Here is a 72089-nt window from a genome sequence, read left to right as displayed (position 1 = left end):
ACACAATGTAAAGCTAAACAGTGATCTTGGCTCGAGTCCTAAATCTTCCTGCAGTTTTGCATAGCTTCGCTATCATGATAAATAGCTGATCTTTGTGGAGGAAAGAATTCAGTTTCCAATAAGGTGTTGAGAATGAATTATCAGTTCAGTTATCTCTGTAACCAGTTCCTACTTGAATGCCATTTCAGTAGAACATAAGGATGTGTTCTGTCATGACTGTCCTGCTGGAATGAATTTTTAAAAGGGAAGGAAAAAAATTTTTTTTAAGTTGCGGGGGGTAATGTGAATTTCCCCTTAAAACATTCCTATCATGCTGCTTCATATTCATTAATTAGTCTGAGGTTTCCCTCGTGTTTAGTTTACAAAGCCACTTAAACCCACGTACCCATTTAACATATTTATGACCCCAGTTTTCTTTCTTTTCTCTGAGACTGTACCGTAATTGTTCTCTGGACTCAGGGACTGCAGAGTGCCTTCACTGATGAAAAGAGACAACATAAAGAAGGAAATGAATGTGTGAGGGATGAATACCTTCCACAAAACAACTGGGTGCAATTTGGCCCATGGCCCCGGGGGTCACTTTAATAGAGTGGAGCCTCAGTCTCTATTGAGTGTATGGGAGACTATTAACTCTTAACAACTCAGTCTCAGGTTATTTATTTATTGCTTAAATGATTTGTTATTGCTACTTGAATTTAATATACCCTCTGGGAACTGAGATGGCAGCATCATGTTACAGAAAAACTACAAGTTATTTTAAAACTGTAATTGAGTTTTTATGAGCACCATAAAATCTTTCTGAACAAATAACTTACCGTTAGTCAGAAACTTCAGCAGGAAATCTGTAAAATTAAGGATTTATTAGAACAGTACAGTATTTGTGTGTTTCTCAGGAAAAGAGAGGGTTAAATATTTGATGCTTCAAGTATTTATTTTATTATTTCGATGTAATAATACTTAAGTAGCACCTGATGTTTTCAAAAGGCTGTATAGATACAATATTAACAAAATAAATCATTCCTTTCAGCCTGGGAATACCTCGTGTTCAGGGATCTAGACTGGTGCACACCTGTTCAGTATGAACATTTTTTCAAACAACTGCAGCAGCAATGACAAATCTCCACATCAGTTCTGCTAGGTGAACTAGTGTTCTGTGTATGTTTGTGCAGTTACCGTTTTTCTCCATCCTCACCTATGTGCTGCTCTCCCCTCTGAAAGGTTGTATTAGTACACTTCTTTAAATCATCCATTTTCCCTTTTGCTTTTCTAATCCTTAAAGTCATTAGGACAACTTCCAAACCAAATAGCACATTTCGGGGGGCGTAGGGGGCAAAGTAAGGGAAGGAGGATTGAAGGCATCATAAAATGCTCAGAAAAGTAAGGGGAAAATAAAAGTGCTGCATAAATAAGGTTAAAAAGTAGGTTTAAAAACAGAAAGAATAGATGTCAGCTTTAGTATTGCTATAAGGCTGGTATCTGTTCCCAGTTGTTTCTAATAGTACACCCAAAGGTGTTCTTTAGAAACATTGAGAACTGCAGAACCAAAGAGATCTCCTATTTTAACATCTTGTTGTTTGAAATCCTGCCATGTCCTTACATAAAGAACTATTCTATGTTAGTTTTTCTCTTTTTGAAATGAAATGATCAAATCTGAATACGATTCAGATGTTCAGATTATGTGATTGATGCACATCCCATAAAAATATTTATATCATACCCTTTTCCATCCTCATTATAAACCAGATAATCAGCATTTCTGACTCTTCTAACATATTGTTTTGGTATCAGTTACCTGCAGAAAGTCTAAACAAATTATATACACTAATTCTCTTTGGTCCTTTGGATTCTACAAGTTTAGAAAAGTATGACTTGCATTCATTCTGTGGTTTTCAATATGCTCAATTCTTCTTGATCTCAAGGGACGACTAAGGAGTAGTACATGATTAGATACAAAAGACTTGCTTGCAGGATTGCTGGCTGTGTCATCTGAAGTCTACTTTCTTGCATCTCCAGTGACTAAAGCATAGTAGTTAAAACGGCTTCGTACCTTGAATGAAAATCAAACACTAATGGAGTTCTCTTTCAAACTTCCTCCTGATACTGAGAACTATCAATATTCTAATTTTAGCCTTTGGGAATTTATGCTCTGACAAATAAGAGCTAAAACAGGGTGGTGTCCACTTATTTTCTGTTATTCTGAAGTTGTTGGCCCAACGTGATCTTTCAGTGGTCTTAAATGTTCCTAACTTCTGTTGACTCTTGCTGGCACTCTGACGGCTCCTCGCTCCTGCCAGCACATCTCACTTAGTCAATGGAGATTTCACCTAGTCAATGGAGAAATCCTGAAATTTCCTGAGGGCACTTCGTGTCACTTATCTTAGGTATGTTCCTGGAGTGGAATGAGCCATCTTCCAGATATGACTGTACCTTTTTGTTGACTAGCAAGGCTCATGTATCACTTAGACTAAATGCCTCTGAGACATTTATGTTTGGTGAGATTAATTTCACCTCAGGTGTCCGAAGAGATTTACACAGAACATGAGAAACATGCAGTTAATGACACCTGTCCTAAGGCCATCCAGCCTCATAGCCTACGACGGCCAAAGACGGAGCAAGGTTCTCCTGCCTTCCCATCAGCTGGCTTGTGGGCACTTCTTTCTCCTCCCACAGGTCCCTTCTGACGTTTCCCAGCTTATCCTGTGAATGCAGCAGCATCCTCTGCATAACTGGTTTATTCTCTGCACACAACCCTGTATACCACACAGTCCTGCGCTCCAAAAAACATAAGCTTCATGTGAAACAGTGGTCTGGGGTCATTTAACTGCTTTTTATCAGAAGGCAAGATGCTTGCTGCAGGGCAGAGAACTGCAATAAGACAAGGCAAACCAGGAAGAAAATGAAATTTCATACAAAGGAAGAAGTCTTTATTATAATGAATGGATATTTAACTGGCACAGGTCTAAACAACCTGGAGGCTTGGACCTAATGCAGTTTTACTTCCAAGTATATGAATATTTTTCTTCTTAGAGCTGTAGTCTGGCTTCACTAACCCTCCAAAGAAGTCTGGGCCCAGAAAATGAAAGGGTCCAATGGAGTACAATACTTCACAGGAAATTTAGTTTCCTCAGGCTTAACATATCAACTAGAACTTAGCGCAGAATTTCTATCCAGAAGCGAAAGGTGAAAGGTTCACAGACAGGAAAATCAACCTGTAATCACAAAAGCTGATTTTGCCTCCTTTGAGAGCCTTCTTAGACACATGAGCCTTCACTAAAATTGCAGCCTGGCTGAAGAACCAGAATTCAGTAGGCACCTTCCGGGTCCAAAAATACTTCCTAGGAGCCACTTCTGATGAGCGCTGGAAAAACACCAAGGAGTTTGGAAGGCTTCTTTGGACAATCTGAGCTGCAGAAGGGTGCTTAATCTCTTAAAAATCTCCCCTTTACCTGCAATCTTCTCTCTCCCACCATCATAATCTCAGCTCTTGCTCCAGCTCAACCAAGAGGCCTCTTAAAAACCCATGTTCTCCTACGTGTCAGAAACCTACTGGAAGGACGGTGCTTTTACCATTAAACACCAGGATAATTTTTCAGGCAGCCTCCACATTTTCCTTCTGCAACCCAGGAGAATACCTAGACTGCTGCATCTATTTTAAATATTGTTGCATGCTGTGTCTGACTGAAGCTTATTAATGCCAAATGTCTTGATTTTTTTTAAGATTTAGCGTGTTTATTTTGAAACAGACTAGAGCATCTTTAATTAGTCTCTGTTTATATAAAATATGCCAAAACCAAACCTTGACTAGTTAATTATAACTTTAAAAAATATCTAGTATAATGCTTTGAATATATATTGTGCCTTAACCTAGAGAATTTTCAGGTGAGTAGAAACACCACTTAACTATTCAAAAGTTGTATGGGAGTGTTCCTACTCCATTTTCAAATTATTTAAAAATATACTGCTTGAGTTATCACACCACATTCTAACTCAAATTCCCAAACACCTATTCCTCTGTGACATAAATTGCAATTTGTTCCATAAGATAAAAAAATATTTGAACATTATGATACACCAAATGGCTGCTCCATGGTCAGAACGCTTCCTTGGCATGTGTATCCATAATCCTTGCAAATTTTTCAAACATGACCTTTCTTTTGTAGCAGAATTTATTAGCTGTGGTGTGAGAGTCATTCTGGAAATTCCTTAGCACGCTTTAAAGTTAGGATTTTGTTGGACCTCTTGCCTACATAAAACTTTCTAGACTGGGCCGTTTCCTTCAGAGCTAGTGCCCTGCATTGACAGTGCCAGCAGTGTATGGCCTGTGACAATGACAACTAAAGTACCAGAACGGATTTTTGTACCCGGGTGATATTAACTCTTGAGTACTTTGCTTGTCTTTCCAGGATTTACACCAGTTTTCAACCCTGTAAAGAGTCAGGCAGTCCACATGTATTCCTATCATTCCTAACAGCTTTCATTTCCCGCATCTTCAGGGGAAAAAACCTACCCCAAAATAAAAGAATCCAGCTCTTTTCAGTACAGTTGTACTGAGGAAGAATTAATTTAAGTGTTAGGCCTTAACTTTAACTACAGTCTTACCCTAGATATATTCTATTTTTAAAGCATTAAAATGGAAAAATAACTGCATATAACTTTCCTACAGACATGAAGTGAAACAACTGTTCTGCTACTTGAACTTCCCACTTTACTTAGGATGCAGCCTGCTGGTACCTTCCACCCTCCTCTCTGCGCTGTGTTTGGTTGCTTCTGTAGATGTCCCAAAAAGTGCAATAACATCTCACCCAGACAAGCACATTGTATGACGTCACCGGTTTGTAAAAAACATCTTTCAACCTCCCACCTTCTTATTGCATGCCCTTTCCGGTGACACTGTATGTCACACATCCTGCAGATACTGCTTGAGAGAGAACTGCAGAAATCTTGTCGGATGTAGCACTAGGGCATTATTTCCATAAAGATAAGGCTGCTTTTTGCCAATTCACCAAGAGGTTCAAAGAACCAAAGGTTTCATTTCCTGAGTATGTTTATCATGCATAACCCAAGCAGAACTCTGCTTCATGCACTATCTATAGTCTAAAGTCCTATCAGGCCAACATATGCTAGCTATGACTTTGTTCTAAAAGAACACAGTGTTTGTAGCTGTGTAGAAAAAAAGGGAAGGCCATAAGGCAAAATGATGAGTGCAGGGTCCTCCTGCACGCTGCAACAGGGCCCACCATAGCGTTAGCTAACCCTGCCACTTGAAGAGCCAGTAAAGTTGTCCCCTTACCACCTCAGTGCCTGGTTGCCAGCAGTGCAGCACCACTGCAAGTCGGCAGCTCAGGCCGGGGTGGATACATAATAAAGGCATCAGAAGACACAGAGTAGACTCTGGTGCCATGTTCCAAAAATGCAGCTGTAATTAACTGCATAAACTCACTCACTTCCCACCTAATAGACTTTAGGTCTGCAAAATACTGAAAAACTCTGAAAACTTTTCACGCAACTGATTAGGTACGAATAAGTACAGTACTGCCTGCAGACATGCATGCATGTTCTCCCAGCTTTGGTGGATAGGAAAACAACAGGGCCTTCACTGGACTTAATGGCTGTTAATGGATAGTTATCTGCATTTATTGGCCTGATCTTCGCTTTTGTTGCAGTGAATGGGAAAAGATGCGTATCTGTATCTTGGCAGAAATACAGGGTCAACTACAGTAACAACCCAGAATTACATTATGTATATGTCCACATCAGATGAAAAGCGTAATGTCACTGCTGGACTGACTGCAGGACTAGACCTTGTTGAAGAGATTGACAAGGGATAGCCAGAGAGCATCTTCTCTCCTCCAGCTATCAGCGGCTGGGAGGCCACTAGTAAGTGTTGTTTTATTTAAATGCATCTCCATAGTGGGCCTGAAGTAGCCTGAGATTTTTAAAACAGTACAAATACCAACAAGAATGTAGGAATCAAAAAATCCCATAATTCAATTCGTTTTCTACAGGCCTCAAGTGAAGAATGTTGTTGTGATGTTATTAAGCTCTGTGTGCATCAGAAGTACAAACCATCAAACAAAAAGGTCTGGAGGGACATAAAAAATCGAACATTCTGCAGAAAAATAGGTACTTTTTTCCTACTGATGGAAAAAACAGATTTTTCTCAGCACCATTGAGCTTGCTTCCCTGACACAGACTTACCAAAATGTTTTATAGTAAGTAAACCCACATACTTTTTTTTTCCCTAGAATTGATGTATCTGCCATTATAACGTCTCACAGTGGGCCACAGTCCAACGAGTAAGAGTATACACTGCTTGTAATGAAATATGCAAGGTTAGAAATGTGACTGTCAAGTGCCATTATTCTGAGTCTAACAAGCTAATAGTTCCAAAATAATAGACCATCTACAAAATGGAGATGTGGCGCCAGCTTCTATTCCATATGTAGTACAGCTGCCTCACAGAAACTGCACGACTAGCAGCTGACATTTTAAAAAACAGAACACCTGAACTAGTAGAAATGCATATCAGAGCCACTGGGGAGCATGCCAATGTATACATAAGGAGACAGATAAGGCAAACAAACAAACCTCCTTATATAAACTAGAGTTCTGGAAGGTACTCTATCTCGAAAAAATATGGGCACGCACATCTGGGTATATATAGGTGATATGCACATCCATGCTCAGTTCTTTAGAGCTGTGTCTAAAGAACAGTTGGATATGTAAAGGAGATTGCACACTCTACCTCTGGCTGATATAGACTCCAGAGAAACAGGCAAAACTTCTAAAACCTAAAATGTATGGATAAAAGGAGCAATTTTTGCTCTGAGTAGTCACTTCTGGTATTTATCATAAGTAACAATTCAAAAGATTGCCAGAAGTCAGACTTCTAACAAAAGTAGAGTGAATGGCACTTAAGTGCATTAGGGGATTCATGGGTCCAGTCTTCTAAGGCAGGCGGTTGCTTAATTAATTCAGATGTTCACGTTCCATATACAAATTTCACTCTGATCTCAGATCTTATTTCCATCTATTACTTTATTTCCATCACTGCCTGTGAGTTCATGAAGTTTTTGCTTTGGTTTAAGTTACACCATAATTAGTTCACCAAAGGAACAAAAAGCGTGTTGCTGCTGCTAGATATGTAAAGTTTTAAGGATGTGAAAATCACTACTACATTGCTTTGAATCCTCATATTGCTGGGTCACTTATTATCTTTGCATTAAAAACATTCCAATTAAGAAATGCTGCTGGCCAAGGAAAGCAAGTGCTTGAGAGAGGAGTCCAGACAAACAGCTGGAGTAAATCAGATATTATACTAATGGCAGACAATGGAAGGATGCTGATTTACATCCTCTGCAAATCCAAAACCTAGGCATTCTTCTTGTAAATCACACCAGTTTTTCTGGGAACATAGTAAGGAAGTGCTTTATCTACACTTTCTTGTAACACACAGGGCTTTTTTATAATTTCAAAATTGTTTAGGTTTTATTAGTATGAGTTTACAGCTCTTTGTTCCCTGGACCATGTGAAGAATGGAAGCAGGGGGACTCGCTCCTATTTTAGTTTTAGCTGGTGAATCATAGAGGATGTCTCACATTTCATTAGTGTTTGAGTCCTTAACTCCTCATATTTCTCAGGTTCTTTTCCCCTTTGCACAATGTATGCAGGGACAAGAATGTGTAAGTGCCACAGCTACCCCATTCAGACTTTCACTGAATTGGTGTAATTGGATTTTGCACCTCAATTTGCAAGATACAGTTCCTCTGAAAACCAACCCATTTTGGTGGGCATAAAAATAAAATGAAATAAAAATAATAATAAAGACAGGGCAAGCATTCATAAGGTACCAGGTCTCCACAGTCTTCAGCTGAGAGACCCCAGATTTCAATGTACCCTGAAAAGGGTGATTAATTTAAAGTGAGTGGAGTCTGTTTCTTTAAGACAAGCTCATAAATCGTGAAAGATCACCACTTCTTTTCAAAAGGCTCTCCACGGTCTGAGTTTCCCTTCTGGGTCAGTAAAGGCATTGAAGTTTTAATGGCATGCCATGGCAGATTACACGATACAGCTGTCCCGGCACCGTGAAAATTAAGTTATGCCCCGTGTCAGCAAGGTTTTTTTCCCTTTTCTTTCCCTACCCTCCCCCCTTCACTCTCCCTCTTTCTTTCTCTCTCCCTGTCCCCTTCTTCATTCTCTTTTCTGCTGGGAAGTGCGCATCCAAGGAGGAGGTGGGAGCCCGGCGGGAGCTGCTGCCACGGCTGCTGTTGAGCCCCAGCTATTGAGACTGAGTAAATGGAGCTGATGGGTGAAGAAGAGACGTCAAAATGGAGGCTTTTGTTCCTCCTCCTCTCCCCGGGGCCCGGTGGCAGAGGCAGCCCTCCCTGCTCACTCACATGCACGCACCTACTCTGCCTGCCCGGCGCTGCCGGACGCCCGCCACGCTACATCCCTCTCCTCCGCACCCCCGCGGGTCTGCGCCCACCCCTCGCCTCCGTGGCTCATGCAACAGCCAGCCCCCTTACACCGCGAAGTCCCGTCACGGGAGGCTTACGCTCTCGCTGCCGGAGATGCCTTTTTCCCACAGGTCAGGGCCTCATGCATTGGCGCACACGCGTGCCCGCAGGCAGACCCATGCACAAACGCAGCTTCTTGCATTAAAAGCAATAGCAATGCAAGCGGGCACCCCCCCACCCCGCTATTCTTCTAGCTCCCTATCTTCACTCTGCAAAGAAGGAGAGAGCAAAGAACCTACTGCAGCATGAGAAATTAATCACGTTAGTATTTACTCTGGCGGAGTGGGGATGTGTGAATGGACGAAAGAGACAAGGAAGCAAAAAGGAAAGAATAATTTACAAATCTACCTACAGACATTCTGGGTCAATCGTTTCCAATCTGCTCTTCATTTTTATGACCTTAAAAACTTCAATCTCTGAATAGCAATTTAAACATATTGATCTGGGTCTTGATGGTCTGTGTTCTTTATGGGACCTCCTGAGAGATGTCCACAACCACAGACTGCAGAGAGCCGCCAGTTGAAAATTATCGTTCTATACAATATTTTTAATACCTCAAGATACTGAGTTATGACAGGAGATAACCCCTATGCCTCTTCAGTCAAGTCAGAGCTGTTTGGTAAATCTTTGTTTTGGAAAATTAATAAGTTAATTAAGACTTCGAGTAGAAATACCCATTCCGATATGAAGCCAATATGTTGACTAGTTTATCTCTTCCAGTCTTAGCCTATCTTTAATGGATATATAGATATACTTTACTTATAAACAATTTTGTCCACCTAAAGTGCTTGCATTACACCATATGCAGTAACTTATCCAAAATTTTCTAGCTTTAGAGCTGCACACTTTGCAGTTAGCCTTCTATTCTGACCCAGGACAATGATTTCAATAGGATTATTTGTGCTGGGGCTCGCTAATGCAGGGATACTTTGATTAAGCTCTTTATTGGTACTGCTGTTTCTGTGTGTATTGATAGCAGAGGATGAAGTCTGACTACCTGCATATTCAGCCACCTCTAGTTCATGAATGCTTGATTAGGTATTAAAGTATTCTATGTTGGAATTAATTTGCTAATAGGACTTGGCAATTTTTCCTTGTCTTCCTCAGTTGTTCCTAGGTACAACCTGCTGTTCACAGCCAGCGTATCACTCAGTATGCTAGAAGCAAGGATTTTTTAAATGATTGTAATAATAGTATAAACACCACAGGATGAAATCATTTGTATATTGCCTTGTATTCCCAAAACCATGGGCATGTAACTCAAGCATACAGAACGTTAAGGACATTTGCCAACACAGTATGAGCCAGTCCACCAGAAAGTGTCCAGACCTGGGACAAAATGAAATTTTTACCATTATGCTTGAGTGGTTGCTTGCAATGCTTTTCACAGGTGTGACATGAGTTCGTGAGAAGAGGGGACTTTTAGCCAAAGGACTCTGGATCAGGAAATATTGACTAAGAAGTTTTAGCAGCCACGTGCCTCCTTATGTGTTTTCCATTTTTAGTTGGCACAACTGATTTGAGAATTGAATCTGTATGATACCATTAGATGGGGATGGGGGCAGAATAGGGGTTTTGCAATTAATCTCCTACATAGGTGATATATGGGCATTAAATAAGAGCAACATCCACATCACTACAATAAATCTGCTTGGGTAGTAGCAGAGACAATGACATTTGGGACCAACTCATCCCATAGCTTTACCATTGCACTTGTTTTCTTGCATACCTCAGTTTCTTAATACAGATCAGTGTGGGGGGAGAGCAGGTTGCTATTCCCATTTGTGTTGTTGCTATTCACAACAAGTAGATCTTTCCCATGTTTTTTGTGATAGGTTCAGGCCTTTATTGAGTGAGGAGAGCTGTGAGCTGCCCAAGAGCTGTTTTGTTGGCAGGGGGTTAAGGAGAATTGTCTGTCACATCAATTATCTGCCTTTGGGCTCTTAGAAAGAAGGTGCCTAAAGACTGGCCACTTCTCTTGCTTGTACGTCCACACACATGGACACCAAAACAGCTCACACTTTGATTGGAAGTTGCTCTGCCCCTCTCTCAGCAGTGCTGCAATCCATGTTAAATCAGCTCATTCCTCCTTCTCAGTAAAACTAGACAGGCCCCTGCTTTGAATACACCGGACCACACAAGGGCGAGGGGAGAAATATCTTTCCCTCAACCCTTTCTCTCCTTCGTCATTTGGAAGCCTGTGTTCTAATAACAAATGGTGATTTAAAAAAAAAAAAAAAAAAGAAAAAGACAAGCCTTCCCTTCTTCCCTTTTTGGAGCGACAGCTCTGAGCCTTGGTCAGGGGAGCCCATGAATTGGACTTGCAAAGGGCCCGGGAGGGGTCCCTATAAATCTTCTCCACACAGAGGAGGCTGTCTGTCTACTTCTAGGCTGCTGCTCATTGTGACGAAAGCTTAACTGCTTTACTTTCATTCAAGGGGGAAGAAAAAAAAAAAGTCACATAAACCTGAGGTTTATGGATATTGCTTTATTTCTTTGTCATTTTCAAACAACGCATTTGTTTCCTTCATTATTATTCCCTTAGAAAAGTAACTGGCATGATTTTTTCTACTTTGTTTATTGCCTGATTTTCTTTATTCCTCTGTCCTTATGCTGCTGTTTATGAAATGGACACTATATTAAGTCATTCAACATTTGTGAGAATATAAACAGCCACTTCCTTTGGCTGCTCATCCTAGGAAGACCAAGACAACTAGTATCAAAATAATAAAAAATAAATTTAAAAGTGATTATGTATAAATCTTGTGTGCCTGTGTGTATAAGTACATACATGCATACACACAGGCACACAGATGCACAGACACAGACACACGCACACTTGATACCTTGGAGAAATGCCAGCTGTAATTGCCGCAAACTAAACATGGCTTTATGTTTTCTCACTGATGTTTTTACCCATCATATTCTGCCTTTCTGCTCATGACTGATTTCTTGATCCCATTTCATGGGTCACAGAGCAACATACCAACCCATTTAGTAGCAGTACATACATACCTTTTGGATACAGTTTGAGTATGATGTCACCAAAACTATGATAATATAGAGTATTACTAAACGTAACCAAGTGAATTCTTATAATTGTAAGAATGGATTATCTAGCTTTATTGCTGTAAAATATAATTTTTATCTCCACAAATTACTCTACCATGTAATCTGAATCTGAGAGCATAACAGACAATTTCTGATTCTGAAAATTATAAATAGGAAAATAGATTTGTTCATTTCAGCTTTCATGCACGGCAAATTATCCATGGTCTTTCAACATTTTTCTTAAGGAGAAAGTTTTCTGAGATTTACTCCAAGACTAAACATTGTATTATGAAAGTGAAGCAAAGATATTTTGGAATAGAAAGCTCATTCCACCCATTTGCAAATAATGTGACAGGTAGACAGCAAATTGCATAATTTACAGTTGCTATGAATTTCACCCAGTTCTCAAAATCATTTGACCGAATAAGAAAAACTAGACCTGCAAAATAAGGACAGAGCTGACCGTGCTGGGGGTGTGGATGTTCCCTTATATCAGAAAGAGGAAGGGAGAAAGGCGTTTCCCAGTTCTTAGACACCGGCTTGTTCGGAGTACTGTTTGTGAGAAAAGCGTGTAAAGTTGGGCAGTTTGCTTGCGCCTGCATGTGTGTGCACGGGTGGGTGAGGGGAGTTTGAGAATTCCTAATCCTGCAGCTCTCAGGACCTGGAGAGTTGTACCCCATCTGGGGTAACTGGATTAAAAATCCTTTCTCATTTCAAAGGTTTGATCTCAACAAGGGTTTGATGTGATGAAATCAAAGTGGCAGCTTGGATTTGAAAACTATTTGGATTTGAACTTCCTGAAGTCTAGATCTGAGGGAATGGCTGGGGTGGGTATGAATGTGTGGTAACTGCATTAATGTCTGTATAAAGAAGAAAGTTATGCTAGAGGAAATACAAAAATACCCCATTTCTAAATTAATACCGATTACAGTGAGAATAACCTTATAGTAAAACAACTGTTGTCAACTAATGATAAGTGGCTCTTGTGCTATCTGATTTTAACACAGCCCCTCAGTGACTATAATAGAAGACTTTGTCTTAACACGGGTGAAGATAAAATAATAACAGCTACAAAAATTACACATAATATGGTAGTTACTACTACCTTGTCCTTGTCACTACCTAATGTTGGAGGACCCCAAAGACTTGAGAGCAGTTCATTGCCCTATCCCAAGGAAGGGCAGACCCCACGTGATTTTGAGCAAGTCACTTTCCCTCTTTCTCAGCCTCAATTCCTAATCTGCAAACTGGGGATAATAATAGCATACCTATTTCACAAAGACTTTCTGAGGGAACTGTGCTACAATGCTTTGAGGCATTCACAGTCTTTGCCATGAAGCCTTGCAACAAGTTCGTGCATTTTTGAAATTAAACACAAAGTAAGTTCTCTGTAAAAGCAAATAATAATATAGGTGTAATTTCACATGCAATTAGAAACACAAGCTTAGAGGGGGGGTTAATAAATTAAGTTATACATTTATAAGAAAGTATACACAAAGAAATCGTGTATGTAACCCCTTAAAAAGTAGGTACTCAGAATGAAAACATGCTAGATGTACAAAGGGCCAAAATACTTCAACCTTGAAAGGTTACAGTAAAGGCAAACAAGACAACCAATGTTGCCTTTTTTGTAATCGTCGTATACTGTCTATGTGGGATATATTAGCCATGTGTCCTATTCCACACCTGCTGAAATTGACTACTGTTTTCAAATGATACAAGACCATAACTTTTATACAGAAGCACTTGTGCCCTTTTTTTGGTACACGGGAAGGTGAGAAATCCTCAGACTCCCTCTTCTAGGAGATATTTTCTGTTTAACTTAGACAAAAGCATCTTATAGTATAAAGAATGGATTAAAAGATCTCTCTCTAAGGCATGAAAGAAATTTTGTGTAGGTTTATAATGAAAGACTGTAAAAACTTATCAAGAGTACACCAAAAAGCTCACTATGTATGAGAAGAATGAAAAACATTATCAACAGCTCTTCACTGATGACACTTTGGGGTCATTTACTGAAAGAATGAAACTCAACTTTCCAAGCAACAGACCTTTCTCAAAGACAAGTGCCAGCCTGTAGAACCATGCACCGCACATATCAGACCATTAGAAACCCCAGCACTTTCCATTCTAACTGCAGATTCACTTTTCTTGCTAAGATAAACACACAGCATATAATACGTATATGAGTGTCTGTACACGTATAAATATATACAAGAAGAGAATGAAAAAAAGGTCGTCTTCTGCAAAATTCTCTATAAGATAAAGATGGAAAACTGCTCACAAGGAATGTCACTCAGCCTGTATCCTTGGGAAAATCTTGGACAATTTAGGGATATTTCTTGAGATGACTGAGATCCAGACTTGTGTTTTAAATATACTTTAAATATACTTTAAATTTTACTTCAAAAGGAAAAGGAAGAACAGCATACAAAAAGTAGTAGTTCATTATGTGCATCTGTAAACAAAATTCAGCATAACAGAACCTATGCAAGGTAATATGCAAAAGGATGGAGAAATATGCTGTGGCGTTAATAAACTTTTAAAGTTTTACTTTACTTTAAGTTCTGTCTTTCAACTGTTTTTTTTCATGTAAACACCTGCTATGGCCAAGTCTTGAGTTTTCCAGAGTGCCTCTGAATCATCTAGTCCCATCCTCTACACTAGTTGTACAGGTTTTGGCTGAGCTGGAGTTAATTTTCCTCGTAGCTGCTCGTATGATGCTATGTTTTGGATCTGTGACCAAAACAGTGTTGACAACTGAATTGCTGAACAGTGCTTACAGTGTCAAGGCTTTCTCTGTTCTCACACTGTCCCCAACGAGGTAGGCTGCGGGTGGACAAGAGATTGGGAGGGGACACAGCTGGGACAGCTGATCCCAACTGACCAGAGGGATATCCCATGCCTTATGACATCATGCTCAGCAATAAAAACTGAATGGAAGGAGGAGAAAGGGAGTGACAATCGTGGTTATGGCATTTCACAAGTAAACGTTTGCATGATGAAGGGCTACTGTTCTGGAGATGGCTGAGCACCTGCCCATGGGAAGTGGGGAATGAATTCCTTATTTTGCTTTGCTTTACCTGTTAAACCTAAAACTGTCCTTATCTCAACCCATGAGTTTTCTCACTTTTGCCCCTCCGATTTTCTTCCTCATCCCCTGGTGGGAAATGAACAAGGGGCTGTGTGGGGCTCAGCGCCTACCGGGGTTAACTCACAACACTAGTCCCAGACAGCTATATCTTGTTAGATGTTCTTAAAAATTGTCAGTGAGGGCAAACCTAGTCCTGAGTAGATACATGTCCAACTCTAACCATAAGAAATAACTTATTCCCTTCTTCCTTGCAACAGTCTTTTATGTTGTTGAAAACTCTTATTACCTCTCCTCACTATTCTCCTTTCCTTTCCTTTCTTCTCCCCATTTTCACAAAGAGTTTGTCTTGGTTTGGTTTCTAAAGTTTCATCTACTCTTTATGAATTCTTGGAAATAATGGCTAAAAGTTCTGCCTGAAATTGCTTCATTCAACTTTGTAAGTACTATAGGATTAATCTCCTACAGACATATAAATATCTAATTGATTTAACTACTATGTCAAGCTGTATTTTCCTATTCTGGTTTGCGTTCTTGCCCTTTATTTACTGATACAGTAAACTAACACTGTTTGTAAGTGACCTTTTTAAGGAACAATTTGTATTAAGGAAACTAAATGGAATTAAGCATTCTGGCATTCTCGCCATTGCATCTCAAAAGGTAAGCAGTGCATCAAAGCCATTTTTTGTCTTCTTGGATCCTTTATGCACTTACAGAATTATTTCTTTATGCGCTTTGTTTATATCTTAGCTTATATGTTAGACTTTCTGATTTTAGTCCTGCATTTCTGTGCTGTTCTTCTATTCTGTAATCACTTGAGATAATTTACTTTTTTTTTTTTTACTCCCACTTGTGTTAGACATCTTTGAGGATATCATGGTTTGACCATACTGCTCCTATCCCTTTTTCCATCACAGAGAGAATTTCATAATCAGTCTCATTCAAACTGTCTTTAAACATAAGATCTCCTGACAGGATAAATCGTGCGTGTTCCCCAGGCTAATATTGCATTATACTCCTAAGGGGGTCAAGAATCAAAACCTGTTTAAAACAACAAAAAAAGAGGATTTTGCCTTCATGCTTCTAGTGCCTCTGGGGGAAGGCTGGGCAGGTAGTGAAGGATCTCAGGTAAAATTGTAATTCATAAGCCACCCTGGCTGAGTTTACAAAAGGCAACTGGTGTCAATAGAAACTGTGAATACCTGACTTTTCTGGAGGATTAAACTCCAGTTAATGATTATCTTAGTATTGTTAAACACTATTGTCTGCGCTGACAGTGTTAACCGTGCTGTCCCAGTCACCATTTTGAAAAGCTTTTTGACAATAACCTGTAAAAACAAATGTCCTAATTGCATAAAGCTTTATGTTATCATACATATGTAATCAGTAGGCTAGATCAGGTGTTCTAGACCCGAGGAACTTGATCCAAAAGGCATTTCTGACTTGGTAAGAACTGATTTTTGAATACCTGTCTCATTGAACAGGACCCAGATCATTGATCTCATGTCATAAGGCATTACCTTAGGAAGGCTAAAAATAATAGTGAGTTCATGATGAGTGAATGAGTTCTGGGAATATCCTGCAAGATACAGCACTGTTCTAAACTCAACTCTCTTTATGGTGGGAAATCACAAAGAGAAGAAGCAGAGCACACTATGACCTTCTGGCTGAATGCCAGGATGCTGTACCGCCCAGAGCAGAAAAGACAAAATGCAAGTTTTTGTATTTAAGTAGGAAGATCATGAGTCTAAAAGGAAAGGGTAGCAAGCAGTGTTGGATATTGTACGGGTAAGTGCACTGTGAGAATCCTAATGATGAGAACAGCAAAAAACTCTTTTAAAAAGATAAGAGATCAAAGTAGAATTTGTCCTTAATAACTAGTAGTGCTCAACATTTCTTTCTTTTCTAACCTATGTCAAGCTCATTGAATGGACTACAGTAAGGCTACCAAGGCAGCAGGAGGCCTGGGCTGTAATGATAAATAATAATGGAAATGTATATAAACTGAGGAATGTGCAGCGCAATCCTTTCCCTGATAAATCTTCCCAGTCACTGGGCATCAAAAGTATCACAAAAATCAGTGAATTTAAATTTCCATCTTTGTGTAGGTCATAGCATGTTAGCCACCTTTTAGAGAAATCAAAAGGAAAAAAACACTAAAGGCCTTGCCTATCATGCAGAAAACTTTGACAGAAATGAAAAATCTAAAGCTCTTGCATTCATTACATTCCTGTCCTCAACTAGACTAATCGACTGCAAACTGAACTGAGAAACTCAAGTGTCCTGGTTTCGGCTGGGATAGGGTTAAATTTCTTCCTAGTGCTGTGTTTTGGATTTAGTATGAGGAGAATGTTGATAACACACCGATGTTTTCAGTTGTTGCTAAGTGCCCTCCTAGTCCAAGGACAGCTCCCGTGCCTACTGACTGAGCTAGGTGCACAAGGTGGGAGGGAACATAATCAGGACAGCCAGCCCAGCTGGCCAATGGGGTATTCCATACCATGTGACGTCATGCTCAGTATATGAAGGGTAGGCGTGATCCAGGAAGTACCGATCGCTACTTGGTTATCGGTCAGTGCGGGTGGCGAGCAATTGCATTGTGTGTCACTCATTTTGTATATTCTATCATTATTATTATTATTATTATTTTCCCTCTTCTGTTCTATTAAACTGTCTTTATCTCAACCCACAAGTTTTTCTCACTCTTACCCTTCCGATTCTCTCCCCGTCCCACTGGGGGGGGGGCGGGAGGAGTGAGTGAGCAGCTGCGTGGTATTTGGCTGCCTGCCAGGTTAAACCACGACATCAAGTCATTGCATTTAGGGCACTAATAGCCATTTGTGGTCATTACATTTCAGATGCTCCAAGCTAAAAATACTCTGTCATGATTAATTCTCTGAATCAACAGGTTCAAATCCATCCACATATTCTTGAACTTGGAAACTGTCTAAAAGAAGGGGAAAGAGTGTCTTCCTATAGTTCACTTGCAGATCTGCCCCTCTTATCCCCAACATATTGTAATAAAACTAGAGGTAGTACAGAAAAGAGCAGGAAGAATGATCAAAGGGATGGAATGGCTCCATGGAAAAAGGAGGATTGAGAAGGGATGTGGAAAAGCACTACAAAATCACTGTGGGGCAAGGGAGAAGTGTCAAGAAACTTTTTTTTTTTTTGCACAAAAAAGTAGGGTTTCAGGTGGCAAACTCCCACCAAAGAAAAGGAGAATCTTCTTCAGATTGCATAGTAAAGCAGTGGAACTCCTTGGTGCAGGATGCCGAGGACGCAGAAGTTGTAGGTGTAACACAGCAAACTGAAGGCAGGAAAATCCTGTAGTACTTCCAGAAAAATAGAACCATTGGGTACGCTAACTCTTACGCTGTTTTCTTAATCTATCATATACGTGAAAGAAAACTGTAAGCTACAAATGAGTATTATTCTGTTGAAATATCAGAATAAATCTTGGTTGCTGAAGGCAAAAACAGATTGCTTTAAAAATATGGGCATATGCGTGTCTGCGAAGTCCTCCTGTTCGTGTTGAATGGAAGACATGCAGTGAAATTGTGACAGTGTGGATTCAAATCACATGGGCTGACGTGGTTATATGAGTTTTTCTGTCCCTGCCTAACTGGAAAGGGCTCCTGCAGTGCAAGTCCACTAAAGGATAACTATGTGACTCTAGCAATTACTTGTTAGTGTGGCAAACTGAGGCATCATGTTAACATGCACCACTCCAGTCTCAGGAGGAGAGGCTGTGTACTCAAGTCAGCACTGGAGACGCTTAGCCTGGGGGCATTTTTGGAGCAGTGGGATAGGGACGGGAAAAAAAGATGCCCCTACCAACAGCAACCACACCGAAGGGACCATCTCCTTCTTCAGCATCTTCCCCAAAACCTGTCTCTGTTGTGGTGCCAGCCTCAGCAGCTTGCTCTCCTGACTCTCCGTGATGTTCTTCCTGCCTCAGGAGTAGTGGTGTGACTGAGGGAATGGCAGCAAACAAGTAGGTGGTTTTTGAACGCTGGGTAGAAAAAAGACAAGACATTCCTGTAAGTCTTCAATACCACTTCAAAACAGGGAGACAGAGACTGACACAGATATTAAATCTTACAGTTTTAATGCGTCTTCTGTGGGGATTGGTATAAATACTTGATTATAATACAGGTTAATAAACATGAATGCTACTGTTTTGTAAAGAACGTCAATTCGTGTCTCTATATCCTAGCTATATCCTGATAGGAAAAATGATTTTGCAGGGGGTGAAGAGTTATATCAAGATAAAATCATACAGTACTTTGTAGGAAAAAACTATTGAGCATTCAGCAGCATTTAAAAATATACACTTCCTGTATCTCACGTGTGTGTTAATTTTATTTACATATAGTATAGCCAAACATTTTAAGACAACCCATGTCTGGGCAAACCAATATGCATTTTATTAAATCAATACACACATCAATTTAGTATTTTACTGCTAAATCTGTGGGTATATTTCATATTAAAATGTCTATGTCTGTATTTGAATGTGTAATTAGCCCCAAGCCTGTTTTAGTCTCCACATTTAGTTGTTCAAAAGTACAGGTTTTAATGGCAATACTTTCTTTAAAAGATCTGGGAAGATAATTGCGGAGTCAGTTCCTATAGATTACAGAAAGTGGTTGTCTGAAGGATAAAATTTTGCTTAAAGTCTCTTCAGTTCTGCCTCTTATCTAGTAGTCACAGTTATGCCAAATGTCTTACTATTTTTTCATCGGGGAGCAGATAATAACTTAAAAGCCTCAGCCAAAACAAACTCTTTGAAAAGATCTTATGAAATCATTTCTCCTTGCAAATCCATAAAAATTGCCTCGGACTCCTTATCAATAGAAAGGCTTAAAGAGGGTGCAGAAGTCGTTGAATTATGATGTGCTTGTTTTAATGAAATTCCACTCCTGCTGGGATGTTCCCTGCAGATTTTCCATATTTCAGCATGGGAAAGGTTTGATGCTTTCCTGCCGGTGCCAAGAGTTAATTGAAAACATTTCAGGATAAATTCAGCTTGGGGGCCAACGCTCCCATTCCTTCATTATTCTTAACAATAATAGAGGAGTAATACAATTATTAATAGGCATGTTGTATCCTCTTAAAGAGGCAGTGCGTTTCTGAAACCGTGTCTTTCACATTCTTTTTCTTAAGCAAATCTGAAACAAACAGAAGAATAGAAATCTTAGGAGAAAAGCAAGCCTGGCTGGTATATTATACTGTTCATCACTTTTTCGCCACAGTGAGCATTCAGCTACTGTTAAATACAGGTAGTTATTGAAAGTAAATAAATAAATAAATAAAATATTAAAAAAATTACATCTAGACCAGAATTTCCTGAAGGTTTTTATGTTTAAAGTCTCAGTCCTGGTGTGATATTAAGTTATTTTCTTTGAAGGTATGTATATCCTCAGAGTTATTAAAGGAAATTCAGAGAAGTGAAATGCAATTTTAAATAAAACTGCCATTGTTTTAAAGATTAAATCAGTTTTAAAATCACATATCCTTCTTAGGATTTATGTTTTTAGTACAATGAATCTGAAATAATGGGGTTTTTTTTCTCCAGAATACATTAGATTGTCTTGCTGGCCCAGGGCTACTTATATGTTATCTCCCAAGGCAAACAATTTATATTATAACCTTGCAGAAAATACTATTTTCATTTTCATTACTTTTCTTCTGACCTTGGGTCTTGACACATTCATTGCAATTTTGTCAGTATTTATGCACTGCTGATAACTTACATGTTGAAACTTGTAAAAGTTATAAATAGTTAGGGAAACATTTCCAGAATAACATTATGTTTTCACTTAGCTTATTATCATCACTGAGTACCAAGGAATCAGGACAAAAGGTTTACCATTATTCTCTCCAAATTTTAGGCAGAGTTCTGAAGACATTTCTATCTCTTCTTCACACTACTCTTCCCAAAACAGACAACACAAAATATAAAGCATCTCTAGCTGTTTGCAGAACTATTTTGCCATAAAGCTTGCCCACTGAAGGATCACAAAAATAGACCAAATAAACAGAAGTTAAAGGATTCCTATAGACTACGATGAGTCAAGGCCATACTTCTACCATTTCAAAAGGCTGTATCTGACTTACTACTGTTATTCCCATTTTTTATCAGAAGTCCTGCCGGCAAGAGTCTATGATGGGGTCCCTGCCCATTTTGGCAGCAGACATGATATTTAGAACTGCCAGATAGATATTTAGAAGTGTAGAAGACTCTCCAGACACAGCTAAGGTAGTTTAACTAGCTTTCTGCACCCTGTCTTAATCTCCTCACACAGAAGGACAGCAGGGGTAAAAGGGATTAAGGCTGGAACACTTTTCCAAGCAGCGGTGCCCACCTGATATAGCATCCAACATGAGTTGTCAGGAGACAACTGAAAGGCAGGTGTAGTTTAAAGCAGTTTTTATACCCTGCTATGTGAGTAGGGTCTGGGTAGAATCAAGGCCAGGGTTAGCAACAATTTCTGCCTCAGCTATACCTACTGCAAAACAGGAATATCTAATGAGTCAGAGCCACCAATGTGCAACAATCTCCCTCGATTTGCACAGCAGAGCACTGAGACCATGCTGGGCTTCAAATCTGGGCTGAGAGAGCATCACCATAAATTCTCATAAATTTAGCAAATTTTCCCTACCAAACTGTTTGAGAAAATCAAATTTGCTCCCATGAATATCAAAAAGGCAGACTTCAGCTAGCTTGTACATACAGCTTACAGGTCAGGATACTTATTAATACAGAGGAAGCACTTGGTTGCTACAGCTCTTCTTGCTTACTGCACACAAATCTGGGCAAACCAGGCAATATTCTGACCAAAGCGTTCCCAATGACCTCTGAAAAGTGTGAGAATTATTTCTGAATATAATGGGAGGGGTTATATTCATACTCTACATGCAGTCAGTATGTTCTAAAATTTAGCCTACTATTGCCAAAAATGAAACCACTCAAGGTTTGTACAGCCCAAAAGGGAAAATGTTTCACAGTTTCTCAGATTTCCATATCTTTTTTATCTGCTCCTTTTCCAAACATGTCCTCTCTACTCTAGCAATAGCTTTTGCATAGCAACACGTTCTTCAACACATCCAGGCACTCAGCTTTACTCACCTCAGTAGGTTTTTGGCCAATTGTCTAAGCTACACCAGGCCAAATCCAAGTGTTAGTTGCCTGTTGATTCACATAACCTTGTGTCTTCTCAACCACCATTTATCTGAGTAATCTTTCACTCTAAGTACAGAAATAAAGCCATAAGCTAAATACTGACATCAGTTACACTACTGCAAACTCAGATTACCTCTAACAGGAGTCAATGATTTGGAACTATGCAAACAAGACTCTACATCATAAAAAGGTCTTTCAGTCCTTTCTATACAATACACACTCCTCAATTTCTGAGATGCACAGACCAAGACATATGTCTATACTTGACTTCCCCATGTCCGTTAGACTAATTTGCAAACATATGCCTGAATATGAAAAGTAAGATAGCATAAGAGTTTCTGTGGACTGCTGCTTTACTTCCTGCTATTATCCACTTTTACATGATATCCAAAATGTTTTAATGAGTTTAGAATGACCCCATAACTCATGAAAGGAGATAACATGGAGACCATCACTAACGAGTAATTATTCTGATGGCACTTTCTTTTCCACAGTCTAAAAACAATTCTGTAATTTCACTTCCATATGTCAGAATGCAATAGGATTTCAGAAGACAGGCAAGTATCCTGCTGGGGAAGTTTCCAGATTTAGGTGTCATCATGCTAAAATTACAAAGATCATACCTACAATAGCGCTTCCTCAACTGCTACCACTGGTTGAATTAGAAGAAGGCTTAGACCATTGCCAGTGGATGACAGGAAAACGTAGTGCTTGTATTTGTTCTGTTTAAACCATCTAACCTCATACATTTTTTAAACAATGAAAACTAGTGCAAGCCAAATGTACACTCACGCCATAAAGTAGTAGGTGATTTTATTATTTTTGAGTAAGACATTATAAACAGATGTGGTTTGATTTCTATATTAAGAGAGGACATCTAGCAAGCTATGTTTATTTCTATGAGGATGTGTGTTTTGTGACTACGTAGAGCACTATAATCTCTCAGATAGTACTATGTTAAAAATACAGACTGTGTCCGCACTGTCTATATTTATATGTAGGCATACTTATAAGGGAGAAGACTCGGTTGTCTTGTATTTCTATTGTTTTGAGGCAGCAAGATACTGTGGTGATGAGTGCCAAAGACATGTTTATAAACAAGTATTTCTCTCTTGGAAAGGAAAGAGAGGTCCCTTTTGCACTTTCAGTTTCCTCCAAATTCTCTTTCCAATCCTGTCCTTCCCTTTTCCAATCAAACTGCCCATTTTCCAATTCATAAGTGTTACTATCAGACAGACCCTTTCCTTTTCCTCACTATATCCCTTACATTTCAGTATTTCCCTTGTATTATATATCCTCTCTCCCTCTTGTCTCCAGGTCCAGGACTAAATTATATGTTTTGGCCTCCACTCTCCTCCTAAACTTCCATTGATCCCTTCCCCACTGTCTTCCACCCTCTCCAGGCATGTGTAACAGTTACCTCTTCTCCCCATCTCCATTGAAGTGTGCCATATGTATTCCTGAGCCTGATCTCACTCTAGATCTACCCAAAGAGCACCTTGGATTTCCCATCGTCATGTCCACATTAAAATCACAGAATTATAGAAAGTTATTTAGATGGGACCTCTGGAGATCACCTACTCCCACCTTCTGCTAGAAGCTGTATTCCAGTCAACACTAGATGAAGTCTCTTGCTAGTCAAGTCTTGAAAACCTCTAAGGATGGAGGTGCTGGAGTTTCTCTGGGAAACCTGTCCCAGTGCTGCACTACCGCTCCCAGCAAAGTTCTTCCTAACGCTCAGTCTGAACCTCCCAGCCACAGTTTATGCCTGCTACACCTCGTCATACCTTCTAACACTATCAAGAAGAGTCTGGCCCTGTAGTCTTTACAAGTCCCCTTCCAGTGGCTATAGGCTGCCATTAGATTACTGGTAGCCTCTTCTCAGCTGGACTAAAGTTCAGCTGCCTCATCTTTTCCTCATTGGTCACAAACTCTAGCCATCCTGGCAGTCTTCCACTAGCCCCTCCAGTTTCTCAATATCCTTCTTGAACTTGAGGGAGGAGTTGTCTCAAAACTGGACACAGTGTTCGAGGTGCAGTGTCATGAACACCAAGAACATGGGGATGATAACTTCCTTCTCCAGGTTCTGGAGATGGGACAAAAATCCTCTCCAAAGCTGAATATTCACCTTACTTTCCTGGCCCTGTCAACATTACTAAAGCCAGTTACCTTTTTTTCCTCCCGTTGTTTTCAATCTATGTCTCAGCTAACCTCTTGATAATTTTTTGTAGCTTCCTTCTCCTCACTAGCAAGTACACTATTTGTTCATTCTCCAAACCTTCTCTACACAATGGCCATCTACTTTCCTCACCCTTTCTTCCTCTCACCCATTCAAAATACCACTTCTGAAAGTGAACCTCTCTTTACGCAGCCATGTCTTTGCTCTGTATCACTTTATTAATGTATTTCTGGGGTTGCCTACACCTCACACTTCACCTTCTGAACCATCCTGCTAAACTTCAATCTGTTTCCTTACTCCAGGGTGTTCCTCCTTCCCCTCCCTGACATATATCCAAGGTATAGTATTAACATTATGTAACGGTGTGTTTACAAAAATCTCTCTTCATGCACATTCATCTTCGACTATAATATCTACTTGGCTCATAATAAATTCATGAAAAGAAATTTTTAAAAAAAAAGGGTTTTTTGCCAAGGACTATTTTGATTTTGGGCACCAAATGCTGAGCACTAGCAGTAGCTGCATAAATCATCCCTCTTTATTGTTTTATTTTTATGCCCTTCAGTTACATTTGCACTGCCTGAGTTTTGGAGGTAAATATCCAAAATATTAGCTGAAAGCTTCCTCAGAAAGCAAATCTTTCCCACATCCTTCCCTGCAGTTCCTCTTTAAGAGGTGTCAGCATGGCTGAGAGAATGAAGTGGCTCCACATTGTTTGCCTGAACTATTATGTGTTTAACATTTCCATAACAAAAGTGCCACTCGACTTCTCCCCGATTAATGCAGCTTGAGGGCTCTTGTCCTCCTTTAATAAAACATTGTTGAAATCATTTATTTAGAGCCCCTGGTTACTAGTGGGAGAATGACCATCTTTGTGCCAAAATATAGTGTATACAGTCCACTATTTTGTAGTAGATCATTCTGTTATTTAAGAAATTGATTAAATGGATGTCTTAGAAAGTATTTATGCTAATAGCGCATTACTTATGTCATTCAGACAGTCAATGTGAGCCTTTTCAACTGTCTACCACAGCCAATGCCTCAAGTAAAATACAGTAACTTTCGACTTTACTGCTTACAAATCTGTATCACAGACTTGAAATCTCATGGAGAAGCACTGCTCTTCCCATTTGAAAATGTTTTCGGTTGCAAGACTACCTACTTGTCCTGAGGACTTGCAATGGGTATGTTATCACAGGCAGTGTGGCAGAGTGTGATGTTATTACTAGGGATAGGAACAAAATCGACTGAAGGTTTGAATTTGTTTTAGTGACATTGAAGATGCAATGCAACTCAGTCACTCAACCAGCATGTTCCATGACTCAGCTGGTGATGATTTCGTGTCCCACTACTTTTTATACGTGCACGTTGGCTATTTTGGAGTTACTCTCACCCTCCTCCAGTGTACTCAAAAGAAAAAACAAACCAAAAAGCAAGTACTGGTTTTGCATTGCATTGAGGTGGATTTTCTTGTTCTGCACCTGCAAAGTTGTCTGCAGCCACCTTGCAGTCCTCCCATAGCTATGTGCTACAGTTGCATACCTGTAGTGAGAGATCTGGTACACTAACAGCTCTTAGGAGGAGTGGAGAGGAGATTGCAACTAAAATCCATCGTGCTTTCCAACGTGACCGTGAAAGACTTGGCCAAATCAGAGCTTTGCTTTCCCTCATCGTAAGGCTTCGTTTCGTAACAATTTTGAAAGTTACGTATGCCTGTCTGTATACATTGGTGTATATTGTTAAAAATAAACAGAGACCTTATGTTATGTCCATTGTGATTGCATACAAAAGCTTTGCTGTGCGCTTGGGTGATCAGTGAAGCTTGAATCTCCCTCTATTTACTGTATGGTCACTGTCAGTTCAATGAACTGCCTCCTTGTTCTCCACCATTGTCCCACACTCCCTTAAACATTTGTCACTGAAGTGCCTCCAAAGACAAATAAACTGTCACCAAGAATTCAAACCTGGTAACTGGGAATGAAAAGGGAGCAGAACCTACTGGTTTATTTTACATTAAATGGTGGAGAGTTCCTTCTCCCCCAGGAAGAGATTGGCTGGACAGGACCTTGGCAAGGAGCACTTTCAAATATCCAGACAAATGAGAGAACTTCCTTTCCTGTGGAAAATCTCCCTGTGTCAGGGAACATGAAGTCTTTTCCCTGCTTAAAGCTGTCCTTGCTACTTCCCTTGACATTTCAAGAATTTCCATTTGTCCCAAAATCAAGCAAGAGAAATACGAATTTGATGGACATCAACATCTGCACGAGCTTTGTAGGCTGGGATACATACCAATACAGGAAGCCATTCCTCCTGGAAATTGTGCTTACTCCGACAACACGACAAAACCCACAGAGTTATCTCCTTATGGGGAAGGAGCTCACAGGACAGAATTAGTTCAGCTGTATTTATTGTACAATTATTTAAATTAAAACAATCCACCTTCTGTGGGGAAGGAAGCATACAGATGAGTCCTCCCTGCCTAGTGGTGCTCAGTGTTGATTTATTCCAGGCAGATGCTTTTGACAGGAGCCTGTAAAATCAAGTCTTGAGTTTATTGTAGCAGTTAATTATCAGTCCTTTTCTAGTGCTAATGTCTTTACTCCTAACTGAAGAAAAATAAAGGCTTTTAGCTGGGACTTAATTTTTCATCAACAAGGAGTTAAATAGTCCTTGTGGACGCTAACTGTTGACAAACTGAAAATATGTTTCTGAGCATCTCCTGAAGAACTGGAGAAAATATTTAAGATCAACTTGGCCCAATTGTGAACTCAGCACTTTGTAAAGAAAGCTGACTCGATTTACAAATGTGACCCAGCTACTCTGTCCTCTTCCTGAAGAGACGTTTCCAGCTTTGTTTTAACAATAAGCTTACTCAACCATTCAGATGACTTTAAGACCGAACTTCAGATCATAGCCGCACGTCATACTTACACACTTGTTTGGTGTCACAACTATTTGGGGGTTGGTTTATGCGTGTGCACGTGCGCCTGCGTGCATTTATCGCTGGGCAACCTAATCAAATTCACACCCTAAAGTTGAAATAACTAATCCAGAAGCAGAGATTTCTAATTTTGTTGATTTATACAACAGACAGATGCAGATTTGCCCTCGGTCGAGATCTGGTAAGATGAAAAAGACACTATCTTGCTAATCTGTCGCCCCCTCAGTCAAAGTTTATTTGTGGTAGCTTTTAAACTTCTGACTCGCCTTCCAATCACGGCATTTAAAATGAAAAGCTTTAAATAAACACCATGAATAGAAGATAAATAAACTTCCCCCCCCCTTTTTTCCTTCTTTTTTTTTTTCGTGAGTGCCTAGCTTGACGCAGTCCAAACTCAAATCCCCAGAGGACTGAGCTCTCTCTTTTGTGTTAATGTTTAAAAGATTTTCCAATGCTGGAGTTTATTCCTACTGCAAACATTTCTATTTACAAGGTCAAGTGTATCAGCACTCGACACAGCTTAAGAGTGTAATTATTTATCTAAGGGCGTTTGAGTGTAGATCAGTAGCTCTGGCAGCAAACCAGGCTTCAGCACGATGCAAAGCAACTCCTAAGAACAATATTACAAGATCTAGTAATTGCTGATCCCTCCAGTGTGTTTACTTTTGCATTCTTCGTTGTGGGAGAAGGCAGGCTGAATGGCAAACTTCCATGCGTTTTGTTGCAGCCCCCTTGATGCGTGCGCGAAACCTTGTTCGAAACGCTTGCCACCTCTGTGTGATGTATTTCTCACCATTTACTTAGTTTGCACGCCGAGGAGCATTTCTAAGAGTGTCAGTGAGAGCAACATGCCTCCACTTCACGAAGAAAGCACAGCGCACTAGTAATTCCACATACATACAGGAGCAGTGTCCTTGAATTGCTTTACTCTCTTCTGGCACTGGCGAGTTACCATGCCAACGCATTATAAAATCAACCACTCTTTTAAAGTAGTACTTTCAAAGCTGTATTTACTTCTTGCATGTAATTATTCATTAAAGTAAGAATAGCAGTAATTTACATCTATGTAAAGTATTACAGGCAGACAGAGATTTTTGTTTGTTGACTGTTTTTGGTTTGTTATTCTGTGGTTCACTCCCCCCCCCCCAACCTCGGGTGCTGAGAGTTCAAGTGTCCCTGGAAAACAGTTTCACTACATCCATTATTTAAAGCTCTTTCTTTACTAATTTACACATTTAGAAAATACAAAAAGCCGTACATATTTAAAACACAGGCCTTTTTTACGCCTCCTATAAAAAATACAAGGTTTAAGGCAGCTCAGAAATGCGTTTATACAATTCTACAACGTTCATAAAGTCTCTCCAAATAAGAAAGTTAACCTCCAATCTATAAAATACACTGTACATTCGATGTTCTAGAGAATACTTCACTGAATCACTGTTGCTGGTATCCCTTTAAACATAGAATGAAACCTGTACCTTTCCAGAAAAGAATAGGAAATGCAATTATCTGGCAAATAGGATGTGGATTTAAAACTTTTATTATCTTTTTTTAAATAAATTATCCCCAAAGCATACAATTTATAAAATTCTATATACAAAGAAAAGCGACTGGTAACAAATCCCAGTTTTAAATACATTTTTTATATAAGATTTACCAGAGGTCAGCACCCTGATATGACAAGAGGCAATATAACTTTTCAGGATATTTGTACATACATGTTCTCGAGTTTAAAAGTGTCTTTCAAAGATGGCAGTGCAGAGCTCTTTTAAAACAAAAGTTGCATTGTTCAGTACAGCCAACAACTCTGAAAAAAAAAAAAGATCATTTTCTTTACGTCGCTAGGTTAAAGAGGAAGAGACGGCTGCTGGCACGCTTTTGTTATAGGGAAGATGTGTGTGCAAGAGGGAGTGCTGTAAACCACAGAATTTATTCAGTCTGCTATTTCCTTAAATTTAATTAACGGCAGATGCGGCATAATCCCCATTCAAGCACCACTGCATCACGAAGAGCGAGACTTGGCGAACGATCATCAAGTTGTTGACTAACCAGGATGGCAACAGCTTTGGCAGCAAGTCTGGGTGGCTCACCTCTTTCTAACCTTCATGTCAAAACCCTCACAGAAAAGCCACCACCAGCATGCCATTACTCCTGGTTTCTTCGGGGAGCGGCCGGCGGCAGCGGGAGCCCGCCGCAGCCCCGCTCGCAGTCTGTCAGCCCGCCCGCTCGCTGCTAACACGAAGGCAGGGTGGCAGCAATTGCATAGTGCACGCTCCAGAACAACACCCGAAAAAACGGCGGCCCGCGGCCGCCCGCTCCGCGCCGGCCACCGCCCCGGCGGCCTGCTCGCAAGCCTGCGCCGGCTTCGCCAGCCGAAGGCTGCCGGGGGGGCCGGGCCGGGCCGGGCCAGCAGCAGCGGAGGCGGAGGGGGGGGCCTCCGCCCGTGGGGAGAGGCGGGGGGGGGGGGCGGACGCTGAGAGGGGGGCTCGGACTAACGGTCGGACGATTAACGGTCAGAGCGTTTAAAACCGCGCCGCGCGGAGTGGCCCCGCCGGCCGGGCCCCCTGCCGCCGCGGGCGGGCCCGCGAGGACGCCAGCGGCGGTCCGGCGCGGAGGGCCCGGCCCGGCCCGGCCCGGCCCGGCGCAGAGAGAGGGAGGGAGGGAGGGAAGGAGGGAGAGACGCTAGAGCCGCGGCAACAGCGGCAGCAAGATGGAGGCCAGCAGCGGCCAGGCCGCGGCGGCGGGCCGGCCGGCGCTATCCGCCTGCACAGGGAAGCCGGGCTCGGAGCCCGCATTGTCCTCCGCGTCGTCCCTCCCCTTCTGGCTCGGCTCCTCCTCGTAGTCCTCGTCGTAGTACTCCTCCAGACCGCCGTCCGAGCCGCCGCTGCTGCCGGCGCCGTTGCCGCCCATGTCCGCGCCGAAGCAGAGGCGGGCCATGTTCTCCTTGACCGACTCGCAGATGGGCCGCTCCAGCCCGTCGCAGACGCAGTCGTTGAGCAGCACGGCCTTGGGCACGGCCAGCATGTCCTCGATGACGGCGCGGCACTCCGGCGTGCAGCGCAGCCCGTTGAACAGCTTCCCGCAGTAGGTCATGTAGCGGTTGAGCGCCAGGCTGCAGCGGCTGTCCCAGTCGCAGCGCCGCCGCGCCTCCGTGCAGCCCATGACGCCGGGGCCGCCGCCGCCGGGGCCGCCGCCGGGACCGCCGGCCGCCGGGCTGCTGGTTCGGGGCAGGCAGGGCTCGATGGCGCGCTTGGTGGCGCGGCAGTTCTCGTCCTGCGCGCAGTCGCAGTCTTCCAGCGCCGGGCCGCGCCGGGTGTGGTTGAGCTGGATGAGGGCCGCGATGCAGTGGCTGGGGCACCGCCGCCTGGAGGAGGCGGCGGAGCCTGCAGCGGCCGCCGGCCCGTCCCCGCCGCCTCCCGCCGGCGGCTGCTGCAGGAGCACCGGGGCGCACGCCTCGGCGTACTGGTTGTAAGCGTAGCTGCACTCGGGCTCCCCCTGACACTGCAGCACCGCCTGCCAGCAGATCAGCCGCCGGCCCTGCACCAGCGAGCCCCGCGGCGGCCACACGGCGCCCAGCGCCGCCGCCAGCCACAGCCAGGCGGCCGGCCGCGGCCAGCGGCGCCCGCCGCCGCCTCCGTGCCGAGCGGGCGAGCGGGCCACCATCGCGGGCGGCGGCGGCGGCTGCTGCCGCAGGCGAGCGGGGGAGAGGCGCTGGTAGACGACGAGGAGGAGGAGAAGAAGGAGCTGCCGCCCGTGGAAAAGTTTGCAAAACTCCCGCCGGCCGTGTGCATGAGGTCTCCTCGCATCAATCCATCCGCGCCGGCTCCGAGGCCCTCCAGCCCCCGGGAGCTGAAACTGGCGGGGCCGCGGTACGAAGCAGGCGCCCGGGGCCGTCCCGTGCCCCCCACCCGCTGCTCCCGGCTTGGCGAGGCGGCGACGGCGGCGAAGGCGCACGGAGGAGTGGGGGGAATCAGTGCAAACGGGGGCTCGGAGGAGAGCGGCTCCGGAGTGCGCTCGGGGACTTGCAGGCTGCGCCGGGAGAGCTCATGGTGCTGCCCTGCTCCTCATGCAGTTCCGTTTCTCTTTTTTTTCTTTTTTTTTTGCACAAAATAAATGCCCAGCTGCCGCTGCTGCCGCTGCCTCCTCGGGAGCTTTTAACTCTCCGCTTGCAGCATCTCTGCACATGCCAGCCGCTCTGATCCCATTCACAGTCCCGGCTCCGCTCACTCCCTGTCGGTCCGGGTTGCACTTTCGGGTGGCGGGGAGAAGAAATCTCGCTCCCCGCTAGCAAGAAGATAGCACGGGGAAAGGAGAAGAGGCAGCCTTCAGGATCTCCTTCTCTCTGGGCGACTGATGCTGCTTCTGTTGTCAACAAGCCCTGCGAGCTGCTCTGCGGATCCGTCTGTGGATCTTTTTTTCTTTGCAAGGCTTTAAATACAAAAGTGCCCTCCGAGCAGCAGCAACGTGCTCTGATTAGGCCTCATTATGCATGCATGGAAAAGCAAACAAACAAAAAAAATTAGCAACGCTTCTTCTTTTACACATCCCCCCAGCCTGCGCTCTCTCGCTCTTTCTCCTTTTCTCCACTTTTTTCTCCCTTCGCTCGGCCCCCTTTCCCTGCCTCGCCACTTGCCATTGGTCCAGCCTGTTGTTGAAACTTTTTTTTTCCCTCCTCTCTTTACGATCTGCTGGAGGGAGGGAAGGAGAGAGGGGGGCTGGAGGGCAGCTCACATTCAAAGCTTGAAAGGAAAGGCTTAAGGAGAGTGACAGCCCCCCGAGGAGCCCCTCCTCCCGTTAAGGCGGCGCGGCGGCCGGGCGAGAGGCGGGCAGCGGCGGCGGCGGCGCGGCTCGGCGCTCCGGGGCTGGCCGGGCAGCGGCGGCGGGGCTCCTCGGGAGCGCCCTGCCGCGTCGCCGCGAAGGCAAAAGGGCAGGCGGCGTGGATCTGCGTGCCGCTTTTGCAGGGATGTTGCTCTTAAACTGGCCCTGCTCCTTACAGTCAGGGAAAAAAAAACGTCTCTAGCCTGGGTGATGTGTGTACCCGAACTTCCCACTGGTTCAAGTGAGGGCAGAGGTACTTCCCGAAAGGTAGGGAGGCTCAGGCTCAAAATGGGACCGACTTTGTTCTTACTGTAAATCTAAAGAGAGCTCTTGGTTTCAGGGTGTTGGTACACTGAGGGAGAGCAAAGCTAACTCTGTTAGTGGTGTACTGCGACCATGTAAGTATGGCTTTGCTATGCCTTCAGTATTGCAACTTTCCACTTACCGCATCCCCCACCGATTTTAAACTCATTCTGCTCAGCTTCTCCTCTGAGGTTTTTGTGCACGGGTTTAAGACGCTGACCTACGAGTTGACAGAAATGCAGTAGATCTCAGTATAGTTCTTTGATACTTTGTGAAGATCTGTCAACTAGTAAAAAGTTGTTTAAAATCTGTTAGTTAAGAGGATGAAATGTGTTTTCATTGAAAGCAAAATACCTTGCTGACGTCCTGCCTTCCTGTTACACTCTCTGTTCGCTTTGCTTTGCTTATAAGGAAGCAGACGCAAAAATAGAAATATTAAGGCACAACGAGAGGAGCACGACAAAATAAGTAGTGGTGCATTTACCCATTGCCTTTCGTTTCAGTGCTACCTTAATTCCAGAGCAACATCGTCTCCGACCACAAGGGGCATCGGTATCTGCTGCCTGTCAAAACTGGCGCTTTTTTCATCCTGAGACTATCAACTCCATCTGTCACAAAAATTAGGACTAAATCTATTTTCCAGCAACTCGGGGATCCTGAGATCCTATGCGGTGTGGACTGATGTCTGTCTGAAAGTGCGTGGAAGGCGGAATGGCGGTGTGGTGTGGCTGGGAATCAGTATGATTGATGTGTTGAGAAGCATTCATAAGGATTTGCTCCATTGTCATCAGTTTTACAAGCTGCTTGTCTTTCTCCTTCAGTATAGTTTTGCCTCTTCTGGTGAAAAAAATGTGTTTACTTGTGTTTTTAAATCCATGAAAACTGCATTCAAAAACCCTGCCTTCATCCACCTAGTTTAGAGCTGTTTCTTTTAATTCTTGTTTAATAGTGTTATTAAAAATGCCAGATGCCGTTCAGGCAGGGTGCAGTCAATACACATTGCTATCTCCACCGGGCTCGTTCATGCATTACTTCGCAGCCCTATTCACTGATGGTAACACTGTTACTGATGGAAGTCAGCTAGTTTGGGGTGGTAAGTTGGAGATGACATTGCAGACGCTGTACGAAGTGCTGCCGCACTGCCTGATTGCTGGGGGAACGGGTCCATGTTGGTGCCGCTGTACAGAAGAGGGCCTGGATTCCAGGATGTTCCGAGAGTCAGAGAGAGGGGATTGCAATGGGGCAGGATCATGCCTTGGCGTGGGACAGGGGCCTCCTGAGCTTCCCCAGCACGGGACAGCAGGAATGGTTGGCTATCTGTCCCGGTGGAGCTGCCCTCACAGCGGACAGCTCGGGGATGAGCTCTGCCCCCTCCCAGCTCCTGCCTTCATCTGCCAAATCCATTCCGCTCAGCTGTCCTTCATTTCTGGAGCAGAAAGCAGGCCGTTTGCTTTGTGAGGAATGGCAGCAGCTGAACTTCGGACCTCCCAGGAGGGGGAGTAGAGGAGCCTTCCCTTGCAGGCCTTGCATCCTTGCGTGGCCGGGAAGAGGCTGCTGTGATGCTGCCTGAGCAGAAGGAGGATCAGTGCATGGACCCACTAGTGCTGACAGGCTTCCCTGGCTGGGGACAGTGTTCATTTTGCCTGCTGGACTGAAAGACAGGGCATGGCGTGAAGCATTGCATCATTCATAGGCAAAGATTTTCACATACACCTTTCAGTTAAAGAAATGCAAGTTTCATACAGTAACAATAATAATGGAAATGTCGACTTTGAAGTTTGAAATTTGGAATTACCTTTGGTATCATACAACTGACAAAAATCATAACAGAAAATAGCTGGGTTCTTCACTTTCCACACTGTTTAGCCATGTAGAATATGATCATCTACATCCAGAATATGATCATCTATATATCCTTTGTCAATAAATTAACTTCTTAAAATGGTTTAAAAACATACTCGTCTGTCTTTATTTAATGAGCATTTGGATTCTGTCCATATTTGTAACTGCCATTTTGGGTGAGGACTTTGGGGCTCACAGTGCTCTGTTGGAGGAAAGAAATGTTTTCTTGTGTGGAACTAAACCCAGGAAATAACTCTCTGACCCCTCTTCTGCGGTGCAGGTTTTCTGACAACAGAAATGGTATTGTCAAATTCAGCTTTTCAGTTTTCAGAGTAGCTCTAAAAGTAATGAGGAAGGCAACTATTGCTCTTTTTCACAAAGCACCATATAGGAAAATATGTCCCATGACTGGACAGTAAAATAAAATCTGGTAGCTTTCTGAATTCCCACATTTGCTACGTTTTCTGTTCGCCATCCTTTCCTGTCTTAGCAATTAATTTTGTGCTTTGCATCAGCTCTCCAAATTATTATAGAGTAGCAGTATTCCATCACTAGGGGTCATTCTGGCAGCCAGAAAAGCCAGCATGTATCTGATCTAGATTTATTGGTAAGACTCCTGGGCACCTTTTTGTTTAATCTTGATGCTTTCCCCCCTTTTTATTTCACACCCTTTCGTAATGGATCTCCTTTCTAACTCATGTTTTCTTTAATTCTTTCTCTGACCCATTTTACATTGAGGACATTTAGAAAATAAGAAAATCAGATAGACACAAAAACAGTTGGCCTTAAAATTTAGCAGTTCACATTCAGATGTAATTAAAAATACATGGCCTATATATGTGGTTAATTCCTCTCAAATGATTTCTAAGCACATTTCTTTTATTGGATTATATTGTTTTTTCTACATTTCAAAGAGATTTACAACTGCAATTAAAAATGTGTGGCAGGAGTCCTGTGAATTAATTAGCTGATAAAATTTCAGTTTGTGCATCCAGTAATATCTTAGTATGTGCCTGATGGAGATACAAAGTGAGTGAGCACTTTTTCTTCTTGAAGAAGGGATTGAATTCCCTACTAATAGAGGATTTCAGCTGTCAGTGAAAGATAGCCTCTTACCGAACCCTGTCAGTAGTTCTCCAAACCTTGGCATTACGGTGCATGGGGATCATGGGAGGCAGTAAAAGTTCTACTCATACACCGACATTCATCCAGTAGAAATGGCCCAGTAAGGTGTCACTCACAGTAGCCTGCACACTCACAGTGCAGATGACTGAACATGGACATGTGCATACTGCTGAGTTCTTGGATTTGATGTACCCTCAGAGACCCATAAATAATAACTTCTGCACTCTAAAATTACAAAAGAAAAACCTTGTGACTTACCAGACCGGGATGGGGGGGTGGGGGGTTGGAAATGAATATAATGCTTTCCCAAGTGGTGTCTGTTTCAATGGAGAAGTTAAGGGCAAGTGAAGGCATCTAAATTAGGTTCTTGCTTCACATCTGGAGTAGTTTATCCTTTTATTGACTCTGCAGGGCTGTTTGGGACATTGGTGTTCTAAGTTAGCCGCCTAAACTAGGTGTGAATACTCCCCAAAATAGTCATTTATTCACTAGAATGTGCAGGGCTTTCCAGTGTGAGCATCCCTCCTCTCTCTTGCTTTAGTCAGAAAGAAAAACAATGAAGAGGGAGAATAGTAAGTAATTGTATTGATCGACAGTCACCCCATTGGGTTGAAGCTTGTAGCTCATGAGACTACTGCACTTCATGTGGTAGGATCAGTTAGACATTGTTGGCTATATGTTTTTAAGGTTATCTTTGCCAGTGTAAAGAGTGAGGGCATTCAACACCTGGCCTTCAGGCCAATTACTTTGGATTGATTCACCTATATGTAATCTAAGATTGATCCCTTCTGGAACAGGTTGCACATGTCCGCTTGCACACCAATCAGCCTGGGGCTCCTGTTGACACCCTACGATACTTACAGCTTTTTTCCACTCAATGCATGCTGCAGACTGCCAGTGTGATTTGTTTATAGTGTGGTTCTTCAGACTATATGTGTTGCATGCTATGGGGCATGATGTGGGAATGTGTGGGAGAGCAAAGCACGCTGATGCAGCGTTGGAGGACTGTGGGGACAGTAAGATCAACTGTGTTGACTCTGGAGTGTGCTACGTGTGGAGGTGCTCCCTGGTTTCCTCCCAGAAAACAGCCTGGGAATGAACATGTATGGTGGATGGAATTGGAGTAACTCAATCTGTAAGCAACTGACTGTACTTCAATCTCTGAGGTGTTATGGGAGCAGAGAATAAAAAGAAGTACAGATAGTCTTGTCTTATTACAGGAAGGGGATGGACAAAGAGAATGCGGAGTGGGCCTGTTTGGAAGAGTTGGAGGCAGGATATCATTAGTAATTTTGGAAAATTAATGACTTGGGTCCTGCAAATACACTGCTATAACTGTTAACTGTGTACATAGAATTGTAGAATCATAAAATGGTTTGGGTTGGAAGGGACCTTTAAAGGTCATCTAGTCCAACTCCCCAGCTCCTGCAATAAGCAGGAATATCTTCAACTAGATCAGGTTGCTCAAAGCCCCATCCAACCTGACCTTGAATGTTTCAAGGGATGGGGCATCTACAGTCTTTCTGGGCAACCTGTTCCAGCGTTTCACCACCCTCATCATAAAGAATGTCTTCCTTCTATTTAGTCTGAATCTACCCTCTTTTAGTTTAAAACCATTCCCCCTTGTCCTGTCACAACAGGCCCTGCTAAAAAGTCTGTCCCCATCTTTTTTATAAGCCCTGTTTAAGCATTGAAAGACTGCAATAAAGTCTCGCCGGAGCCTTCTCTTCTCCAGGCTGAACAACCCCAACTCTCTCAGCCTTTCCTCATATGAGAGGTGTTCCATCCCTCTGATCATTTTTATGGCCCCCCTCTGGACCCACTCCAATAGGTCCATGTCTTTCCTCTACTGAGGGCTCCAGAGCTGGACGCAGTACTCCAGGTGGGGTCTCACCAGAGCAGGGTAGAAGGGCAGAATCACCTCCCTCAACCTGCTGGCCACGTTTCTTTTGCTGCAGCCCAGGATATGGTTGGCTTTCTGGGCTGCGAGCGCACATTGCCGGCTTATGTCCAACTTTTCATCCACCAGTACCCCCAGTCCTTCTCCGCAGGGCTGCTCTCAATCCTTTCATCCCCCAGCCTGTATTGATATTGGGGGTTGCCCCAACCCATATGCAGGACTCTGCACTTGGTCTTGTTGAACTGCATGAGGTTCATGTGGGCCCACTTCTCAAGTTTGTCCAGGTCCCTCTGGATGGCATCCCATCCCTCAGGCACGTCAACCGCACCGCTCAGCTTGGTGTCATCTGCAAATTTGCTGAGGGTGCACTCTATCCTACTGTCTGTGTCACTGATGAAGATATTAAACAGTACTGATCCCAATACAGATCCCTGAGGGACACCACTCATCATCAATCTCCATCCGGACATTGAGCCATTGACTGCTACCCTCTGGATGTGACCATCCAACCAATTCCTCATCCACCGAAGAGTTCATTCATCAAATCCATATCCTTCCAATTTAGAGAGAAGAATGTTGTGGGAGACTGTGTAAAAGGCCTTACAGAAGTCCAGATAGATGACATCCATAACTCTTCCCTTGTCCACTGATGTATTCACTCCATCATAGAAGGCCACTAGGCTGGTCAGGAAAGACTTGCCCTTGGTGAAGCCATGCTGGCTGTCTCGAATCACCTCCCTGTCCTCAAGTGCCTTAACATAGCTTCTAGGAGGATCTGTACCATGATCTTCCCAGGCACAGAGGTGAGGCTGGCAGTTGGGTAGTTCCCAGGGTCCTTCTTTCTACCCTTTTTAAAAATGGATGCAATGTTTCCCTTTTTCCAGTCACCGGGGACTTCACCTGACTGCCATGACTTTTCAAATATCAGGGAGAGTGGCTTGGCAACTACATCAGCCAATTCCCTCAGGAGCCTGGGATGCGTCTTGTCGCGTCCCATAAACTTACGTATATTCAGGTTCCTCAGGTGGTCTCGAACCTGATCTTCTCTTACAGTGGGAGGGACTTTGCTTCCCCAGTCCCTGCCTTGAGGTCCATCCACTTGAGGGGATACATAAACTTGCCTTAAATATATTTTTAATTCAGTGTCTCCTTTTTTTTTCAATATGCCTTTTCCACGTATAATATTTACTTAAAAATTGAGTAGCGTCCTTGTAAAGTTGGATATTGTTATTTATGTATGAAATAGTAAGTATCATTGAAAGTATGTGCATCCCAGTGCATCCGGTACAGTAAACATGGAAATATTGCACAATACTTTGCTGGACTTCTGCTTTTTTGAACTCTGTTCCAATCTAAACTACAAACTAGACCACACATGCTGTTAAAACAAATCTAAGAACAGAGTAGGACTCCAACCCTTTTTTGGTCCTAACAAAGGCAAAAGTAATTGTGAAGGCAACACATTTCTGGTCACCTGTTAAGTCAGTTAGATAAAGGTTTTAAATAGTCATGTTCTACAAAGATGAGTGTAAACCACACACAGTGACTATGTCAAACCAATTTCAACCATCACAGTATTATGGGAGTTCTTTGTTGGACATTTCAACATATACACACACAAAAGCAGTTAGATGTTTTGTGTTTGATTGTTGGGTTTGGTTTGTTGATTTTTTTTATTTTCAAATTTTTCAGATGTTTACAACCAGATATTCCCTGAAGCAGCTAATAGGTTTGTGTTTCATTTTCTGGATGTGCTTCTTTAAAATTCATATAATACAAGTTTGCATGAAATAGGAAATTCTGGTTTTTCCTATATAAGAAGCATGAAGAAATGAGTAGCTTTGTGACTAAGCAGAATTCCACTCCATATAGTCTGAAGGACAAAAATAAGAGTAGCAGTTTCATTTTTGTGGTTTCAGATTACACCAACACAAATGTAACATGTACTCTGGAAGGGTAATACCTAATTTGGTCTCCTACTTCTCCTACATCCAAATTCAATTTCTGTATTAGAATTTGAAGATGGCTGCAGTGAAACATGCCATTCAAAAGCATATCCCAAATCTGTTCAATTTAGTAGGTATCCTTGATGTATCCTGTGATGATATTTGCCTAAGGCCTTGTTTACATACAAAAGTAGCTGTGGTTAAAATAAAACCACCTTTCAAAACAGTTTGATTAAAGTAATAAAAATCTAATTCAACATAAATTTGGAGTTAGCAAACTGATTTGGGTGTGTTTCAATAGGTCTCTTCAAGCACAGCTGGCTTCATATCATCAAGAAATGGTGATGTCTTTATTGAGTTGACCTGCTATGAAAGAGTGTCAGACTTGTTTATTACACCTTCTTAGAAGAGTTTCATTCTTTCATTGTACTAAAACAAAATGTGTATAGACTAAATAGTATGCTAAACATGAAGTAGACCTGCAAATATTTCAGAGTTCTGACCCAGATTACCAAATTCAAATAAATCAGTGTTACTCAATAAATAAACTAATTTAAGTGTGCTCGGGCAAGGATTTGCTCTGATTTAACTAGGTTTTTTAAAAGGCAGTTTTAGTTAATCAGTGCAACTTTTGGTATGGTCAGCAGCCTAAACTCCCTTTAGTTCATTTGTTCATTTGCTTGAAATACCAGAGCAGAAGAATGAATTAAGATGGATTTTATATGGAGGGAGATAGCTTGGATAATTAGCAGATTTTATGACAAGAACAGCAGCTACATTCATGCAGATACATGCATCTTTCTCCCTACACTTCACCTAAAATTAAAAGATGTCAAAGCAGTTAGTAGAGTTCCGCTCCATTCCTCTACTACGCCCTTAGCTGTGGTATCTGAATGCCGGGATGAAAGAAAAATGTCTTTGTGTCTTAAAAGTTTAATTTGCAAAAGTGATGAATGATTCAGTTACTTCCATATTAGAGGCACATTCTGAGACGTTTCCAGACAGCCTGATTTTCAGAGTATGTCGAGCACCTAACCTTTGAAAATCAGATTTTCTAATTTGACATTCAAAAAAGAATCATTCACAGTCACAGATAGCTTTGAAAATATATCTCCTTCCTGCAGATAACAAAAATTAAGGGCTTCAGAAATGATGGAGAAACACAGTCAGTCATAAACTTGTCACTGTGCCAATAATATGCATTAAAATATTGAGCTGGGACATCTCTGTAACAACACCGCATAATAACTGTGGTTTTCTTTTCAGGTGAAATATTGTGTTCAGGGCTTTGATACATCAAAACACAATGAGCCACCAGCCGTTCTCAGACGTGTTGCAAATGAGTATTTTGTTCTTCGTAACAGTAATCGCTCTCTCTGCATCATGGAGGTGAGCTATGCTGTTGTCTTTCTGCTTGCCTGAGGCGACTGCTCTTTTCAAAGTTCCCCAAAAGGGATGGATCAGATTAGGGAGGCTGCAGAGATGAGACTAAAGTCAGTACTTTTGCGAAAGTGGTTAGCAACAGTGGTGCTCTGGAGGTTTCCCAAACTCTGGGAACTGAGTTGTATGCTGGCATCATGCTGCTTTCTGGAGCCAGACCTAATATCCGTGGCTGGATAGCCCAAACATGTCCAGAGGCTTACAGATATTAGACATTAGAGATGGAAAAGAGGTTTTGGAACATTCTCCATCCCTATTGCAAGATTATGGAGTCAGTGTGAGATTAGTCATTGTGTTAAATTTTCCAGTGGTTTATTTTAGCCTATTTTTAAATGTCCTAAGTGATAAGTTAAGGGGTTCCTACCACTTTCAATAGATTTCTTTGTTTGGAAACATCTCTTATAACTGATGCAGATTTTTACTGCTTTTAAATACCATTGTGCATAGCTGTATTTCATTTTCTCACCTAGGTCATTTTCTATCAACGTTAATTCCTGTGGTATTCATAAGATTAATTATTAGAGTAATTATTGGATAATTAGTTATTCATGATACCCATACCAATTCAGTTCATTATGCTGCAGGTGAAACTGCTGTTTGTGTAGTATTGTCTAGTTGCTTTTAACCGATCTGTTAGTATTCAGACCTTAAGTAGAGCTAAAGCAGACTAGGGTTAGGATTTAGTATAACACCATTGCAAATATTCTTGTAAAATCCAGTAAATAACATTTACATTTGCTTCATTCTGTTCTTCCATCGGTTTTATACATTCATCCCACAAATCTATTTAGTACCTGTTTCTTCCTTTTGTTCACGTTTTACCCTATCCTGCATACCCTGCTTGTACCTAAGCTGTAATATAAAGGCTTAGAAATAGCGGAAAGGATATTCCCTAAATTAAGGTTCATGTCTTAGGAGAAAAATAGCCTTAGAAATTTATACCCTGTCCTTGCCTTCCATGTTTGGCATTTGCTTCTTTAATTTAGCTGTAAAAGAGAGAAAGTTCCCTGTTCTCTGCCTGCCTCTTTCTTAAGGTCTAAGTTGTATTTGTTCCAGCAACAGTGTGAGTTAAGTTCGCATTCATTATATTTGTTTCATACCAGCGGGAAGATGCTATAGAGATGCTACAGAGATGAGGTTTTGCAATACACTCACGGTACATCTTTTGGGATTGCAAAGCTAGTCCTGCTTGAAAACTTTTTATAATACCCTGTTTTCAAAGGATACGACTATTTCGTAGTCATTTTTAACCTGACTTACATAACTGCTGTAGACACTGTTTTTTAACAGGAAAGTGGGATCATTTAACTGATTACTTGCTTTGGGTTAGCTGGGACTTATGAGTTCCAACATATTATTTCTCCTCAACTGGAGTGAATTCTCATACGCTGAAAAGCTTAGCAGTGTGTTCTGATGTGGATAATCTGACACTTAACTGAAACGTAGTGAGTTTCCTCAAGGTGAGATCAAAGGATCATATATGCATGTGGGTAGTACCAGTGTCTTTTACATTTTTTTCACCATTCTTTATTCCATTGCGGAATGGTTACCCCTTTGTGATAACATCTTTATACTTATTTTTCCTATGCCTCCATTTTTTCCCTTACATTTTTCTCTCTCAGGCTCTTTCTTGATTGCATTTTTTTTCAGTCCCTGCTGACATTTAGGAAAAATGTCAGAGAAGAGGTCCTCTATTTGACCATATTTATTGATACTGCTATGGCCTCTCCAGTTGCCTTTTGCCAACTTTCTTAACTGAATTTCCCTTCACAAAATTATTTGTCAAAGGCAAAACGTTGTACAAACTCATACCTAAATGTATTTCTGTGAGAATGTGCATCAGGATCATTTGGGTGGCCACCTTGAAATCTTTCTGTGGATCTGGGAACCTTCCAGAGACCAGGAGTTACCGCCAGGTGGAAAATTGCAGCCTGAATGGCACACTACAAATATTCAAGGCTTGCAACTCAGCTCAGGGTAGATAGTTCAGAGCAAACCATTCTTTGAATGAATTCACATAAAGTGTTTAGTGAATTATTAAAGAATGTGACAAAATGTAAGTTCGCTTGCACATCATTTGAGAACAGAAAATGGGCCAAAAACTGTCAAACAAGATGCTTGTTGTGAATGGTTCAGGCAGTATTAGTCTTCTTTTACGTGGAATGTGACCCTGCTAACCCTGAAGTGTGAGTTAGACCTTTGATGTTCAAGGGGATTCAGAATTAGGCAGACAGAGTTCATCCAGCCTGAGACGGTAGTGTGTAAGTGACTGGTGCAAACTCTCCCTTTCAGTCAAACCAGGCCTGGTTTGTAACCAACCTTGAAACTGAGGACTAGTAGAATACTTTGAAGATCTGGGCAAGAGGTGGCAAGACGTCTGTTCCTCAAAAAATAAAATAGATGAAGATAGGAAGGAAAGAAAATGGAGTAGAAATGGTAGAGATAACAGGGAAGAAAAATTACTCTTTTCTCCTGTCTTCACCCTTGTTTTTGAATAAGTAATTAACATATATTGAACTTTCAATGTCATCATTATCACGTTAGCATTTACTGTGCTGGACAATTAACCTTTGTCTTTTACATGTTTTGATTTCACAACTCAGCGAAAGAGAAACAGGTTTTTTTTTAAGAAAACATAAATGTTGTAGGGAAAATGTCCTGATCATAGGTGAAAAGCATCATAATTTTTCTCCACTTTTGGCCTTTTAGATTCAGTGTAATCCCAGTAATGTTCACATCTGCAGGATGTCCTTGGATGTGAGAATTTCCATTGGATAGGTACAGCTATGTAATAAAGAAGTTAATGTGCTCAGACTGCACACCTGAAAGGGCACAGGAAGAATACAAGTTACATTTCTTTTGAAACAAGTAGGCATTTATGGTCATTGTGGGTAAAAATCACCCCTGTGATCCAGCAAAAAGCCCTGTTGTATCTTCTTCCCAGAACTTAAGTGCTTAAAGCTGGGCAGATTTAAGGTTGAAAGGGAGTGTCTGTCCATCTATGTCAGGAAAGATTTTTATGCAGGGAACAGGTCTCTGTCCTTAAGAAAATCTGATGGAAATGGGCTTTGTTCATGGAACATGCCCTGATAACAGTGAGAAGGGGGAAACTCTTCTCCGCACTGGCAACATGGTGAAAACCCAATTGCAGTTGTGTCGTGGCTGTTAGAACCATTGGTACCAACTGCATCAGCAAGCACTCTCCTGCAATTTGGGTCAATATTTCCCCAGGAATGTAAAGCCATTCATCATGTCCCTGCAAGCTTTCTTGGTGTTCTCCCCATGTGTAGCACTGGATTATTTTTGTCTGTCATAGAATTTTTTATTGGAACACATTAAACAAGGCTAAATTCAGTAAACGAAAATTATTAAAACTGCTTTGCTTTTGACAAAAATAGAAATGTATGATTTTTTTCCCCCAAAAAATGTAGAATTATTTAACTGTAGTGTTATTTAGGAGGAAACAGCTTCCCTCTTCATTCAGCTAAGAGGTAGCGTACAAGGTCATTCGTTTAGAAATAGGGTAATTTCCTGTACTTTACTAAATCTTGTCTTCTAAAGGTAGAAAAACAGAAATATCAAGAAGACTGTATGATATATAATGCATACTGTGTTTTCTGAACCTTGGAAAGAACAGTTCTTTCAGTGCCCTCTCCTTGCTCTCAACCCTAAGTAATCTATTACCCACTGCTACTCTTATCAGATGGCTTCTCTGTGGAATGAGCTAGTTCTGTTTCAGGAACAAATTCTTGTGCTGGATAAGGTCAAGTGGAATAAGTTTTTGGTGACCAAATTTTAATCTTTCTTTGTTGTAAATCATGAGAAAGCGTACTGATTTTCATCAGTGAGAAACTTTAATTGGACTCCAGGTCTCCGGTGATCGCTTTGTAATGTCACAAATCATCCGTAATCCACTTTTGAGGTCACAGAGAAACCTCCCTATGTTTGGTTCTCTTCTGACATTGTTTCTTTCTAACTCTGTGCTTTGTATAATTATAACAGAATAACATGCTTGGGGCACCTTTCATTTTTTGTTCTATAAGAGGCTAATAAACCATTAGGGGTATTTTACAACATGGTGAGTGCTATTTTGCAATGTTTCATTAGCCACAAATCCACAAGTCACCTTCAGGAATTCCAGATGACAGACTGAAGGTATTTTTGCAGCTGTTCTATGGGAGCTCATGAAAGTCTTGTTCCCTTTAAAGAAAAAAAAAAAAAGACAGACCTTTTTATGTATCAGTCCTTTTGACAATCCTCTGTAAACCAAGAAGACGACTCATCTCCGTTACAGCTGAGTACTGTGCATTTTATCCATATGCCTGTGGATAGTTCAAATATCATGTCTCTTGTAAAATACTTTTGCTGTAGCATTGAAGGAAGTGAACGCCTTTGAATAGGATATAATATGCTCCAAAATGCTTTGAATGGCTGTTCACTTAATAAAATATCGCCTAAAGCGATGCTATCTTCTGACTATTATATGGTGTTTCATGAGTTGACTTTTAAATTGAATTCCCTGCCATCTTTATGTACCGGAGAACATCTTGAAAAAATCAAGCTACAAATAGTGACTGTTTTCTAAAGGTCAAAGAAATTGTAAGGGGAAAAAAAAAGTCTTTTCTGAAAAGAAATATTCAGGAAGCCCTGAATATTTATATACTGATATCATCTTTAGACCTCCAGGGTGTTTTAGAGTACAGACAGCTACAGTTTTTAATAAAAATGTTTTCCAAACCGAATTTCATTTCTCATTTCAGATATATAAAAAAAGATTAGTTTCCTGACTCATACTCCTTTGTTTGAGTTTTAACAGTTAATGTTTGGTCCTTTTCCAAAACAATTTTCTGTCCTTTTTAAAAGTGCTAAGGCTTGGGATATAGAACTACCAACCACTGTTTGGAAAAACATATACTAAAGACTTGTCTACAAGGTAGTGGAAGGGGATGGAGGGTTCATTTGAAATGACCTCTGTTTACGTGAAAAAATTTTAGCATGTATTAGCTGATGAGAAAATGCAGGTTCTATACTGCTATTTTAAAAGTGCAGTTGGTTTACTGAGTATTAAGTCAGTGTGCAGATGTCTGTGTTTGTCCATCTGCTCTGAGTGCTCTTTTGGCAGTTCTCCTTTTTTCATCCTTACCAGGATGCACCAGCATCTACTGTTCCTTTCATGGTGATGAGATATCTTCTACCTGTTTGAGTGCTAGTCCTGCTCAGGATCAGTCCATTTACATCTGTGCACTGTACCGCTGTACCATGTTTTCTACACCTGCCCTGAGACATAAAGAGGAACGGCCTCTGCTTGCCATCTGGGGAGAACTGAAGGATCAGGAAATCCTTGAAATGAAATATTGCCACGAACATAATTAATGGACTCTGACAGTCATCAAACAGTCTGTGGAGTGCAATGGAAAGGGACATCTTTCTCTTTACAAAGAGTACAAAGGCCAGGTAGAAGGTGAAGGAGCAAAGAATATGAAGTCCGTGAATAACATCCAATGCAGAAAGATGCGGGTATAACCTGGTGTTGGCCTTCAGTAATCTTCCAAGCATTGGAAAGCTACGTGAGATAGGGTATGAGACAAAATAGCAACGGAGTGCTAATGAACTCATGCTAATGAGGCAACAGCCTCACAGCCTGTCTTCCCACATCAGATTGGTTCTCCTCTGACTGGCAGCAAGATGTTGAATTTGCAAATGGAAGCAGTCCATATGTTTCTGCATGGCCACAGGAGAGCTGCCCCTGTGCTCACCTGGGTGGATTGTGCACAGTGGCTTGGTAGCTGGCACAGGAGCTGGCTTGCACAACCAAAAGTGTATGGTAGCTGCTACCTAGGTAGAGTTGCTATCATCATGGAATGAAGCATTTTATCTGTGTTGGCTGTACACAATGGCATCCAAAAAGACCTGGGTTGTAGGATGTCATAAATTGTAGGGGATTTGCGAGTTTGAATAGTCCCACAATATCAGTTGTTGTCTGTCTTCTACATTGTCCATAATAACTGGCCAGGCAAGACCCCAGATAATGTGGAGGCCCATAGCAGGACATAGCGGTATCGAACATGCAATTTGATTACTGAGGACTGAGTACAAAGGCAGAAGAAGAGATGGTTGCCTTGCGCCTGTAGTTACATAAATATATTACCGTCTATTATGGCATAGTTAGGGTGAACAAGACAGCTGCTAAATGTGACCTAGACAAGCTCCACATGTCCACACATCATGGGCCCAGCAAAACAGAGACTTTGTGAAGCGGCAATGTGTGTGTAAGGGAGGGGAGAGAACCTCATCTGCAAGCACTGGAAATGTGAGCTCCTCTTCAGGGGCACTGCAGTTTGAGCAGTCTCCAAGGAGCACGGGTTAATGCAATTCTAATTCCAGGACTTCCAGGCTTTGTGCACACCAGAGCAGGTGTATAGAAAGACTAAGATATTTTGCGAAGCACCCAGAGGTGAAACTGGGAGCAGTGAGAGGAAATTAGGAAAGAAAAGACATTCTCACCTTAGGAAAGAAAATCACTAGAGGGTGACGGAAGCTTTGTTATTTCTCTGTTACAATCCCAGACTAGGCAAAACCAGAGAATATGTGGTGGGGAGAAAGGCTCAATTCAAAAAGGTGGGCTATGAGTTGGCTGTTTGCATTTTGGCCAAAAAGAATGGGACTGGAGAAGTTTTTCACACACTGTGTCGGTTTTTCCTGGGCATTTATTGAACTTGGGTTTGAAAAGAAGCAGTGAAAAAGAAATACTTGATTTAATGAAGAAAGTCTATGCAACAAATTAACCTTGAAGGAAGAAGGTTCCCTCTGCCTTGAAGCAGATGGGGTGCAGAAGAATTTGCACAAAGGATTCCTTGGTGGGTTCTTTAGCCTGGCAGTGGCGAAACAAAGCAGTGAAGAAATGCCGAACCCTCCAGTCTGTCCTGAACAAAGAAGCGATGTGAAAGGAGAGCTCGTGCTAGCTGAAATCCCTGGGTGCTGCTGACTTAGGTTCTCATAAAGTGGGGCTCAACTGTAGCATGCGCAGACTTGGCAGATAAAAATCACAGCATAATTTGTGACTCCTGAAAAAAAATTAATTAATGCAATAAAACTTTATGTTCTCTCTTTCAGAGACGAGATGAGAGACAGAGGGAGGAGTGTGAAGGAGAGGGAGGAGCAGGATTAGTTGCGGTGTTCTAGTTCGGTACCTTTATTGTGTCCAACTTGTCAGTCTTCACTTCCCCAGCCCCTGGCTTCTGAGCTCCTCAGACACTTTCCTTTTCATTCCTCTCCAATCACCCCAAGATCTACCATGCCCTCCATATTCTCTTTCAACTTGCACACTCTCACTTTCTCATTGTAATTCTTTGTGTACAACACACTCATTAAAGAACACGTGCCATATCAGTGTCTTCATTCATAGCCCTTGCTCCTTTTCTTTTACAGTCCCTCTTTCCTCTTTTGTTACCACTTATACAAGTTAAAAATTTCCTCAAGGAAGTGTTCTGTTTTATTGTTTTTTCTCTACCTGGTTTGTAGCAAAGTGTCAGTATGGGATGTGAAAAGAATGCAGAAAAGAATGACGGGCCATAATAATAATCTCCGATTAAATAGATACAGATCACACACTGGGCAAAACTGGAATCTGGTGTTCTACTTAGCATCTATCTCCTGTTCCACATTTCATAGGCAGATGTGTTAACTGCACCTACAGTTTCTGTATGTTTCCCATTATAAGGCCCCTTCTTACAGTCGCTGCTAAGTTTGCCAAATTGTTTTAACTGTGCAGGCTGAAAGTTTTCCATTCTGGGTATCTACTTCAGGTTGAATTTAGGGGGGCTTTAGAGGAAATAAAGTATGTTATTCATCTTTAAATTAATTTATATTCAGTTGACTCTTCAATCCCACAATTTGAAGCAAGCCTTTGAATTTTGTTGGCAAATAAAGAGGCCATGTTGCCTTCATGCCAGAATGTGCCCTTTGCTTACTTGTGTTGGGTGGGGAAAACACTCCTCACGTATTTGTCCATGTTTTGTTTTGTTTTGTTTTGTTTTGTTTTGTTTTGTTTTTAAATAATTCAGCAGAAAGTTAATAATTAAGCAGACACTTTTGCCACAGGGTCCTTCTCTGCTGAGCATGGCCCACAGCAGACCAGCAGGCACTGGGTACAATTCTTTTTTCTCAATTTGTTCTTTTGGGTCTTTCTTTGGCTCCTTTGGGTAGGGAGTTGCAAACTAGTTGAGGCTAGTTTCCTCATTAAGGCAGATGAGGGCTTCTTCAGCAACTGGATTTTTTCTCTACATCTCCTGCTGGACCACCATTTGAGTCAGTCTCTTCCTGTACAGCCATTAGCTACGTATTTTCCTGCCCATCCAGGGAATACATCTGCGGACAGGTTTGCAGAATGGCTGAGAGTTCACAGGAGCGAGTGATGCTGATTGCAGATGCCCCGTACATGCAGTATGCCAAAAAATCCAACGCCAGCAACTCGGTTTTGACAACTCTGGCATTCCTTTTTTCAGTACTTCACACTCCCAGGCTGTAGGGTGGGAATAAAGAGCACTGAACCTGCAAGTGGTCTAGCAAAGGCACAGTGAGAGCATCCCTACAGCAGCCAGGAGGGAGTGAACACTTGTGCATGCAGTGCAGAGCTTAAGTACGTAGTGTCAAATAAATTGGAGGCCCATGTGAGAAATGGGGAGACCAGAAAGGAATAAAGAATAGCCATCTGCCTACTGAATGAAGCACAGCTTGGATGGGTCAGAGGGAGGTTTCTGTGGCTATGTGGTAACTTATATATAATATGGACTGGACAAATGGCATTAAGATTGGGAAAACTTGCAACTTCTCATTCCTAATTCTTGAGAGCTCGACTTTGCAGCCTGAACAATCTTTTGACATAGATGTTTAAGAATGTAGAAGGAGGCATGTACAGTCTGGTGCAGCTCAGTTTCATTAGCATAAGTTTGGGATTTGCTGTTCCTGCCATGCATGTTATATAAAAACTCTTCTAAAATACTTTGGAACTTTGAGAAACATTTTCAGGAGACTGTTCCTTGTGTCTCTTGGCCTGTTGAGCAAAGTGCCTTGACTGCCACGAGGAAGAGAAGAATCAAAACTAGTACTTTTAGAACATATCTAAAATAATTTGAGATCACTTTCATGGGTAAAAATTCACTGTTTTAAAGCCCAACATTTCAGACTCTGCATTTTGGTGAGTTGGTCTGCTGGGAAGCTGCTAAAGTTCTTCCTGTTTCATTGACTAGGATAATACACACATACGGCTTTAAAACCAGGACAATTTCATAATTTTCAGAATTAATCTTGCCTGTCCTAGACCTCATGAAGGCATAATTTCTAAGGAAATTCCACTTCTTTGATGAGGGAGGAAATACTTCCGTGGCAGGTTGGCTTTAAAATATAAATGGTGCTATTTGAAGCATCTTAAGAGTCAGGAATGCCAGACTGAATCAGGAAGATGGATTAATGGGCAGGTGACACAATCATAGTTATGTGATAAATTGCTTGGCTATTTCTTTATCAAATGCCCAGCAGTACAATATGTCACATGATTATCATGCACGTACACACAGCCTGCATACGCATAGGCAGATGTCTCGGGGCAGATCCTCAGCAAGCATAAATTGACTGAGCTCCCCTGAAGCCCCTTTAAGTTCCGGAGCTTTGCCATTTTGTACCAGTTAAGGACTTGGCCCCTTTGTCTCCATCTATGTTCACTAAGCTGCAGACCAAACTGATGATTATTCATCTTAGTAAGTGTTGCAAGTTTCTGGCTCTTGCTAATGAAAAAAAAATGTCCTAACATGAAACTGGGCTTAGATCCCAGTTTTCAGTCATACTCTCCATTAAAAGATGAAGGATGTGGCATACATCACCTGAGAAGCATAAATCAATTAGTAATAGTGCTGTTGTTTTCCTAAAGAACTCAGGGAAGGACTTAATTGTGTTCACATCTCCTAGTGCATCTAGTCTGGTGTCCTTAGTTGCATTAAGATTGAGAAATCCTTACCAGGGATACAACGCACACAATGGTTACAGTCACTGATGTAATACTGGCGCCAGTAAGCTTTATTTTATTTAAAAAAATACTACTTTCCATGTACTTTAAAATAGTATAGACATAAAATATTTTTAAAAAAAACAGAAGCTCTGTCTGTGTAATTTGATGCTGAGCCTTAGCAAAACAGGCAAAGTTCCAAATATTTTTCCCTGCTCAAATGGTTTAAAATATGTTTCCAAGGGTGATTTGGCTGGAGAGGCGACCACTGGGGAATTACAAGCTGAAAAGTTTTATTTTTTGTGAAGATCTGTATTTCTGTGAAGAAACCGCAACTGCTTTTAGGGCTGGCCAGGAGCCAGAAGTAAGGTATGCTCAAAAAACATTCACTCAAGTGAAGTCTCATTAATGAAGCTGAAAGCAAAAACCATTTTTCTTAAAACTTAAAAGAAAGTCACTGAGATAAGTCCATTGCAAACAGAATACCTCAACTAGTATGTAAGGCCCCTGCCCTGTGAAGACTTCTGCTTACATTTCCCCTACCTTGCTTCCCACTCACACCAAATTTTTGCACCACTAAAATGAAGGGAGTCGTCCTTGCATAAGTGTTTGCCAGACTGGGGCCTCCCTTTGTACTTAATTAGTGTTTGACATATTCGGTAGGAAGTCAGATCGACTAGAGGCATAAGTAATGCATAATTTTGCATTGCCAGGGGAAGTTTAATTTACGAGCTTGTTATACTCATAGCCAAATGTTACTTTTGGCAAAAAGAATGTTTACAATGTTGTTGTTTGGACAAATTACAACCATTTTTTCTTCAGGGCCTGGTCCATGCACCCCTGGAAGGCAGAGAAGACTGTCACTGCTTCCCAGAGCAGGGGCCCTCTTTCTGCCTGCGTGTGGACATGTAACAACCACCTGACATTTTGGAGGACTTGGTTCTTGGGAAGCCTGTGAGCAACCCTGGGAGGCACCTGGGCTACCAGGTAGCACCTACACGGTTTGTTTCAATGCCTGGACTAAGACCTTGGTGGAACTAGGCACATCCGTCCCATCTGTGTGCTAGGGCTCCTTCTCTGTAATCGTCACCTACCTTCCTGTGCGGGACATGTTTTCCTAATATGCCTAAATCTAGACTGCAGCGCATATCCCCTTGCTCCCATTTAAAAAAAGCATTACAAACTAGAGCAGCACTTGCATCCCGTATGTGCCCAGGGGGACCTCAGCTTGGAGCTCACGGTGATCTCTGACAACCAGCTTCAGAGGAGAACATTTCTGGTCATTCTTGCTCAGAAATATTCCCAGAGTTGCGGTAGGGCCTTTTTCACAACAGCCTGGTGGTTAAAGAGTTTGCCCAGGAGCTGGGAGACAGGAGCATGCACCTTCTTGTTGGCTCTTTCTCTGGCCTCATTACTCTGGCATTCCTCTCTGCATGATGGTACAGCTTCGACAGGGAAGGTGGGAATGACCTCTCCAGAAACACCTGGTAGCACATGTTTTCTTGGTAGGTCAGAACTGCGGGGTTTTCATCCAGTCTGGTTTCGGAGACCTGACAGCCCATCACCTCCCTTCTTGGCTGATTGCTCATGCCATTATGCCATCATACAAACAGGGGAACTCACTCGAAACAGCCATGTTATTTCTGAAGTCCCAATCCGTTTGTGCCTCAACGTATGGACTCTGTGTTTTTAGACTAGGTGAATAACGTGCATGTTGAGATGGGACATCTAAGAGGTGTGTGCATGTTTAAGCACCCATTTGCTATCAGCACTTCCCGTGGAGTAGTCTGCTGTCCACCTGCTCAGCCTCTGGGTCTCTTGAACCTCTCTTTGAAGACATCCACCTTTTTCTGTTGACCAGAGTGGGAGTTTATATGCTGAATTCTGACCTATGCAGCACTCACTTGGGAGCATGTGCCTAATTTTTAGAAGTCATTAATCCCTAAATTAGAAGCACTACGTCCTTTCCCTGGATCTCTCTCCAAACAAGAGGCGCTTTCATTTTGCCACCTCTCCATTAACTTCCCCCTTAATCATATTTCAGGAAATAGCTACTTCGTGTGGCGTGCTCCCCTACGGTGAAGACCAAAGAGTGGATGAGAGGAAATCTAGTTAATCCTGAACAGCATAGCATTTAAGGTAATATCATGACTGACTTCAGGAGGACTCGTGTCCAGCTCCCCCAGGGCCCTGAGAGCAGCTGTGTCGTGGAAGCCAGCAGCAGGGAATTAGTCTTGCTGTCCACGTTGTGGAGGAGTCAGTACTCTGAGCTATTATCACTGCAGGTTTAGTGTTCAGTTAACAGTGAGTTATTGCCTGATAAAAATGGTAGGGATTATTATATAGACACCGGGCCTCAGGGAAATGGCATATGCAACTATTGCTGTACTTTGATCATAACATCCTAAGGGTCTTGGTATGCACACCAACTTCTGATTATATTTTACAGCTTTCTCTGCTCTTTTCCTGTGTCTAATTCCTTTATGAAGGAAAGGACCAGAAATATTTTTAGCAGGCCAGGGAATAGCCATGGTACCACAATGCAGATCACAGAATGTTTTGCAGAGATGACCACAAGGAAAATCTGAGATTTATCATCTGTCCAGACATCAAATAATTTTTCATGTAAAATCCTTTTATTTTGATTATCCTGAATTAGCTCCTTGAACAGCTGCCTTACTTTAATTTTATATATTTACTGCAGTGTAGTTTAGTGCTCTTTCATCATCCGTTCTTTCATTAACTTTTATGATTTGTACCAAATAATATCTGAGAACTACCTTACTGAGACTGTGTGAAAAAAACAGAAAGAATTAGCAAATAAATTTTAAAAGACTACCTATGCAAATTTTGCCAGGACTTTTAACCATGATGGTGCTCTGAAGAATGACTAGCTGTGCTCTTGGCAGTCTAACTTCTGTAAGAGCTTCTAGGATAAAGTCTCTTCTCTGGAGAGGTACTTAATGAACTCCTCTGTTTTTATACAAGTGTTGCAATGAGTCCTTACTCCTCCTCCCTTCTGCCAGCCTCCTGCTCCATGCATACAGCCTCCAACCTGAAAACCAATACGTGCATGGGGACGCACAAGTCAAACTTCTGCACTGGCATTTCATAATCAGAGCTCACTCATTGGAAATCTTTCTCCATTTAGATAATATCAGAAAAGGTTGCTCTAAATTGTGTCAAGAGTCAGACAGTGGAATGCAAAGATTCCTCCCCACCACTGCTAAGCACAATTTAATAAATCAGAGTGAGCGTGTCTCCAGGTTATATCCATTTTCCATAATCTCTTTAGGCTGAACCAAACAACCAGGACTGGATTCAGAGAGCTCAGTGGCGCTTATTACATTAGTGGTAATGTCTTCATGGGTTGTCAAGTGATTCTCACAGAGATCATAATGCTAGATATTGGAGACGTCTAGCTCTACAATGCTCAGGGGAGCAGGTCAGGAGCAGAGCACGTGCAGGATGATGCTCTTCTGAATCAGTCCTCCCAGCCTCCGTGGTCAGCAGTTGCACTGCATTGGCCCATCATGGTCATCCGATTCCTTTTTGAAAGAGTTTGTATTCTTTCGGGTTGTACCACATACTATGGCAGTGGAGTCCACATCTTAATTATGCACTGTGTAAAGAAGTGTGCAAGGGATTTGTTTTATATCTGCTACCTGCTACGTTCATAGGTCTGGTATTGTGGGAAGTAATGAATAGCCATTCTCGGTTTGCTTTTTCCACACTATGACTTCATCAATATCCCACTGAGACATCTCTTTTTTTAGGCTGAAGGTGCTACTCTGTCTAACCTCCACCAGTTAATCCCTACTTACAAAGTTACACAGATTACATTACTTTTATCTTGTAATAATTGTCTTTCAGGAATATCTAATATCTGCTCCTTGTTATTTTGCTGTTTGGACATCTTGATAAGAGAGGAGAGGGAGGAGAGGGCAGAAAAAGATGAATTAAAATTGTGTATACCCCCCACCAGGCTGCTATTTTCTTACAGTGAATCCAAAAGGCCAGTTTCCCTTTTGAAGATGGCTGGTGTTACCCATAGGTTGTGGAAGGAAGAGAATTCATCTATGTATGGCTTGATGTTACCCCTGCTGAAATTAGCTGGTGTCTGAAAGTCGTTGCTTGGAGCTGGCTCAATTAGACATGTAGCTGCCAGCCTTTCACTGAAGTTGGCATGGGCTTCATTATTAATAAAGGCCCATGCATGCATGCATGCATTACAGCTGATCAGCAAATAATATATTTTTATGGAAACACTAGGTATCTCTCTGTGGGGTGGTTTGAAGTGCTCCTTCAAGTTCTGTACATCTATACCACTAGTACATAGATCAAGTTCTGTACATCCATACCTCTTGGTATGGAGGTGATGCTGGCCACTAGGAGTAGACCATATGCCTCTTATTATTCTAGCTAGTAACTACATTTAGTTTTTAATTTAAAAAAACACATTGACTGCACATCTGGGTTGGGCTTTTTTCCAGTTAATGGATAATCACATACACAGTGAATCTTTAGGAAACAGTGAAGCTATTCTGCTTGCGTTGTCACACACGGTGCTGAGGATGAAATATTTCAACAAATCAAGTGCTATCATCATCACAATTTGTTTTCCCTTTCAACATGGCAAGTACCTTAGCCTGTTCTTTGGGGGGTAAATCTATTCCATGGTGTATTATGCTGGAATGTGCAATAAAAATAAATTATTTCATTTGCACAATCTCTAAGAAAACTGCAGCTGCTCGGCTGCATCAGTAAGGAAAAAACACTTGAAAACTTCAAAGCGCTGTGGCAAGTTCCTTCTGCCTTTCTACCCATGAAAACTAACAACTGTGTCTGCTTTATTCATTAAGAAACCATTGGTTGAGTAAGAAGCTAATCATGCCATAGATGCTTCTAAGAAATGGGACATTAGGGAAACTCCCTATTACACCTGTGCTGAAGGTATTCTGAGCCTCCAGAGGGTGAAGAAACATTTGAATTAAAAATGTAGATCCTAAAATGTGAGAAAAAGGTGATCTTTTTACTAAATTATATGATGCACAAAATTGAATCATAGAATCATAGAATCATAGAATGGTTTGGTTTGGAAGGGACCTTTAAAGATCATCTAGCCCAATCCTCCTGCAATGAGCAGGAACATCTTCAAACAGATCAAGTTGCTCAGAGCCACGTCCAACCTGACCTTGAATGTTTCCAGGGATGGGGCACCTACAGCCTTTCCGGGAAACCTGTTCCAGTGTTTCTTGACAAATAAAAAGACCACTCCTTACCTTGAAAATAAGTATAGACTGTTATATATAGGATAATGCCAAATATGTCTAAGAATGCTTATGTTTTACTTCAAAATATTTTTGAAACATTATAAAGTTGGTTTATGTGTTTGTTTGCTTGAAGACACTGCCTGCCTTATAACCACAGGAAAACACTTGAGACCCCTTATGTGGATAAAAATTTGAAGAGCACCTGAATGAAGGAGCCAACCAAAACGAGCTGGGTAATAAAAGTTACAATTTCACAAGTAATTTCTGTGCTTCCACATGTGAGTACATGCTTAGCAGTTACAAGGAGTGCCTTTCAACCTATTTTTCAAAACTGCGTATAAGGATTTTGAAGCCGCATTCCACTTCCAGACTTGACGTAGTCCATTTGGGATCCTTAGCTTAGCTGCAAAACGAGTGTGACTCAAGATTCAAAGAAACACATTTTTAAAAGGGTTAAGACACTTGTGAAATTCTCCAAGTCCCTGGAAATTGAAATCTTATTGAAACCATACACTTTTAATTTATCGACAATTTAAAAGAGGACATTAGAGTGCACATAACAAGAACTTGAACACTGTAGAAAGATAGCAAGGTAGCTTTGCTCAGCAAGTACAGATTCTTGTTTTAGAAGAGCATGGTAGGTATGATTCTGAAAGCTGTCATTTCTCTTCTGAAACAGTGCAGCAAACTCTCATTGCCTTCTGTTTTTGAGCACCCAGAGAGACATACCCTGAATTGTCCACATTCCTCTGAAATCCTATGGGCAATCTCCAGAGGTAACAAATAAGTAGTATCACTGTACTCGTTTTTTTACTTGCATTCACCGAAACAAAAATAGAATCTTTTCAATGGATAGCATGAAAACACAAAATGTCCATATGGAAACAGACTAGGATAAGTATTGGCAATCAGAAAACTCCATACACTTTTTTATTTTGACACACTCTTGAGACATACAGCTGAACCAGGAGGCTTGCTGATGCTTTCTAAATACTCCCAAACTCTTCAGTTTTGTTTTCCACTGGTTAACTTAGATTAAATACCAACTAAAATTCATGCCTTATTTTTATAATTCAAAATGATTAAATAAAATATTAGGGCCAACAAGGCAGATATGCTCTGATAAATTACAGTGTACTTTTACCAGATTCACAATGTGTTAGCTGTGACATCAGCTGTAATATGATCCAATATGGTGAGATGCACTTTTGGATCCTGACATGTTTATTGTTAAGCCTGGCATTTTTGCTGGATTTTTTAATTATTATTATTATTAAGAGCCGAATGCATGTAGGTTATGGGGCAGGACTTTTTTACAAAGTGACAATGTGCAAGCTCCTGCTTGAAACCACTTTACATGCCAAATGAGGTTATGGAGAGTCTAGAAGCGAGAGCAGAAGTCAGTACACAAAAGGGCTTGTGTCTTAAGATGTTAGTCTGGAATTTACCTTTACGTCAACCTCCTGGTCTACTCAGACAAAAATGTACTGAATGTCAGTCATGGATGGGCAAACTAAGGGTATTGCCGGTCTCTTGACACTGCACTATTTGGACATGATGGATGTGGAGAAATTTAATCCTTCCAGAGGGAATCAGGTGGCACTGTCAGGACAAAGAGTGCAAACAATTTTGTACTGGAAAAAACTTTCTATTTTTGTCTTTTTGTGCCAAAAATGTTACAGTCTCCAGCTGTTCTCTGTTAAACACTAAATCTACTACAGAAAAGAATTTCAAAGAAAAGGTTAAACATTGAATAGCATTTTCTATTGGTTGGATTATGTTTAGACCATATAAAACATGCTAACCATCATTTCCCAGGCACTGTTAAAACATCTGCTTTCTGGATTAGAAAGCTAGATGTTCAAATCCAAGTTGGGAAAAAAACCGATAGCTAAAAGCTGTTTTCTTTAAAGGTCCTTTGCTGCAAACAAGTGAATTGAGTGTTTGTGATCTCTTCCTATTATCCCAGAAGTCAGTCTGAGCAGACAGAGAAAGAAAGCAGATGTCCTACAGACTGAGACACTGTTATTTGAAGAACAATATAAGTAATCTTCCAAAAAACAATTATTTAATTTGGGCTTTCCCTTATGTCATCCCAGCACTAAAACCGAGTATTTTCCTTTGTCCTTTTAAATCCAGAAAGAAGAATGGAAGTGTCTGGTTCTTTGACATTTCCACTGAATTCTTAGCTCTATGTATCACTTTGCCATCAATGCAGGGAATTGCAGCATTCATCCTGGCAATCTTATGTTTTCCTGTGTGCCTCACAGTTTCTCTACAGGTGATTTATTGCTTTCCTTTCACAATAGCACCTCACTCTGGACCATGACTCTAAACTTCTTCAAACTATAAATGCCAATCTCATGGCAGAAGCTGAGTACAATAGGTCAGCCAGGCAGAATTTGCTCTTGATAGTGCTACAAACCCTTGTGATTTCAGCATAAACCTTTTGATATCTGGCGTTCCTTAAAAATCCCAGATTTCTAGATGTGTTCTTACAAGAATCTGACCTTATATTCAAAAAATATGTGTTTCTATTCTTGTGGTAGCCTAGAAAAAAATCCTCTTGAACATATGAATTAAAGTTCCCCAAATCTATTTTTTGAAATCTTGTAATTTTAAGCCCATCTCATGATTTTGGGAATGACTCACAACTTTTTTATTTTAGAAGTTCAGAGTACTGTAATGGAATGCAGAAAGCTGGTTACAGAGTGTTGACTCTTTTTGTCTTCAGTGGCTGACTTGCATAATTGAAAACAGATGAAAACATACTCTGGTCAACATTTTCAGAGCTATTTTGGGGTCAGACTTGTGAATAGAGATAGCTGAAAACATCTTGTAGTTACTTTTTGGTAATTGGGTTTTAATTACTTGTTTGTAAAAAGTATCCTGTTGTTTCACCAAAAATATCTTTCATCTGAATGCTGAGAACATGAATACCCAAAAGGTTTTGGTTTTCAGGTTTTTGTCTAAAGGTTATCCAAGCAAAAATTCTGAAAGTGAGTGGCTGATTTTTTTAATGTGGACAATTCAGTGCTGGGTTTTCTGTAGCTGCTACAGAAGTGTTATATATCTTCAATAGGAGACCAAGGAATCACCTAAAAAAATCTTTCTACTTCATGAAAACACCAAATATTCCTGAAATTCTCCCAAAATTTTTCTGGAGTATCTTGTGTTCTGGAAACAGTGCTATTACCTGCAAATTACACCAGATCTGAAAATGTTTGCTGAATGTTACTAGTAAAGAATTAGCTGTCATGGATTATGCATGCTGCAATGTCTGGCATTTTGTGTACCAACTTCAAAATGCCTAACTGAGGGTCACTACTAAAGTGAATATCCAAAGTCTGTCACAGAGACTCATGCTAACAGCTGAGTATATGGAAACCCAAAATATATATTTGACCAAATCACCTGGACAGGATATGAATATTTGTGAATATGCAAACTCCAGGAGACTCAGGCAGGGAGGAATCAAGCCATCACACAGACATTCATAGTACATTCATATATTTTTTTTCAGTATTTGATCAGCTTTATGGTAAACTTGCTCATTATCAAATTTAAAGGCATCGGTCTGTTTTAGATATTTCGTCACATCAGCTCACTCAGAAATCACTTGGAGTAGGCTGGTTGCTTTCCCCTCAACACACAAAACTACTGCATCAAGTAGCTATACCAAAAAGTGTATGGGAGGGGCACACTGATGACCTGACTTTGCAAGGTCAAAGCCAGTACATTGCTGTAGGCCTCTGAGCCTGAAGGAGCTTTAGCACAGAAGACAAGGAAAGCTTAGGAGGACACAGTTATGTTATGTTGCATGATCTATGGTGTCCATTTGTTGGTAAGATGTGTGCCTAGGGTTAATTTGCTCTATATTTTGAATAACCCAGATAGACTAAGACAAGAAAACATGACATACACACAGGAAAGTTAGGTGGATGCACAGACTTTCTACTGTGTAAGATTTTAGTAGTTATCGTGAAATGAGGCTGAGAGTGTGTGATAACTTGGCACTGTTTCAGCTTTCAGCTTGCTTAAGCTGTAGTTCACTGAGAGTACAAATTAGATACTTGCACAACAGTACTTGCTTACAGTGTTGCTAGACACTGAACCAAGGCAAGGCAGCATCCCAGATTTGGGGATGTAACCCTCAAGAGATGTAGAGACAAGAGTAATTCAATCACCTCCCTACATGCAGGACAAAGGAGGCCATGCACCATCTCGTGCAGCTTGTAGCATTTACATTATAATTGAAACCAGAGCAGCCAGAGGAGGTTATTTGGCATCTGCAAAACATCTTAGTAGATGCTTAATGAATTAAGGTAGCTTATGATTTTCAGAAAGCTGAGTATTATCACTTTAGTTGACAGCCTATCCCAAGACAGATAATTATGTTGCTGTTGACCTTCTTGTCCTTTTCTTTTCCCTTTATCCTGCTCACGGCCACTTTTTATTCTTTCCCCCTTTTACCTTTCCTTCTCTTTCCTTTGCTACCCTGAGGCAGGTAGAATGAGAATCCCTGTGGAAATGAGTCATGCGTTGCTTCCTGTGTTTCATGCTTTCCTGGCCTGTCTTAGTGTCTTCATCCTTCTGCTTGAATTCTGCTGGTTAAACCATCCTTTGTTGAATAAAGCCCCAAACTCCAGTAAAGCTTTGTTTGCTGAAAAGCCGCTCTGTGATGACCATTACTCTAGTAGTTCAGTTCCATGTAAACAAAAGTTAATACTCTTTAAAAAGACCATTTTTTTTTTACAAGAAGGCAAGCTTTTTAGAAATTAAGAGAATTACTCAAATTGGTGAAAAAACTGGTGGCCAGTAAAATCTCAGTTTCCTGACTTCAGTTCTATGTCATGACTAAAACACATTTGTTTCTCCAATTAAATATTTTTTTTCCTGTAAAAACAGAAAGCTGAATTCACATTGATTTTCATGAGAAGATGTAAGCTACACAGGAAACATTAACATCAAAACAATACAGATTTTTTTTTTTAATAACATCAGTTGCAAGGCAGAAGAGGACATCTTGATGTCTTCTTTTGGAACATGCTTGTTAGATATTATTGGAGTAATTTCATTAATTAGTTGTTTTCTTACTAGGTGTTATTTAACCGTTCTGTCTCAGTATTCAGATACTGTAGTGTAGAAGTGAAGTCTAGTCACATGATACTGCTTTTGATCCATTTTTGGACAATATAAACTTTTTAAAGAGTAGAATATGAATCACTGGAATAATTATACTGTTCATGCTCAAATTTTTTTTTTTCAAACACAGTTTGTGTATAAAAGTAGTCCTGAAGGGAATGCAAAGCTTCATGCTTAAACAGAAGGGATTTTCAAGTCCCAACATTTTATAGTTACTTAATCTCTAGCAGTTACTAAAGAAAAGATGTGTAAGACAAGAAAAGACAAAAAAAAAAAAAGTGATGGTTATGCCATCTGTATCCCCCTTGAAATTATACATATGCAGGTCCAGCACATTGTATTCCCAGCGCTCATTCAGTTGACCTGCTGATAATGCGATGCTTCTCTTTTCCTGAGTTAACAAGTATAGGCAAAAATACTCCAGTGAGATTCAGCTAACTGTAGATTTTAGTCATCTGGAAGTTAGGCATCTTGTCCAGCATCTTGTCCAGTCGGCTCTTTTTTTGGCTCTTTTGTAAGCCATCTCTGCTCTTTGGTATCTGGGGCAATGCAGAGCACATCTACATGAGTGGACAATTTTGAATACATTGGCCTAATCATTTGAGCTCTGTGCAGATATCTAGAAGGTCCAAAATTGTCATATGCCAGCCTTGAGGAGCACTTCCTTTCTTGGACAGTTCCCTGGTCACACCAAGAGCAAGGTAAAAAGATCACTGGTAATTGCATGATAAAAGCTATTAAGAAACTGCATCTGTCAGTGTGAAAGCTAGTGCCTAATAAAGCTATTTTCATTTTTCAGCTGTTGAAAGAGCTCGTCCATCTCCCAGTGGTACAGACGAAAAGATTCTCACTGACATAGTCAGGAACTGGTCTGACCCTGGGAGGAAACCCACCACAATGTGAAGGCAGCTGGAGATGGAACTAGTAACAGCCCTGGATGGATATGCAGAAACAACAGAAAAGTGATAAAAGAGTGGTAAAAAAGAACTGCAGTTCTATCTCTGGATTACAATTGCTATATTGGGTAAATGATGTAATTTTTATTTACGGGAATAAAAGTTTCCTGTTTCAGTAATTAGAACAACCAGACACTTATAAACATGTTTTTTTTTTTCTATGAGTTACTTCTCAGATTGACAAATACTGTCTGTCTAAATAATTTCATGATTTAGATGAGAATGATTAGATGTGTGTTATTCTTTGTGTGAGGATGAAGCTCATCTCAGTGTCCTCTATTTCACACCTTGTGCGTGTTTCCATGTTGCCCATTCTGCAGGGAACTGTTTGTCCCCTCCACTGAGACCTGGAATTTGCTGCCCAACTCCCCTACTTCCTTTCTTCCTGCTTGCAAATATTCCTGTCAGTCAAAACACCCTGACTTAGCAGAAGGAACTTACTCTATATCTGCCCCTTCTCACAGCTTACATACGTGCCAGTGGGGACTGTAAAGCCCAGGATCTCCTTGGCCTGCCAGGGAGGGAGACCCAGCTGAACTGGGATCAGGAGCCGTCTGAAGGGGTCAGAACATCCCATGGTACCAGCATATCATCTCACAACAGCTTTTGACATGTTTATATAGTTTGCTAATATTCTGATGTAGCTTGTATCAGCAGGTCTATACACCAAGTATACATAAAGTGCATGTTCTGTGACATTTAAAGGGCATTTTACCATGGCAGCAAGTATTGGAAGTCTGAAATGCTCCTTGACACAGAAGGCTGCCACAGATACAGCTTTTCCCAAGATGGCTATAACAAAATGGTGTTGCTCAGTTTTTAGACATGCTTTAATTTTTCGAAGGGTGAGGGTAAGAACCAAATATTTAACCCAGTAGCTTTCTAGCAGACGTAAGCTGGAACCATTCCAGTCCACTTTAACCCCTGGACATAATGTTTACTCACTAGACGGTCGAATGCCAGCTGTTACAACATGCACAGCTCTGCTCCAGCACACAGCGCAAGTAGGTGTATTTATACAAGCTTGAGGGATTACTTACAGACAAATAACACGCGTAAGATGATGCTAATAGACAGCTACACTATGGAAAGCAGAGCAAGGGAAAGGATCCATGTTCAAAGGAAGTCTAGAGTTTGCAACATAAAATCTGCAAGCGAATTTCTGATCTATTCATGGAGAAAATCATCGGGTGTACAACACAGCAGGGCTTCTTTTCCAATGTGTGGCACTTTTGCCCTGCAGTGCTGTTTGAGATGGTCATGAGCCGCACAAAGTGCAGAACTGAAATTTGTTTACTGTCATCTTCCTTGAAGTCCTAAGTCGTATTTCTCCTTTTAACCCTGTATGGTTCCAAGTGCGAAAACAAAATATAAACCAGCGGTTTTTGCTGAATTTCTGTGCTCGGTTCTCTCTCAGACAGAGTGTAGCTCTGGTCCATTTCCCATTTCTCTCTACCCATACCTACACAGCCTCTCATTCAGCCTGACCGCCTTTCTCACAGACAAGTCTGCTGGGATGCCAGCCTCCTTTGCTGCCAACCCTAAATTCAGTCTCCTCCTTTCCAACACCATGTACCTGGTCATGGACTCATCTAAAGCTACTCTGTAACCAGACAGCTTTTCTGCTACTTGAGTGCTGATAGGCTCATCAGATTGCTCTGATTTATGGATGTGTGTAATGAATTTACATCAATAGGCTCTCCTAAGCCTTTCAAGGAGTCACATTCATCAAGTCCTTCAAAAGTTTTGGCTCTCTGACTAATCTCAGAACTATGTATTCTTTATTCCTGGGCCTGATTTAGTTATTGAAATCTCAGTTTATGGCATTTTCCTATTAAATATGTAGTTTCCCAAAGGCTAGTTGAAAGAGCTAAGCACTCGGAATGAAAGACACGTCAAACTTTTGGCAAACATTTGGTATCCACTTTACAGTGGTAGAAATTACTCTGGGTCATTATTGTTGTTGGATGTAGTCTTTCCAGGCTGAAAAGAGATTTTTTACTAAAGGGATGTAATCAGAAAATGACATTGTCTTCATTCGTACCGTGACTTAATTGCAAAAGGTTCTGGATGACATTCACTACCTATAGGCCCATTTGGGGCAATGGAAAGCATTGCCTAATACCCAGAGCATAGGATGAAGAGGTTTTAGGACACTCTTCTCATTGTCACACTCACCATGACTCCTTCTATGGGCATTTCAGGCACATCATCTTTGACTAGCTTCTCTGATGAAATGAGGTCATGAATAGACGTCTTGTATTTCACAATTGGGTTGAAAGCGTTTACGTTTACAAAGTGTTTTGAACATGAAATGTACCAAGTGAGGAAAAATACAGCCAGTCCCACTATATTTGTTAAGTCCAAAAATGTGGTTTTCTGTGATTTCACACCTATGTTTATGGGTGAACTGTTACATGGGGGAATAGTTAGCCCTACAAGCAAACAGCAATGTTTTCACTAATGGCAACAGGAAAACACGAGTATAAAAACCACTAAATGCCTGTGGGAAGGGAGTATTGAGCAAACATTGACCATCTAGACAGCAAAGGTCAGATCCTGCCCCTCCCATACAGTCCTGTCCATTTTGCCTGGATGACACAGAGTAGAAATTTAGGTTGATTTTTGCCCTTTCTGGTGAGATCCCTATAAACGTTTTGATGATCAGCTCAGAAACCGCAGGCTGCGGCTTCGCCCTTGGCTTCTAGGCAGTGGCGAGTGCCCATCAGAAGCACAGTCATGCTGGTAATGTTTCCAAGGGAAACAGCACGGGGAAGAAATCGTCCATAAGAAATCCTGCATGTTAACAGTAAAACACATGGTCCCTCGGTTTGAGACCCAGTCCCATGGAGAGGCAGAGATGTGCATTTCCTCTAAAAAGGGAAGGCGATGCCATCTGACTCCAGCACCAGCAATTGGCTGCAGTCTTCTTTCAGATTTTCTCTACGGCCAACTTTGAATGACCAGGCTTAGGTCAGAAGGAGGCTTAAGGCTTCCTGTGATCTCACCCTCTCCAGAGCCTCGCTAAAACCTTTGCAGCCAAAGGCGGGGTAAGAGTGGGAGCAGTTCCTGCCAGGAAAGCTGGCAGGCAGATGTTAGCTCAGTGTTTCTAGGGTCACGAGTACCTGGGTCCAGCTCAGCTTGGAGGATTGGGAGGCGGCGGTGGGGTGGGTGAAAGGGAGCAAGCAATGCTTGTTCTAACTGAACTGGTTTGCCCCATTCTAGCACTGTAGAAATGCATTTTACACTTAGAGCAAGGGTTCAGTTTCTTCATTAAGCCACCAGATTTTCTATCTTTCTCTTCAATATAGAATAGATTCTTTGAGAATTTCTATTCATATGGAGGTTAGAGCCAATTAATACTGAGTCCTTTAAAGAAGCATACTATTGCTCTTTGCATATCATCCTACAGAGATTTGCACTCCTCGTGACATGGTGAGGTTAGGTTCTCTTTCAATTTTCTGACAGGCTGTTTTTTCAAGGCATATGCTAAATTCACAGGCCAAACAGTGCCTGTATGACTATTCCCAATGCCTTGGTAAGTAATGTGCAATATTTAGAGGTGTTGACTAGTCACCTAAGTGAGGGCAGGGGACTTGAGAATGCTGCTTTGGAAGGGTCAGGAGGCAATATGTGTGTGTGTCAGGGTCAAACATTTTTTTCCTCCATCTTCCTTTCCGATAGCATTTGTTTATCTGAAGAAATGGGTGAGAGTCGTCCTCGAGACCAGCTGATTTCAGAAACTTTTGAATGAAATGGAGACATTTCCTATGGTCGAAGCTCTGCACTGGCAGGATTCAAACCCCTTTGTCAGATGGGATGAAGTCAGCATCTTTGCTCCCAAGTGGAAGCTTCCATGTTCACAAAAGCATCTTCCTCAGAGATTCAGAATAAATCATTAAGCTTAGAGTTTAAAATTAGTTGTAAAGTAGGTCCTTTAGGAAATTCAGCATTCAGTATCACAAGGAAAGAGTTTTTCCAAACTTTCCAGAGTGTTAAAATTCATTGAGATCTTTCACATAAGCTGGTGTGACTTTACAATCAAGATGGTCAAGAGCTCCACAGTTCTCCCGCTGCACACTTAGCTCTTTAACACCCTCGTAAGAGAAAATGTCACTGTTGATTCCTCTGCTCTTAAGAGTGGAAACTAAGTACTGCAGTAAGTCAGACACTGACGTAGGCTTTCCTGAATAAATAATTTTTAAAAGTTATCATCTGCCACACCTACACGGTGAAAAATGAAACATATTGAGAAGCAAATGGTAAATACTCGGTTTTGGTGACATTTTGTTGAACCGATGCAAGCTTAACATGCAAGTCCAACTCTAATAGTGTGGAAAAAAAAGTCTTTCTGCAGTACATAGGTAAACCAATCTGCTACCCACATGCTCTGCTAATACTGGCAGCCAGCCAGGGAACAGATCTCAATTAAACAGATTAGGCCAAAGAAAGCATAAATGCAGAATTCAGGCAAATTACCAAAAATTGCCCTCATTCAAACATACCTCTCATTTGAAGTCTAGGTATAAGCTGCACTGAAATGTCAAAAGTACATTTGAAAGACGTTGGCAAGCTTGCACAGGATTTGATACATGTCAAGAGGCAGCACAATATGAAGCCACTTCACTTGAACACAGGCTGGATGTGTTTGAAATTCATCATATTGAAGCCAGCACTTGCTTTGCAGGCCTCGTTAGAATAACCAAATGATACAATGGCTTCTTTCTAAATAAACAAATGGAGCTCATAGGCTGCTAAGATTTTTTTTCAAATACTTGGGCTCAGATCTGATCAGCTGCCTCTGAGCCCAGACAGACTGCCCTCTATGTTGGCTGGCAGGAAGGAGATTTTATCTCTTGTATGCTGAGGCCCCCATAATTGCATCTCACTCCTGACTCCTTCAAAATAACGAGTGTATCCTCCCCATGGTTTGCAGAACACATGCGGAGGAAATAGCAGGGCTGCAAGCGAACTGGCACAAAAATTCTAACCAGATGATGGAAAAAATGTTTGTCAAACTGAGAGCACTTGAGAGATTTTCTTCTTCCAAGAGGACTGTATATAATCCAGTAAATAGCCTCCCCTGGAATCGATTGACCCTATCTTAAGAAAGCTGTTACTTGTTATTCCAGTACCATGTTGCCAAGCACTGTTTTAACGTACACAGGAAGATTCCAGGGTGTAATATTCCCCCTTTATTGGCAGGCATATAAAGTATGTTTGAAAAAAAGAGGGACAAAAAGCCCCAAAAGCAATAAATGACACTTTGGAGGGGGGTGGGGGGGAAGCTCATAAACCAGCGTTATTTTCCCAACTTTGTTAAATAAAAAAGGTGATTAAAATACTTCCAGAAACCTAATGCTTGTTTTGCTGAGATTTTCCTTGAAATCATGATGGTTTTTCCCCACTTGTTCTTGCAGCCCTGGAGCATTTACTTCAGCTCCTTCAGAAGTAGCCTGCATCACTCAGTACTGGAACAAGTTGTTTTCAGGCCAGATTTTCAGGTGAAGCATCAGTGAGTCATTAGGAACTAAGAGCAGCTCATGGTGTTAGTGTTTCCCTATCTCCAGAGGCTTTCCTGCCTCGTTAACACACTCATTTTCAAAAATAACCCCTATTTACCAACAGTAATTCACCAAATACCTCTGTCAAGACCAAGTAAAATCTCAGTTGCTGAGATAAAATTATGGAGCCAAACCTGCAGAATGTATAAATAAATCTGTGTCTTTCTGAGCCCAGGGACTAGCACTAACATTCACCAACAGAGAACTGGGCCCCCATGTAAAGTTCAAAGAAAATTTCCCTAGCCAAGATACATGTGAATGGTGTCTGCTGTGAAATTACACAGTTGGGATGAAGTGTCACCGTGAAATCTGTGCTCAGGCTGTTGCCAAACATGCCCAAGATGCCTTGCCTGCAGTCAGTCGCTGTCTTCGTTCACCCCAATTTTTGGTGTTATTGCTACCTGCACCCTGTCCTGCCTGTATCCTTGGTATCCTCACTATAACAGTTTTTGAAAGCATATTTCATGGACAATTCTGCCCTTTCTACCTGGATTCACTTCCAGAGTAGAGACTCCTGTGAAGCAAAGTAACTTCATTTCGATAAAAGATAAAATAAGGTGGGGAAAAAATTGGTGCTCCTTTAAAAAAATCAGAGAAGGGATTTCTGTGAAGGGATCCTGAGCGGTCATCTAGTCTGTACCTTGCCTGAAGGTCTGCCTTAGGAACCTGCAATAACGGTATTTCCACACCCCCTGGTACACACTATTGCAGTGCTTTATAACCTTATTGGTAGAAAACATTTCCTCCAAACCACTTAATACACCCCTGGTGTAACTTAGGCCCAGTGGACATGGTAAAAAAATGTATTCCCTTCCTCGTTATAGTTTCCTTTTACATCTTTTAGGAATACATTAACTAGTGTAGCCACCTCTTCTTTAGAGTTAACACTCCCACTTGCTTCGGTCTTCCTTTGCAGTTAGTATTTTCTAGACTTCTGGTCGTTGTCCCTCAGACTGTCTCTCAGTGATCTTCACCATACCTGGACTGCAAAATCCTCTCTTCAGAGCTTCATGGTTGTGCTGACTCACATTCACTATAACCCTCAGCTTCTTTTCTGCTCTACTGCTGTTTGGCCAGTCCTCTCCCATCCTGTCTTTGCACAACTGCTTCCTCGTATCTCAGAAGACAATGGAGCTGTATTTACCCTTATTAAAATATGTCTTCATATTTCCTGATCCTCATTGCAGTGATCAAGCTTGCTGGCCTGTGGACGGAGAAGATGCCAAAGAGCACTGTATGGGAGTTTCCCCTGTGCATTTCTTCCCTGCCCACCTTGTGGTGCCTTCAGACCTGTGTTCCTCCTCCATGTTCCTGCAACAAACGTAGTCACCTTCTGTCAGCCTGAGCGGTTGTAAGGGATAAGAAGTTCACATCAGTCTCACGTTACCTCTCCTGTGACATCTTCATTACAAAGCCATCTGCCCTAACAGAGTTAGTAACCAATTTTACAGCTTACTTTCATTTTGAGCACTGGGGAACGATTCTGCATTAACATCAGGTAACCTTAAGTCCTATTTTTGTCTGACTGCAAAATTTCCACTAAGACCAACAATCTCTCCCTTAACCAACTCTCAGAATTGACGACTAGTTCTCTTTTAATCTGGGAGGACACTTTTTTAGGAACTCCAAAGGTGTGTCAACAGTCATAACCTATGGCTTATACAAAAAAGAAAGGATAAACCTGCCCTCAGATACGGTTGTACTCTGATTAAACCAGAACTTTCCTTGAGGGATATAAGCACGTGACTGTGAAACAGTACAGGATGCAGACAGATATGAGAAAAGTGTTTATTTCAATGTGTACGTTTAAGTAGGTATCCTCAGTGCTTCCATTTTTCAGAAAACTTACTTTGAAACTCTTTGGACTACAAAATTCAGACAAGGTCCATAGAAGAAGGAAATGCTTGGTAGCTTAGTTAGTGGATTGATAGTGAAACCTTATGTGCTCAGATGCACTTCCGCAGCTTCTACTGAAGAAGAATTTGGGGTATCTGTGCAAGAAGATAATTCAATCTTATATGTTGCCACAGCATCTGACTTTTTAAACTTCTTTTACGGGAAAGCTTCTTTTGCCACACTTGTTTTCCTTTGATTTTTGAGTATGAAAAGCTTTAGTTTCGATTCTCTCACCACTTCATTGACAAAGGGGGTTTTCCCATTGTTTTTAGATTTTCTTCACTTTTCTTCCATAGTGTTGCTTTGTGCTTGATGGCTCTCTGTTAAAGCCTCATTTTTTTCTTTTCTTGAGTTAACTAGCCAACTGCTTCTAGGAAAGAACGGATAATTGTTGTGAAAATTTGGGGACATTAGGCATGCTCTAACTTTCTGCATACAGCCAAGTGGTTATTTGGCTTCTTGCCTTTGGACTGATTTTGTTTTAGTCTTCTGCCAACTTTCATTTTATATTCACCAGGCAGCGGGAGAGTCACAGGCCAGTTTGAATAGGTGCAAAAGTTGGACCGAAGAACCTTCCATTACAAGTACCAGAATAGCTACAGTACAACCCTCGCCACCATAAATGCCTACACCTGAGAGGGAAGAAACCTTACCCCATTTTGTACGTGAAGACCTGGAACCCAGGACAAATGAATAAAATCCCTGATATCATGCAGGAATTTACACAAGGAACGAGACATAATCCCCCTGTCTGTGGTGGCAGTGCAGCATAATTTCCCCATTGGAGATGGGGCATGTATCTGCTTTCACTGTCTCTCTGAGCCAAGTATGTCCAATAGCACACTTTAGTTTTCCAAGGTACCCAGTAGCAGCTATGATAGATGTTATGGAACTCCTGCTTCCCAGCCTGTTGGGGACGGCAGACTCTTGTCCTGAGCACCCAAAACTCCACCAGCACTCCAAAGCTGTGGCCAGGTTTGCTGTGTCCAAACACCTTTCCCCCTGCTTATGGATTACTTTCATTGCTTAAAGAGAATCTTCCTCTTGTTGTGGTATTTTTCCAGTGGGCTTGTTGTAAAAAAACTTCTTTTTTTATCCCAGTGTTCAATCTTCTGCAATTTTTTTCTCTGTTAGGCTTTGGATATTTTTAGTATATTTTAGTACGTTTTCAACAGATACTGCCTTCAAATTACCTGGCTGCCTGTAGTGTTTCTGCAGATTTTCAAATGTTTTCCTCAAACATTTATATTTTGTTTATATTCTTTTCTTCCTTCCTATTTTTTTGTATTAATACTGAGTTCAGATATCATTGAATGTCTTGTCTGTGGATTTGTGGTACAATATAGCAAGCACTATATTTGAAAGAAAATATTTTCATGATAGCGTATCTTTTATCATTGTATTGTAAATATTTCTTGAGCTTGTTTACAGTATTCCTTCATACCATTCTTTTATCGTTTGAGTTTTTGAAAATCATGCTATAAAACATTAACCCTCAGTTATCCTTGTCTGAAGCTAAATTAATTCGGTTGGTATTCTCCCGTAATGCTGACTCAGCTTTGCGCTTGGGTGGGATGTCTTGAAGTAAAAGATAGGAGCATGTGTTCATATTTGGTCCAAAGCAGTAAGGAAAATACTAAGAACTATTAGGAAAAAAAGGCAACAAATCAGTGTCGTCGTTTAACCTGGCAGCAGCCAAATACCACGCAGCCGCTCACTCACTCCCCCCACCCCCAGCGGGACAGGGAGAGAATCGGAAGGGTAAGAGTGAGAAAAACTCGTGGGCTGAGATAAAGAGAGTTTAATAGGGAAAGCAAAAGCTGCGCACGCAAGCAAAGCAAAACAAGGAATTCATTCACCACTTCCCATCGGCAGGCAGGTGTTCAGCCATCGCCAGGAAAGCAGGGCTCCATCACGCGTAACGGTTACTTGGGAAGACACACGCCATCACTCCGAATGTCCCCCCTTCCTTCTTCTTCACCCAGCCTTATATGCTGAGCATGACGTCATATGGTATGGAATAGCCTATTGGCCAGCTGGGCCAGCCGCCCTGGCCACACTCCCTCCCAGCCCCCTGCACATCTGGCAGGGCACGGGAAGATGAAAAGTCCTTGACTAGCGTAAACAATACCTAGCAACAACCAAAACATCAGCGTGTCATCAACATTATTCTCACACTACATCCAAAACACAGCACTATACCAGTTAATAGGAAGAAAATCAACTCCATCCCAGCCAAAACCAGGACAGTATCCACCCCTTATTCCATACCATTTACATCATGCTCAGGTCCCACACTATCCAATACATTCTCATTACCCACCATCCCCCTTCCCATCTTTTGATATAATACACAGATATCATTCCCTTAGTCTATGGACCACCCTTGTAAAATGTCCATAAAATATCCATAAATGTCCACAAAATGTCCACTGCGTTCATTTAGTCCATGACTTTGGGCTCCATCTGTTATGGTGGTCACTCAGGTCAGCAGAGGTGGTGTGTTGCATGGAGTTACTGGGCACCAAAGCCAGCTCAGGTCAGGTCACTGCTGCACCTGCGCTGCTTCTTGTAAAGTTTGTCCTCCGTTGGTTCAGGTGGTTCCTGCTATAGTAATTCCTATAACATGCAACTCAAATCATGGGTTACAACAATTTAAAGGTATATCCATTACAATCTCCACCCCTGGTCCCTTTGGGCCAGACCATAGGGTTTAACATTGCAATGAACTCCTCCCCTTGCCCTGCTCCGGCTTGGATTTATCCACAGACTGCAGTCCCTTAGGGTGTACCTGCTCCAAGTGGAGCCTTACCTATGAGCCACAGTCTCTCCAGAGGTATACCTGCTGCGGCACAGGCTTGTCCACAGCCACAGTCGCTTCGAGGTGCACCAGTTCCAGTGTGGCCTTCTCCAT

The 72089-nt window shown here is 41.6% G+C and overlaps 1 protein-coding gene across 1 annotated transcript; it reads right to left on the bottom strand.

Annotated features, from left to right (window-relative positions):
• Positions 1 to 29577: 29577 nt before the first annotated feature.
• Positions 29578 to 31006, bottom strand: GAS1 (growth arrest specific 1). Its single transcript, XM_075136300.1, has one exon. It carries the CDS (start codon positions 30628 to 30630, stop codon positions 29650 to 29652), a length of 981 nt encoding a protein of 326 aa, XP_074992401.1. The 5' UTR covers positions 30631 to 31006; the 3' UTR covers positions 29578 to 29649.
• Between the last annotated feature and the right edge of the window lie 41083 nt (positions 31007 to 72089).

The sequence above is a fragment of the Calonectris borealis genome, chromosome Z (genome assembly GCF_964195595.1).
Source record: "Calonectris borealis chromosome Z, bCalBor7.hap1.2, whole genome shotgun sequence".
Lineage (NCBI taxonomy): Eukaryota > Metazoa > Chordata > Aves > Procellariiformes > Procellariidae > Calonectris > Calonectris borealis.
This window is presented reverse-complemented; position numbering and strand designations above follow the sequence as displayed.

What these genes read in the sequence shown, in the direction of transcription:
- GAS1 (XM_075136300.1), bottom strand. Translation starts at nt 30,630, where the DNA reads ATGGTGGCCCGCTCGCCCGCTCGGCACGGAGGCGGCGGCGGGCGCCGC.